Consider the following 72,089-nt stretch of genomic DNA (forward strand, 5'->3'; position numbering starts at 1 on the left):
TGTATGTATCGGCATTGGAATCGATCATGTTCTTCATACTTTGCAGGCCTTTTGCAATGGCTTGGTGACAATCAACTGTTGAATCTGCAACAAGTCCGCTTGAGAGAGAAATTAACTTGTTCGGCCGACACTCAAAAACACCATGCTCATGTAGCCAATCCTTAAAAGTTTGAGTATCCTCTTTGTCCTGCTTTTGGCGAGAATACGTCAACTCAACGTGCTGATCTGAGGACGAAGATCTGCAGTCTGCAATCTGTTCCAGCTGATCCAACACATCGAAAGCATATGGCATTCCCAAAATAAACCGCGAAACTACACTGTCAGTCATTGTTCGACCATGCTTTGTTCCTTCCTTACCAGTCCCGAAAAAACGCATAGCTCTTTGCTCGATCGTCATATCTGACCATACCCCAGACCACGGTTTTTCAGTTCTCCGGATAGTGAATAGACCTTTATCTGTAAAAGCCATGTATTCATCAACATCCATAACATTCTTCAACTTCTCCATATCCTGAAGATATATCTGAGCGCCCTTGATGTAGTTAAAATGACCAGCAGCATGGAAAACTGGCAACATTTCGCGGATACACTGTAGATGTCAATTCCAGTTCCCGTTTCTCTCGGCATCAATGAACTTTAAAGCTGTCATAACTATATGGAAATATTGTATCCACAGTTTAGCTGTCGGGCCTCTTAGTTTTAATGTGCTTATAGCACTTAAAAATAGGTAATAATACCTAGCTTTACAGTCATTGTCATCGTCGATTACGTTGGATTTTGGTGGATTCTCTCTAAAATTCTTCAATAAATCTGTCAATTTTCTTGATTTTTCATTGACGACCCGTTGTATGCTCATAACTGACGGCGCAGCTCTGCGAGGATCGAAAGATTTAATAACTTCCATATCAGAGTGACTGTTTATATTTTCTTCAGTACTGGCTGCTTCTGCAATCAACTCACCGATGGCTGTTGCTGCTAAAATATGACCGCGTATAGCTCGGGAGTAGGATTTACAATTCAAGATTTTGTCAACCGAATTCGGCGCAAATACCGTAGTAAACAGTTCTTTAAGACCAGAACCACCCATTATCGTCCCCACTGCTTTTAAATATGACATTAATAAGTGAAACCCGCCTAAACGAAGTTGCACAGCGTTCAAGTCTTTATCCTGCGTATTACATAGTATTTGCTTAGCTTCAATCCATAAAGCGTAGTCGAAAGTAACAAAACAAGTCTTCATACGAATTTTCTTCGCGTGATTAGCAGCATAGTGTAAAGCCGTGTATATTGTTTGGTGATTTGATCGGTCTTGATCAATAATTGGTAGAAGAAGAATTCTAGAAACGTGACATTGACTATCTTCCGAAACTTTTTCTAGGAAACCTCTGGCACTCGGTAACTCCCATACTTTTAAATAACAACCCCATAGATAAGTTGTATATACAGGTGTTAATCCTGGCACAATGGTTCCAAACTTGTACTGTTGAACATCTTCGTACACTATTGATTTTAATGATGTTCCGTGATCGATATAATTTTCAAGCGGAACGTTCCCAAAAGAAGCGACTTCGCAGCGCGGGGCAATTTTGGCAATTTTCGCACTGGATTGCCAGTTCCTAATGCTTATGGTGGGTGGAGAGCAACTATATCAGCGGCTACATGTATGGTATTTTTACCATCTAATGTCTGCGCATTATGGTCGGCATTATCATACACATACTGGCCGAAAACTGGTGGTATTATTGTTGTAACTTCTGCTTTTATAGCTGACATCTCGTGTAGCGCAACATCGTAATATGTAGCACAAACGCCCAAGTTAGAAAGAAGATTAACTATTAGCTTTGATCCGCTTTTACGGTTTATGTAAAGGCCAGTTGCGTGATGGAAACTGGAGATAAATGACTTTGGCCGAATTGCAGAAGTGATCGAATGAGCAAGATAATTTTTCTTCACTTTAATTTTCTTCTCGTTGTTACCGTAAGACAAAAATTCGTCTGCAGTGTTTTGATCTAGAAAATGAAATAAAAGATTATCATTATAAGTTAATAAAAACAGAGTAAAGTAATTACTACCTACAGAAAAACTAAGGTTGATACTATAAACATACCTTGTACCGGAAGATCACTTGCTAAGATTTCAATACTAATCGATTTGTCAGTGCTGAGAGTTTCATTCCGTTTCTTTCGGACAAATCTATCCGACATAACGATACTTGAAAAAGTGTTTGAATAACTAGGAATATCCGTTTCAACGTCGTTTCAGAAATGTGCCGAAGAAGGATAGGTTTTGTTGTCATAATTGGTACTTTTGATTTGCTTTCGCACTAATTCCGCAGCAGTTTTAATGATCCTCAAACGTTCATGTTCTTTCTTCTCTTCTTGATGCAAATACCAATAATCGTCAACAGGAAACGTTCCGGTACCAGAATAACAAATAATGGTATCTTTCCGAGCGCGTGTCACTATGGTTATATCTTCGCCATATTTTATTTCCAAATACTTCAAAATAGTTTTATCGCATAAGATGTTATTTCCCACTTTTTGTAATTCTTTGATTGTAAATTGACATTCTTCATGATTCTCTATATAATTGTAAATTGCCTGCATTGTATTTTCAACAACTTGATCGGATGTACTACTGGATGCTGATTGCCGTGGTTTATATTTAAATTTGTCAAAACAATTTTTGTGATAACGAGCATTTACTTCAACTAGAGACGGGATAGGAGCAATTAGAGACATAACACTCATTCCCAGTTCATCGTTACGTTCCTGAGCAATTGCTACAAGTTTTTCTTTCATTATATCGTCTGATATAACATACTCATCTGAAGAACATTTAGCCCAATTTTTATTACAAAATATACACAAGGAACTAAAGTCAAAACCTTCGATTGAACTGGACCGTGAAGTTCGTCCTGAACGTGGAGAACCAACTCCTTCCGGGATTTTTTTTGCCAGAGTAGAATATTGTAAATTACATTGTTGATAAATAACAATTTCGGTTTGTTTTTCAAGCCATTTCCAATTCTTGTCACCATATTCTCGACTGAGAGCGGTAAGAGTTTCAATCCTTTTCGATTTAACATTTTTAAGGTCGCCGACATTTAACGTTTTCTTGCAAATAAAACAGTTCTTGGAAGTATCCATGTTTGTAACAGTATAATATATGAAATAACTTGTATAGATAATGTCGTAATGTAGCAATTAATAAATAAAATACAATAAGTTTAACACAATTTAAAAACACATGCAAAGTTTAAGAAAGAAAATAAAATATTTCAGTCACAAGTACAAAAACTCACGAAACACTACTGAACGATACGAGAGTTCACTACCGAATGACGATCGCCCTAAAGAAAGCAAGCTAGAGATTACTTTGTAAGACATCAAATAAATACTTAGAAATACAAAACAACGATCATATTCTGTATTCCAATATAAATAATAATTAAAGAAATGGTAAGATTGAATTTAACGATACAATAAACAAAAAAATGTGTAATTTCAATTACTATGTACTTTCGAAATCTTAAAAAAGACCATAAAATATGTTATAGTTGAAGAAAAATTCCAAAATCTCATAAACAAATAAGATTAAAAATATGAGAAAAATATATTCGAATAGTTTAATAATCGGGTGATAAGAATGCCTTGAAGCATATTTGTCGTAACAATAATTGTTTATGAGATATAAGGGTTGTAAGGAATAGACAATGTAAACTTTTGTAAATAAAAGCGTGTAATTAGTAAACTATAATTGATAAACGTGAGGTTAAAATTTTATTAGGAAGCTTAACTCATGCTGCACAAAAATGACTTGAAGGTCGAAAACTGTATCTGCAATAAATACTAAATTTTCTTGGGAACTTGGACAGAATTGATAAGATTCAACTTATCAAAATTTGCAACGTTTCGTTGGTTTCATTCATTTTCCAACTTCATCAGGCAAGCTGTATCAGATGTACTGTGACGTGGATTTTTCTGCACCTCGGTCACTCGGAGCAAATAACCGGGAACTTACCGCGTGCACAATAATTAAATGATTAAACGAACTTACCAAGTGAAGTTCTATCATAATTGTATGAAGCGCCTCTTCCGAGATGATCAACTGATAGTGCCCCTACTCCACACCGATGTCGCCACATATTTCATAGTTATATATCGAAAAAATCGGCCCTGCACCTTTGTTTCCTAGATCTAGACATTCTTTGAAAGCGTTGCCGTTGTATTAGGGGTATGTAATCGTTTATTAGATGGGTATTTTGGGTGGGTGTTGATCATCTCGGAAGAGGCGCTTCATACAATTATGATAGAACTTCACTTGGTAAGTTCGTTTAATCATTTAATTGTATTGCGCGTCTCTTCCTCGAGATCAACTGGTAGATGTTTAAAGCTAATAACGGCAACCAATATTATTTATTAGTTTTGTGTTATACGTTGTGTCTTAACACTACTAATGTTATTGCGAGTTCAAGATCGCTCGTGCATAAGAATCCTTATCTCTACTGACATTTAAATGATAAAATTTTGCGAAGGTTTCAGATCCCGTTGTCCAGCCTGCAGTTTTTCTTATCATTTCTATATCGATGTTGTTTCTTTTCGCTGCAGACGTGGATGCGTGGCGTGTGCTGTGTGCTGTAAATTTGTCCGTATTTACTCCGCTATTTTTCAATGTTAATTTGACCCATCGACTTAGGGTTTGCGATGAGACGGCTTGAAATGGTTTTTTGAACGATAGGAAGAGATCTATTTTGGAGCCTCTTGAGGTTTTTGTTCTCTCCAGATAGTTTTGTAAGGCTGATGCCGAACAAAGTTTTTCGTCTTCCGCGTAGAATGGTATGATTAATAGCGGCTGTTTTCGATTAGCGCCCGTAGTTTTGATTCGATCCGGGATTCTAATCTCGAACGCATTTCCCACTCTTTGAATATTCTCGACGTTTATTTTTGAGTATGTTTGCATCCTATGTCCCGTGATTGATGCTAGCAGGGTAATCAGTTTCATGGTTAAATCTTTCAGCGAGAGATTTTCATTTTTTGGCAGAGACTTGAAATAATTGAGAACCATCTTTGGTTCCCAGATTGAATCGTATTTTGGTCTTGTTGGTCTCAAGCTATGTACTGCTTTGAAAAACCTTTTGATATGGTGATCTTGTCCCACTTCCGGCCCGATAATAAGCGAAATTGCGGATCTGAGGGTGTTGAGCGACCCATGGGAGGCTCCCGTGTCGTATGTTTTTGCGAGGAATTTTAAAATATCTGACACCGTTGCTTCGTATGGAGAAATGTTATTCTCGGAACAATGGATCCACCAGCGTTTTAACGTGCCGTCATATTGTTTAAGCGACGATTCGCTTACGGATGATGTCATGATCTGGATTGCTGTTTCTGGTAATTTTCTCCTTGCGAATGCCTGCTCGATAGCTTGCCGGCAACCAGGGAAATGTTCTGCCAAATTGCGTGAGGTTTCCTGTTAGAACAAATTATTAAGTTAATGTTAGGTTTGAAGACAATGGGCTCTGCAACGAGCATTGCCTGAAATTTGGGGTACCAGGGTTGAGCTGGCCACTCTGGTACTACTACGATCCCTTGCGCTTCTTCGCGTTCGATTTTTTGTAGTGTGCGTAAAATTAGTGAAAAGGGTGGAAAAGCGTAGAAATATTGGTTCCATGGGACCGTAAAAGCGTCTACCGCTACAGACCCAGGGTCTCTTCGCCAAGAAATGTATTTTTTGCATTTCGCGTTTTTTCGACTTGCAAATAAGTCTATCTCAGGCATCCCGAATTTTTCAACAATCGTTCGAAAAGTTGTGTTTTTCAGTTCGAATTCGGTTTTCGGTTCCAATCTGCGGGATTCTACATCCGCTTCTACGTTCATTTTGGAACTTATATAAGACGCAAATACCCATATGTTTTTTTTTTCGCACCAATCCCAGATATCTCTTGTTACTTTATTTAAGTGGGGGTATTGAATTCCTCCTTCTCGATTGATGTACGAGATCGCGGTTGTATTGTCTATTCTAAGGAGTATCTGACGGTTTTCTAAGTTTTTCGCGAAGCATTTGAGGCCAAAAAAGGCTGCCAATAACTCGAGGTAATCTATATGGGACAGACGCTCGTTCTCATTCCAGTGTCCGTGAGATCTTTCGCCTTTGCAAAATACTCCCCATCCCGATAGCGAGGCGTCCGAAAAGATCTCAAGAGTAAAATTCGAATCTCGAATTGGGTTTATTGAGGATTCAATCTTTGATTCCCACCAGGTGAGATCCGGCGAAAGAGTTTCCGGTACCTTCATGTATCCCTCATATTTTCCCCCGTTGGATCTGAGGGCTAAGTATTTTGCTCGCTCAAAAGCTTTAGTATGGCCCCAGCCGCAGTTGACCGCAAAGCACGCTGACACTAAAGTACCGAGGAATTGTGCGAATTCCCGAATTTTTACGGAATCTCGAATTTTCAACTGTGCGCTTTTTTCTTTGATACTTTCTTTTTTCTCTTTTGTTAATTCTACAGTCCATCGTACGGAATCAAAATAAAACCCTAAAAATTTGCAACGTTGGGACGGTGTGATTTGACTTTTATTTTCGTTTATAATGAATCCTAGTTTTTTCAGGAGTTTGCAAGTCTCTCTGACGTTATCTTGGCACGTGGTGTACGTGTCTCCAAAAAGTGAAAAGTCATCGAGATATATCACGGATAAATATCCTCTTTTCCTCAGATGCGAAATTACTGGTTTCATTATTTTCGTAAAAACCAACGGAGCGACGCTAAGGCCGAACGGCAAACATGTAAATTCAAAATATTGTTTATCTAACTGGAACCGTATGTATTTTCTGTGTGTTTTCGCGAGTGGAATCAGGTAATACGCGTCTTTAAGGTCCAAAGTGGCCATAAAGCACTGAGGGCTTATGAGTCTGAGAGCTGTTTTCCGGTCTTCCATTTTGAAAAGTTCCGTTATGACGAAAGTGTTCAGTTCCTTCAAATTTATAATCAACCGCTTCGAACCGTCGGGTTTCGGTCGTAGAAAAATGTTTGAGATGAATTGATTTTTTGCCGGATTACATTTAGCGACGGCTCCTTTTTTGAGCAGATCGTCTATTAGTTTTGAGGTTTCTTGTTTTTCTGAGGGGGACCGCACGGGTTCGATAGGTACCCTGTTTTGTTCGACTGTTACTGAAAACGGTATTTTGTATCCCGCGACCCATGAAAGGATCTTTTGATCCGACGTTATTGCTCGCCAATTTTTTAAGAAAAATTGTAATCTACCTGCCGTGATACCTACAAGGTTTACCGACGTCGGATCTGAGAGTTGTTGTCTCTTCGCTGATACGGTTTGTGGTGTGATTGGCTCGGCTGTGTTCGCTGGGATGGGTATTTCTTCTGCGCTTGAAATCCTGTGTATTTCTGCCCCCCGGTCGTTCCCGATTGTGTTTTTTGCGCTTGGTAACGCGGCGGGGTCTTGAAGTTTTTTGAGTTCTTTGGTGTTTGATTTTTTGTTGCAGGTTTTAGCTCATTAAGTGACCGTTCCAAGTTTTTGGCTGACCGCAACCGATCTTCGAGATCCTTTCCGCATAGCCATTCGTCTGTTGTTGAATTTTGCAGTGCGTCCTTCACCGATATTTTTAACGGCGCTAAGATAAGACTTTTCCTTACTGCAGTTTCTTCGCGTTGAAGATCTGCGAGAAGTCTCGCCGTGTCGCTGATCGATTCTATTAATGCAAGGTCGGCATCGTTATCCCTTTTTATGATTGTTGCCAAAGCTTTTCCTTGAGCGGAAAGGCATGCTGCAATCCTCTCTTGTTTTGAGATGATGCGGTTATCTCGTTTTACGACCGCCTCCGTTTAGGCCGCTTTTAGCTCGGGATTCACTTTTGGCGGATCAATGAACATGCAGTTGCTTGGCGGAGGGTATTTTTCGATGATTGACGTCTTTAGCTCTGGTGGCAGACCTTGTTTGAATATTTCCTCCCATCGCACTGCGATAGGTTTTGGAAGTTCCGGTCCCAGGACCCTGTCTGGGGCAATCCGTTTCCCCATAGCTTTGAGGACGTTTTCTGCCAGGCCCCCTGACTCATCGACTCCTGGGTTCGGTGGTGTCTCAGCTCTCGTAGTTGTGGGATCGACGTCTTCAGCGCGTCTCGCGTCTCCCTGTGGTTCGACGACGGGTACTTCCCCGGTCGCTGTATCGTCGGCTTGTGAACCTGAGGCCCGACCTGTATGCATGAATGAGGAATATTTTCTATGTGATACATCACAGTTGCGCCTTCGTTTCAATAATGTTCGTGTAAATATATATATACATATATATATTTATACATTTTTGCCATCGCTACAACTTCCTCGATTGGTTGAAACCTTACGAGTGGCATTGTTTTGGATTTTCCAATTTGTTGGGCATGAGTTACAACTCCTCTCTAAGGGCTACAGCCCTTGCAGAGTGCCTAAATCGCTACAGCGAAATGATCACGCTTGACGGGTAAGACGACCTAGCCTGCAAAATATTTCCCTCTTCCTCTCCCATTCATGGGGATTTCGAGGACAGCGGGGAGACAACTTACCATTTTCCATATTATTTCGTGAAAAACTGTCAGTTTCCCAATTTCTCGTCGGGGATTCATAGCCGCGTCTTCTCTTTCCGAGGTTATAATCTCGCGGCGAGCGCGAGTCGGACGATGACGACGAGGCGTGCCTGCGACGCCGTTTCTTTTTCGACTTTTTCTTCGCCAATTTTCGTTCCAATCGTTTTATTCGTTTTTCCAGAAGTCCTCCGTCGTTTTCTTTTCTCGAATCTGTACTTCTTCTCCGGTTCCGGAACATTTTTAATGTTTTTTGTGTACTTTATTATTTTATTTATTATTTTTTGATTGTGGCTTGTCGGCACAAAAAAGAAGAATGTCTAGATCTAGGAAACAAAGGTGCAGGGCCGATTTTTTCGATGTATAACTATGAAATATGTGGCGACATCGGTGTGGAGTAGGGGCACTACCAGTTGATCTCGAGGAAGAGACTCGCAATACAATTTGGCATCCGCGAGGTATCCTGAACCTGAAACAATATCGCAAAATTTGTTGGGCGCCTGGCGTGATCAACACGCCTCGAAATCGGTAATACGACACACCGCGACCATACGCTTGGTAGCTCGGTACCGCGGAGAGGGGAGGGGTAAATTTTGGGTTGAGAGAATTGCAACACAAGTAAGCCAACGCGTGATGTGGCTAAATTACTATAAAATTACGGTGGTATATTTCTCATCAGCGATATTACAAAACAAAAAGAAATAAAAATAAAAATAATGATAATACGACTACGCAAGTCGTCCTTCGCGATTCCAAATACAATGTTAACTTTTATCTAAACTAAATAAGAAAGGGTGAAATACTCCAAATAAAAAAAATAACAACAAAAAAAAGGTGAATAAATCTAGGAGACCTCTACGGCCTACGTGCGCTAGTCGCCGTCTTAATAATATCCTAATTCGTAAAAACCAAAAACAAAATCGGACTCGATGCGCTGCTCGCAAACGTCCTTTACAAAATGGCGCTGATCGCCAACTTAAGACTAACTGGTACTGTAAACAAAAAGAAAAAAAAATAACTAAATTGAGGCGAGGCTCGTGGCGACACCCGCGATCCTCCTCTAAAAACGCATATTTTTATCAGCGCGCACCCGATCTTCACTTCCTCGGCGACGGCGGGACGCAGTCGCGAATTCGAATGCTCCCCGTGACTGCTCGCGACCTACACGAGAATGGAGGATGTGCCGGACGAAGTAAAATGACCCCGTGTAACGGACTTCGGTCACACTCAAACTCGAGACAATAACGTCTCGGCTCAACCCGTGGCTCGACTCGATTTTCTGGATCCCCCGAAATTAACGCTACTCCCTTACGCGCAACTCAGGCTACGGTCACCAAGCAAAAGAATCGACAAACGAATTTCGAGTACTTTTCGACACGCAAACTCCAAAATGGCGATCCTTTATCTGATCAGCCTTTACTCAATTACGCTCGAAATTCGATCGCGAGAATATCAGCATCGCTTACCGCTCCACATCCAGTGGACGAACTCCCCTACACCCTCGTGACGGTTCATCGTCCTCGTCCTCGCAACGAAACCAACTTTCACTGGCGCAAAACTACCGCAAACTCTAACTCAAAAAAAACAACTCGACTGCCTTGTTCCCTCGCCAGAACTAGAGTGATCTCGGATGGTCGCAACGCCGATCTCGTCGCGCTAATTTTTCGTGACGTCATCACCCTAAGAATGCGCAACAATCGATCGGTCATTGATTTTGGGGATTGCGCAACTTGCCGCGCACCTGTCGTCTCTACGCGGCGCAGAACTTAAGGCTAGATCGCGATGTCGTCTCCCGCGCAGCTCTACGTAGTCCTGGGGTTGGGCGGGGTGGTGCTCCCTCGTCGCTAGCTGGTACCTCGCGGGTGCCTTGGTCGGGCGTAAGCGGGGTGAGCGGGGAGGCTGCGGCGCGCCGGCCGCCAGCGGGAATCGCGTCCGCCTTGGATTCCCGCGCTGCAGGGATCTGCGTTGCCTCCCCCTCCGCAGCCTCGGTGTCCTTCCCGCGAGATCTCCGTGGTTTCGCCTTGCCTCGAAAGATGTTCAGCGTCGGAGTCGGTCGCTGTAGGGTAGCCGGTGCACTCGAAAAAAAAATAAAAAAACAAAAGCCTGAAATATCTGGGTCGCAATGCTCTATTTCGTCCCTGTCGAAGCTCGGGTGCGTGACTCCAGTTCTGGCGCTCTCTCAGATCATTCCGCGGCTCGATTTTCTAGACCCTGATTCCGGGATCTCGCCCAGGGTTCAGGGAGTCTCTTGTAACGGGCAGGCCTAACCAAACTGCCACGTTACAGTACATAAACTTTAAAATTAAGTTGCATAAAACAATAGACATGATACATGTAAGTTACAAATTCAGAAATAATAAACTAAACAAAATTACAAAATATTTACTTTTGAGGTTAAATCCTCGTTAAAATCCTTTGGTCCATAACATCAAGTCAAAAATATGTTTAAATAAGACTTGACAGATATATACATTTTTTAAATAAAATTATAAATTCATTCTGCCAATAAATCAATTTAAATGAAATAAAATGGACAAATATAAACAATGATGGACAAATACACATGTCAAACGTAGTGACTCTTAAATCACAGACTGTACTACTCTCACACAGTGTGATAGTACGTGTGGAGCTCGCATTATCTATATTGTCAACATGACTCTGTTGTCCATGACTAGTACTATTCATATTGCGCGCAGAAGTTCAAACTCTAAGTAAAATAAAAGTAATTACTATGACTTCACTAAATCCTTAACATCATTTATCAGGTCACTGTAAATTGTACTGAGGTTTTGCGTGTCGGATCTAAAATTGACACAATTCATCGCCTTAATAAAAATCATTTCACTTAGATTTCTCTTCATGTAATTTTTCTCCAGATCTGAAATCTCAACATCCTCGAACTGAAAGTTATGACCATCCTCAGCAAAGTGATGTTCCGCTAATGCTGTTTTGTTGTTTTTTATGGACTTCTCAGGTCTGTAGTCAAGTTTATGTTGTCTCACTCTGGCTTTTAATTTTTGCCCAGTCTGTCCAACGTACCATTTCCCACACGAGCACGGAATCCTGTATACCAGGCCAGATCTATCTTCTCTCTCCACTTTGTCTTTTAGCCGGGAAAATAGATCCTTAACCTTGAATACATTATAGAATACCAACTTGCAGTTGGTGTGCCTAAATAAAGATGCCAGTCTTGGTGACAAGCCTTTTATGTAAGGAAATCTGCTAAACGACCAATTCCTGTTGACATTGTTGCTCCTGATGTTGTTTCTAATCCTCTCGGACACAATTTTCTCACACTTGCTGATGACCTTGTTTGAATAATTGTTAGATGAAAGTAATCTTCTAACCATGCGAATACTTTCCTTGGTCTTGTTCACATGACTCAAGCGCATGGATCTGTTCAAAAACCCTTTCACAACCCCCAATTTCTGGCTCAATGGATGATTGGAATTAAAATTCAAAATTCTTCCTGAGCTGTACGGTTTCTTGAACCAAGCCAATTCTTGCCGGGCCAATAACTTAATTCCTCTACATATTATTCATAAGGTAGACTACATTTACACCGTCTGTTTAGATCATCACCCGTTTGAAAGAGAAGTTAGTCACGTATTGTTGAGTACTAGAACCAAGTTATTAAATCTAGAAATCAAGATTACCTTGTGGAAGATTGATAATTTACTACGTACGATAGATAACCTTAAAAGAAATGTGGAGTCCCGTTTTTCATTAGTTTTATGGATGCAAACTTTGAACAAGCTCCATAGTTACGACGAAAGAAATTTCAAGAAAAAAAAAAAACAAAACATCAAAAAGTTTGGGAAGCTACAAGACAAGATGACTGACAATGTGGAACAAAAAGTTGGAAACAGAATTTATAATTTTACTGATACAGTTTTACCATCAGTAGTTCAGAAGATCTTAGATTTAGATTTTAATTATGGACTACCAACAACGAATATCAATCAACCGGTCGTTACAATTATTAAGGACCTGGAGGGATGCATCGACAAAGTGAAAGATGACAAGTTATCCAACGAGGGTTTGACGGAAGTGAGAAATAATCTGAGAGCAAGAGGTGTAAATATTGTGACAAATCACATTAAATATCAGCGTAGAAGCAACAGCAATCACAAGAAAAACTTCAACCTAGTTAAAAATATCAAAGTCACAAGAAATTTCTTTAAACAACATGAGTATCTCTTAGTAATGCGCTCAGATAAAGGTAATTCAACAGTGGTCATGTACAAAGAAGAATACCTCACAGAAATGAATAAGTTGGTTGGCGACCGTAAAACATATGAAAAGATCAAAGGAGATCCTACGTCAAAGCTACAAAACATAAGCAACCGCTTAATAAAGAAGCTTGTGGATATTGGTATCCTTGATAACATCGAAGGTAAGCTAATGCGAACTCACAGTGCATTGGCACCAAGAATCTATGGCTTAAGGAAAACCCACAAACCTGGGTGTAAACTTAGACCAGTGGTCAGTAGCATAGGATCACCAGGTTATGAGATCGCCAAGTTTGTTCATAAGAGTCTGTTACCGTTCGTAATGAGTCTGAAATATAATGTGACAGATTCATTTCATTTTTTAGACCAAATTAAACTGAAAAAGGTAAACAGAGACCATGTTTTAATATCACTAGACGTAGTATCTCTTTTTACTAATGTTCGTAACAGTTTAATAAGGAAAATCATCATTGAGCGGTGGGATGAAATCCAGAAATTTGTGCAATTGGACTAGACTACTCTACTAGAGCTTATTGATTTTTGTTACGACTCGGGATATTTCGTGTTTGATGGCAATTTTTACCTTCAGAAGGAAGGATGTGCTATGGGGAGTCCAGCAAGTCCTTCAATTGCCATCATTGCAGTAGATTATGTTGTTTCAATGGCGTTGACTCACCTTGACTTTGAAATTCCGATTATTAAGTCGTATGTTGATGATCTCTTCGCAGTGGTTCCAAAGGATAAAGTAGACAGCATCTTGGATGTGTTTAATAGTGTTGACAAGGACATCCAGTTTACCTTGGAAGTTGAGAATAACGGGAAGTTGCCTTTTTTGGACATACTAATAGAAAGATCAGAAGATGGTGATCTTATAACTTCTTGGTTCAAAAAACCGTACAGCTCACGAAGAATTTTGAATTTTAATTCCAATCATTCATTGAGCCAGAAATTGGGGGTTGTAAAAGGGTTTTTGAACAGAGCCATGCGCTTGAGTCATGTGAACAAGACCAAGGAAAGTATTCGCATGGTTAGAAGATTACTTTCATCTAACAATTATCCAAACAAGGTCATCAGCAAGTGTGAGAAAATTGTGTCCGAGAGGATTAGAAACAACATCAGGAGCAACAATGTCAACAGGAATTGGTCGTTTAGCAGATTTCCTTACATAAAAGGCTTGTCACCAAGACTGGCATCTTTATTTAGGCACACCAACTGCAAGTTGGTATTCTATAATGTATTCAAGGTTAAGGATCTATTTTCCCGGCTAAAAGACAAAGTGGAGAGAGAAGATAGATCTGGCCTGGTATACAGGATTCCGTGCTCGTGTGGGAAATGGTACGTTGGACAGACTGGGCAAAAATTAAAAGCCAGAGTGAGACAACATAAACTTGACTACAGACCTGAGAAGTCCATAAAAAACAACAAAACAGCATTAGCGGAACATCACTTTGCTGAGGATGGTCATAACTTTCAGTTCGAGGATGTTGAGATTTCAGATCTGGAGAAAAATTACATGAAGAGAAATCTAAGTGAAATGATTTTTATTAAGGCGATGAATTGTGTCAATTTTAGATCCGACACGCAAAACCTCAGTACAATTTACAGTGACCTGATAAATGATGTTAAGGATTTAGTGAAGTCATAGTAATTACTTTTATTTTACTTAGAGTTTGAACTTCTGCGCGCAATATGAATAGTACTAGTCATGGACAACAGAGTCATGTTGACAATATAGATAATGCGAGCTCCACACGTACTATCACACTGTGTGAGAGTAGTACAGTCTGTGATTTAAGAGTCACTACGTTTGACATGTGTATTTGTCCATCATTGTTTATATTTGTCCATTTTATTTCATTTAAATTGATTTATTGGCAGAATGAATTTATAATTTTATTTAAAAAATGTATATATCTGTCAAGTCTTATTTAAACATATTTTTGACTTGATGTTATGGACCAAAGGATTTTAACGAGGATTTAACCTCAAAAGTAAATATTTTGTAATTTTGTTTAGTTTATTATTTCTGAATTTGTAACTTACATGTATCATGTCTATTGTTTTATGCAACTTAATTTTAAAGTTTATGTACATCTGTTACAGCTTGCCTGATGAAGTTGGAAAATAAATGAAACCAACGAAACGTTGCAAATTTTGATAAGTTGAATCTTATCAATTCTGTCCAAGTTCCCAAGAAAATTTAGTATTTATCACATTTAACATGGATGAGAACCAAGATTTGTATCTGCAATAGTTGCAAAGTTACAGCAAGTTGTTAGTTAACAAATCGAGTCAGCGCTGGACTTAGCCGTGTTAAAAAAACAAGATAATTTTATAAAAATAGAAGAAATTTTTTTTTGCCATATTGTTGCAGGTAGCTGTTTTTGTAATTTTTTGATCTTCTAGAAAAAAATTATAAAAAATAAAAAAAATAGTTTATAATAAATTATTAAATAAATAAATGAACAAATTGTTGATTGAAAAAAAATTTTTTTGCTATTCTATTGAGAAATGTTAATGATGATTTTTAGAAAAAAAACGATTTCTTAATAATTTATTTAAGTAATGAAAAAATGAGACAAACGATTAACAACAATAAGATAATGTTTTTAAAAAAAAATTTTTTCTTTAAAAATCATTATTTCTACAATACAACCATATGGTAAAAAAAATATTTTGAAAAATTGTAAATTTATAAGTTTGTTTATAAACAATTTATAAACAAATGACATAAAAAAATTAAAACTGGTATTGATTGATTTCTCAAGTAGAGTTGAAATCAGTAATAGCTTAACATATTGAAAAAAAATTTTTTTTAACAACAATATTTTGAATTTTCCATTTTTTGTTACTGTGAAAATTCATAATTAACAAAATAAAAAAATTTATAAAAGTTTTATGACGTCATCTTATTCAGCGTGCTTATAAAAAAGGCCCCAAGAAGCAAAATATTTTTAGGTTTATTATTTAAACTTTTATACCGGGTTCGTTAATAACGGAAACCCGGAAAAAGTTAGTTACTTAACAATTGCATAACTTTTTAAAAAATTGAGATAGACATAAAATTCCAACGGGACCGTATTCTTTGAAGTATCTAGATGACCCCTGAATTTTTTCAAATTTTTAAAAAAACATTAAATGACATAAAAAAATTATTATATGTGCAGTACTCTCTACAGTGGCGGCGCGCGCATGCTGAAACTGCCGCGCGGAAGCCTACTTTCAGCGTTAAATTAAAATTATAAATAATGGAGCTTGAATTCCGAGAGTACGGAGTTTTTCATCGGAAATTTTCTCCTCTTTTGGGATCTTTTTTTTAAATTTCGCTATCACTTATAATTTTTGAGTTATAGCCAAAAAACAAAAGGGCGTTTTTTTTTTTTAGTTCTTTGTTAATAACAATTGTAATTTTGATCGGCAGCAAAAATCCAAAAAACTCCTTTTTCGGGTTGTGATTCCGGATCGAATGAGCTATCGCTCATATTTTTACGAGACCTGTAACTAATTTTCGCAGAAAACTCACTTCTCGACTGTGCCGCTTATGCAATTTTCCAGAATCCGTCTGGACGACGTAAGTGGAAGGAGCAGTTTGCTTTACAACTTTATCTTCAACTCGGTTTCCGTCTCTTACGCGGTGCGCGTCCATATACACACTATCTCCTACGCTTACATCTGTTTTTCCATTCCCCGGGCGTGAGACTATTTGTCGTCTTTGTTGATTTTCAACATACGCAGATACACTCGGTTTCAAGCAATCGATCCGGGTTCTCGGATTCCGATTGTAAATTATATTTGCAGGACTTCTACCCGTCGTACAGTGTGGGTAATTTCTGTAATCGAAAATGAATTTATTTACTGCGTTTTCCACATTCTCCCCCTCTTTTACAATTTTCGCTACCTTATGCTTGAACGTTTGTATAAAGTTTTCCGCAGCTCCATTCGTTGCTGGATGATACGGAGGCGAAAAGGTATGCTCTATGTTATTTCTTTTAAGGAAATTACAAAATTCTGCGCTTCTAAATTGCGGACCTTCGTCTGTTACGCAATGAATGGGTAATCCAAATCTTGTAAACAGAATTTTGAATTCTTTTATGAGCCTTTTCGCATCCGTATTTTTTTTACAATTTATTATTTCTGGCCATTTACTGTGCGCATCAATTACAATTAAATACATGTCACTTTCGAATTTCGCGTAATCACAGTGTATGCGGCCCCATACTTTGCTTGGAAATGGCCACGTTGTCAGTGGTGTTTTATTCGGTGCTTTTCTATCAGCTAGGCATGTTTTACATGAATTTGCGATTTCTTCTATCGCTGAGTCTATACCCGGCCAATACACGTATGAACGCGCGAACATTTTTATTTTAACGACTCCGAAATGCGTTGCGTGTAGTTCGTTCAGTATTGCGAATCGCATTTTGTCTGGGATGCAAGCGCGCAGTCCCCAGAAGAGGCAATCTTTTTCTACATTCAACTCGAATCTAATTTTATAATAGATTTTTTTTTCCTCTGTGAGATCGTTGTAATTTGGCCAGTCGCCTGTTACATAGCGTATCACATCGCTAAGGACTTTGTCCTTTTTGCTTTCTGCTGCAAGCGTTTTACTGTTGAAAGCAGTTGAGTGCTCTTCGAAAAAATGAACCTGTCACGGAGTATTACTTTACATATTTGAAATGTCCGTATCGTCCTCTACTGGCAGGCGTGACAATGCGTCGGCGTTCGCATTTTTCTCGGATTTCACATGTTCTATTTTGTAACGGTATCCGGAGAGATAATATGCATATCTTTGCAATCTATTATCCGCCGTTTGCGGTATCCCTTTTCTAGGTCCTAATATTAACTCTAAAGGTTTATTATCCGTACGTAACGTGATCTCTTTACCGTATGTAAGTTGTTAAAATCGTTTAAACCCGCAGACTATCGCCATTGCTTCTTTGTCAATAATCGCACGCTTTATTTCAGACTTGGGTATTTTCTTTGACGCATACGCAATTAGTCGTTCTGATCTGTCTTTATATCGGTGAGCCAAAATCGCGGATAACCCGTAATCTGATGCATCACACGCGAGTAATATTTCCTCGTTTGGATCGTAATGAGCTAAAAAATTCGGGTTTATCAGTTCATTTTTTATCCAATTAAATGCGGCTTCGCATTCGTCATCCCATTTTGTTTTCTCTCGATTTAATAAGTCATAAAGTGGCTTTAGCTTTACTGATCTATTTTTTAAAAATCTGGCATAAAAATTTACGAGACCTAACAACGATGCAAGTTCCTTTTCGTTGGTTGGTCGTGGCGCGTTTATCATTGCGTTAATTTTCGATTTTGACTTGTGTAGTCCTTCCTTATCAATAACAAATCCTAACACTTCAATACGCGGTTCCCTGAATTTACATTTTTTCAGATTTAGCCGTAAGTTGCATTCTTGCAATCGCTTACACACCTTATGTAAATTTTCCGAATGCTCTTTTTCAGTTTTTCCCGTTACGTAGATATTGTCTAAATACGCGATAACACCATCTATCCCATTCAAACACTCGTCCATTTTACGCTGTATGTCCGCCGGTGCGGGTGAGATTCCTTCGGGTATTTTTGTGTATCTGAATAAGCCCTTATGCGTAACTATCGTTAACAATTCCGCGTTTTCATCATCGACTAGAAATTGCATATACGCATGCTTTAGGTCTAATTCGGAAAAAAATTGACCGCCTTGCAGTTTTGCGAAAATTTCGTCTATAGTGTGCAACGGGTATTTATCTACAAGCAAATACGGATTTATTGTCATTTTAATATCTCCGCAAATACGTATTTCTCCATTGCTCTTTAGCACTAGCACGATAGGCGTTGCCCACTTTGATACATCAACCTGTTTTAGGTGTCCTAATTCGACTAATCTATTAATTTCCTTTTCAAGCTTTAGACGTAATGCATATGCGACATGTCTACATTTTAATGCTATCGGTTGCGTATTCTCTTTGATATGAATTTTAGTTGTACTCTTATTGTATAATCCAGGCGTATTGCTAAATAGCGTCGGATATTTTTGAGCTAGATAATCACACAGGTTCAGTTCGATTTTGTTTACAGTATTCGAATCGAATTTCGGTATAGATAAAGGCCACGCGTCGAACTGTGTAAGCCATTCTCGGCCCATTAGCGCTGGTCCCGTTCCCGGCAAAACAAAACATTTCAATATTCGCGTCGAATTCTGGAATGTGACCTCTAAGTCAGTTAGTTCGCCTAGTGGTACTAAGGCGTGTCCGCCATACGCTCTTAAGTCTTTCTTTGTTTCCGTAATTTTACTTTTACTGAAATATGTATTATACATTTTTTCAGAAATCACAGTTGCGAACGTACCCGTGTCAATTTCAAATTCTAGATTTTTTCCATTTATTTTTAGATCTACGTACATGGGTAGTGAACCTGTGCTATTTTTACTTGCATGATTAAATATCTCTTCTATACTACTTCTATCTATGATAGAAAAAAATTCCGTTTCATAATCTCGCGTTTCATAATCACGCGTTTCGTCGCTATCTTCGTCTGCGGTTAATTTTTTTACTGCATAGGACCTTTGCGTTACAATTTTACCGCTTTTACACGCTCTTGCTAAGTGCCCTTTTTTATGGCATTCATTGTACGCATAATCCCGAAAACGACATTCGCTGGTCGAGTGATTTACCTTGCCGCAGCAATTACAAACCGCTCTCGATGATCCCGCAGAATGTCGACTTGGCTGCTGCTGTGTGTTGTTGTTGTCGCTGGCCGCCTTGCCGCTTGCTCGGTGGCCTCTGCATTGCCATCCCTTGTGCTCGTCACCTTGTATAGCGTGTACTTCGTTTCTTACGCTTTTATTCTCTAGCGTAATATTCGAATTTGTAGCGTTTTTCCCTGCTGCTTCTCGCGCTATTGATATGTCTTGCGCTTTTTTCAATGTTAATTCTTTTTCTTCGAATAGCCTTATTCTGGTGTCTTTGTCACTGATTCCACACACTATTTGGTCTCGAATTGCATTGTCTAATTCTGTAAAATTGCAATACATTGCTGTTGGGATTATGGATGTTGGTGTGATTAATTTTAATCAAATAATCAAAGATTTATTTTAGGAAGATTGTTCTTTTTATTTGTAATAGAGTATCGAAGGTATGTCTTTCCAAACTGAAGGATCAGAGTGAACTGCCAGAGTGGACTGGCTCCTTGGAGCCATACCACTGCAGCTGTACTGTTAAAAATATATATTTCAAGGGTCTATACCATGTGCAAAATTATACCTGGTTATATGGCTCTGTTCGAGTGCTCCCATCCTTACTTCCAGAAAACCATAAAAGCAATCGCTACAGGGCTGACAATGTGTTTACCAGATGTTGCAAAAAGTGAAAACTTTCACTTTTAAAACAAATAGACAAAACTTAAATATGAGAAATATAATATCACAAAAGAGAGAAACTTTTGTAGACGAACTCAATATTTCAACAATTGCCAATTTTTTTAGCCTCGCTATGAAGTCTGTAACTGACTCGTGCGATTCTTGTTTTGTTGTGTGGAATGTGCATCGTTCCAGGGCTTCCGATGGCTTCGGTTTTAGATGATCCGACAATGCTTTCGTCAAGTCCGCGTAGGCGGCATTTTTAATTTTCACTGGTGCGATTAGCTGCTTCAGGAGTGCGTGTGATTCTGAACTTAATTTTGTCACTAGCGTGGCTGCTTTCACTTTATCGTCTGTTATTTTCTTGGCGATAAAAAAACAGTCGAGCTTTTCCTCGAAAAGTTCCCAGTTATCGTCTTGATGAAATTCGAATTTCGGATCAGCCATGTTGTCTTCTTCGTCCTACTCGGTTGTTGGTTCTGAACTTTCCGGCGTCTTGTATGCTTCGTTTTCCTTTTCAATCGATTCTCTCAGCTTTTCTCTTAGATTATTGCAGGTATCTTCTTTTTCAAAGGTTTCTCCTCTTTTTTCTAACTCTGCGATAATTTCCGGTTTTTTTAAACTCTGAATCCACGCTGTTCCTACCGGCTTTTCGTCCATTAGTCAGGTTTCCTGTGGCGGATATTATGTCGCGGAGCTTGGCTCTACTCACGCGGTTTTGCGTTACTATATAATCGCACTTGCGCACCTGGGTTCTGAAAATCCTCGTCGCCAGTTGTTAGGTACGGGTAGGGTAAGTAATCAACACGGTCTTGTTGCTTATACTAGATTTATTTACCCACAGTTCTGTTACGGCGGTGCCGGAGCGCCTGAGTACTGGCCTGGGGTCAGTACGCAACTGCCTAACGTGAAAGCGCTGTCTTAGAGTAGCGAGTGCGCTGCTAGCCGTATCGCACGTATTCACCTATGGGTATTGATACTATCATAGGTGAATACATCACAGATATGAAAATATGTGACGCCCGGTGTTCTCGAATATTTGTACACGCAGTCTGTGGAAAAATGTACGAAGCCAGCTCGATATTATTTATGCAAAATGTGCACTGGGCAAGTGGTTAGAGGAAATTTTTTTTCTCTCGAACTGAATCTTCCAGAGAACCATCAGCGAATTCCAAGCAAGCTCCATAAACATACCGAGCAAACGCGCGATCACGGACGTAGCTGTGGTGTGGCTGGGTGGATACCACATTGTAGTGTATCGTAGTACGTATGAGAGCGGCACGCGGAGCGAACAAGCTGTCATGTATAATACACACACACAGCTAAGTTGGTATGATGAGTGATGGAGTATGTGTGTGCGTATGTGTGTGTCGGAGCAAGCCGTGCTCCGATATAGAAGAGACTCACTCTTGTGCTAGTTGCGTTACCGTACGCCACGGCTTAGGCAAACCTATGGACTATTCCTTTGTACAAACCACGCATGTGTAATACTTCTATTAATATAATAAACCATTATATCTTTATCATTTAACCTAAGTGTTCCACTCATTAATCGTATTAGTTGAATACATCACACACATGAGGATGAAATCTCAATCACAGGTTTTTGCGCGAAGTTTTCCTGTATTTAAGTTAATTACTGCTGCCTTTGCTATAATACTGCATTCAAGTCTTGAACAAAACACTAAAAAATAAGTTGACCACTTAATGTGAAACGAAATGTTAGATTGAGCTTAAAATTTAAGCCGGAGTTACATAAACTAAGATAATTACAAGTGCAATATTGTAAATATTGAACATTTATTGTTCATCTAAGAAAATATGGTTTCCTCCTCAAAAAAAAAAAAAAAAAAAAAAAAAAAACATGAGGATGGAGTAATGCGGGACACGGGTTCGATCGCAGTTCACTCTTTTTTTTTTTTATTTTTAAATTCAGTCCCGGATTTTTTTTTCGTATTTTCGGAGAGAAAAAACAAATCAAAGAAAGAAAATTTCGAGAGCCGGTCGATTTTTTCCTTCTTTCCTTTTGCTTTTTTTTTACTGAACCCACCTTTTTTGTAGTGGGGGTAACCCAGAAGAGAACAAATAATTGAAACAATAAAATTCCGAGAGCGAATCGATTTGTTCCCCGTTTTTGGCGCCTCTTTTTTGATAAGGAAAAGTTTTGACAGTAATGTAAAATAGAGATTACTAAACACAAATGTATTGTTTTTTAATAACACCGGCCCACAAAAAAAAAGTGGTCTGTACTTTTGACCGGACCTACCTATTTTTATGTATTTTGACGCGCTCAATCCGAATCTGAAGTCAGTTTTGCCCGTACACCCTCAAAATTTTGAGTAAATTGCAAAAAACCATAAAAATCGCCAAAAATTAGCATTTTTGGTAGGAAAAAAATTTATAGAAGTATAGACCAAGTATGATTTTTATGCACTTTGGTCCGCATAAACCCAAATCTGAAGTTTATTCAACCATAAGCCATTCAAAATTTAATTGGGCCGGTGTTATTAAAAAACAATACATTTGTTTTTAGTAATCTCTATTTTCCATTAATGGCAAAAGTTTTTCTTATTAAAAAAAAAAAAAAAAGCCCATTTAACATCAGTCTTGACGAGCATTTCTCAAGAAGTTTGAGAGATGCGAGATCGGAACGACAAAATTATTTCAGTAGCAAAAATGTATGGACCCCTCTCCTTTTCTGATATTGGCCGCCAGTTAAGAGGCTTCACAGTGTTCAGTTCAGTGCCAGCAGCTCTCGAGGGCGCAAGATGGTAAGTGAATTACATAATTATTTGATGAATAAGAATTCTCGACCTCGTATGTAATATATTATAGAGTCTTGGTGATCGGTCAATTAAGAAAACGTATTTTTAGTTAACGTTTCGACCCGGATATGGGCCCTCCTCAGAACGATTTATTTAAAAACTGTCAAAAAAACAAAAATAGGATTTTATAATATAAATAATGGTACTAGAAGTAATCGGGCATAAATATTGTAGATGTAATATTCTTAGAGCTATTAAATATTGTTGATAGTAAGAACCTTATTATTAATTGTGATAAGGATGTTTTTTGGTGGTATTTACCTTTTGAGTTAAGTAAGTGTAATAAGATGTAGTCGAATTCACAAATACAATTGGTGGAAACAGTGTTCTTTTGAGTGACGGTAGACAATGTCAATCTTCCAGTTATTTTTTATGTGGGAGTTACAGGTTGGTAGTCATTAATTAAAAAGATTAAAGAACTATGTTTCTTCACAGTCAATATGTCATAGTGTTAAAAGGTTATTAAAGAAGGTCGTTTAGCAATGAAATTAATTCACAGGTGTCAATTGAGTGGAGGTAGGCTCTTTATAATTAAGTTCTACATGTCTAACGAAATATTGTTGGTTAAACCACTTGGGTCAACAGGTGAATAACGACTGATGGGAGAAAACAAAATAATCCAGAGTGAAGGTGAACCTATTATAAACAATATACAGAAAAAACAATAAATATTTTGTAAGAAAGTTTATGTAGAAAGAACTGTAAATGGAGACTAAATAATTTTTTTTTTAAAATAAGAAAATATAGTTTAGGTTAAACAATATTTGTTGTGTGGGCAGAGATTAGAGGTTTGTAAATATTGCTTAAATGTTCAACGTCTTGTCTGAGATTAACCGAATTGGTATGATCTACAATGTTGCACATTTCTAATAGCAATCTTCTATAATAATTGTGTTCTTCACAAAGGATGTTTCTGTTGTCGTAATTAAATGTGTGTTGTTTATCAATACTATGTTTCGTTAGAGCTGTGTGCCGTTCCTCTGTCTCATGTATGTTGCGTTGGTGTTCCCTAATTCTGGTGTTGAGATGTCGACCCGTTTGACCTGTGTAGACTTGATTGCAGTCATTACATGGTATTTTATACACGACATTAGATCGTTTGCCTATGGGGATCTTATCCTTACCTGTATCAAAAACTAGTTTTAGGTCTTTTGAATTTTTTCCAACAAACTTTACATTATATTTATCGAATAAACGATTAAGTGACTCAAATAGGCCGGCTACATATGGAATATCTGACTAGGACAGCTGAGAAATTGACTAGGATGAAGAACCATCGGATCTTCCTCCTACGCTGTAAGAAGGAAAGAATAATACCCAAGCACCTAAAATTCTCTAAGACTACCTTAAAAAATATTAATTTTAATCTGCCAAAATCAAGAACCAAAGCTATACAACTCACAACCGAGTTCCAAAGTTCTCTAGTGAAGTTAGAAATCAATGATCTGCACATACACATCTTCAATTCTGAAAGAACTATGATTAACCTCTCTGAAAAAATTAACTTAAAACTTGGAAGTTTTTTGGGAAACAAATTTTTTGAATCCCAACATCGGATGCTTAACAATAAATTTATTGCTATAAAGAACAGGAATATCAATAAACTCACAAATTTACTTGCTCAAAAAAAATCTTTGAACAAACAAAAAAACTCTTATTCAATTGGAAAAACTACCAAAAAAATTGGTTAATTAATCTAACTGATACTCCTATTCCAGAAAATGTTACTGAAATAGTACAATTAGGTCACAATTTCGGTCGCACATACAACAAACGTGATCTTCCAGTCTTCAACCTTATTTCCAATTTTGAAGAAAAAATTACGAGTTTTTCAAAAGAGTCAAGAAATCAAGTTAGATCCGATTTTACCAACCGTGTACTTGTTTTCCCTAAGTACCCCAAAAACAACTTCAATAATTATGTCACTGATCAAAAAATCCGTGAGACCATGAATTTTAAAAAAAATAACCCTGAAATAATGTTTCTAAAAGCTGACAAAGGTAATACGTCGGTTGCTATGTACAGAGACACGTATAATAAAAAAATGAGACAACAGCTTTCTGACACCACTACGTATAGAATTACTAGATATGATTTGTGTAATTCTCTACAAAATAGGGTGAATAAGCTCACTTTTAATTGGTTCACCTCTAAACTTATAACCAATCTACACCGAAACATTTCTACGTACAATAGTGTCCCTCCACGCGCATATGGGCTTCCAAAAATTCACAAAGATGATGTCCCTTTGAGGATGATAGTCTCATTTGTTAATAGCCCGACCTATACCTTAGCCAAATCTATCAATTCATGGCTCACCACCAATATCAAACCTCCCATCTCGAGAGTTAAGGATGGTTTTTTATTAGTTGATAAAATTAAGACATTGATTATCCCGGACAATTACACGTTAATATCTTTAGATGTAATTTCACTGTTTACTAACGTTCCTACAGATCTCGCAATGCGTGCAATAAACAACCGTTGGGCTACTTTAAAAAATAAGATCCCAATCCCTCTGAGTGAACTAGAAAAAGCCATAAAAATATGTTTTGACTCCGCAATTTTTAAATTTAATAACGAGACCTATGCACAACAATTTGGTTTACCTATGGGATCTCCCCTTTCCGCAATCTTGTCAGACCTCGTCATGGAAGACCTTGAAACTTCTTGCATAAACGATCTAGGTTTTAATTTACCGTTCTACTTTCAATACGTGGATGATATTCTTACTGCCGTTCCAAATGAAAAAATACGTCACATTCTTAATATTTTTAACGGGTACCATCCTAGAATACAATTCACTATCGAAACAGAAGATAATAATGCCATCAGTTTCTTAGACGTATTGTTGATACACAGCAATAATAATATTAAGACAGATTGGTTTCACAAAAAAACATGGTCACAAAGATACTTGAATTTTAACTCTCACCATCCTTTGTCCTTCAAAATAGGCACCATCTTTAGCCTTGTTGACAGAGCTATCAAACTTGCTAGTACAGAGTTCCAGGAAAAAAACTTGGCGCTCATATACAATGTACTAAGATCGAATGATTACCCTCATGGCCTATTACAACAACAAATTAATAAGAGACGCTCCTACATCAACAACATACTTGACCATAATATTGACTCTGCTCCCGTTGAAGATAACAATAGACCTGCTACTACATATATCCCCATTCCATATGTAGCCGGCCTATTTTAGTCACTTAATCGTTTATTCGATAAATATAATGTAAAGTTTGTTGGAAAAAATTCAAAAGACCTAAAACTAGTTTTTGATACAGGTAAGGATAAGATCCCCATAGGCAAACGATCTAATGTCGTGTATAAAATACCATGTCGCGTGCCTAAAGGTAAAAGGGCATATCCCTACATGTTAGTAGGGATTTATGCTGAAAGGGCGTACAAAAAATTTTTTTTTGCCAATCGGTTCAAAATCGTCTGAAACGCAAAGATCTGTAAAAAAAATTTTTTTGGCATCCTAATGCTAAAAGGGCGTATCTCAAGACATACGCCCTTTCACCTTTTAGAAAAATAATACTTAAAAGTAAAAGGGCGCATAATGAAAAATTCTCATTTTGATACTAAATGTTGAAAAATAGTTTCACGAAACATACACTAAAAAAAAATTTTTTTTATACCTAAGAAATTTTTCCTTATGGATAAAAAAATGATAAAAATAATAAAAAAATGATTCTTGGGATTAGAATATGGAAGTTTTTTAACTATAAGAATATAGTTTTCTGACTGTCAAGAAACTAGCCTTATAATAAAACGTGGTATTCTAAGGTTAAGAAAACCAATTTTTTTAAATCAAGAAAACTCGCGTAAAAAATTTAGTATTCTAGGTAGAAGTAATTTTTTTTTCAGTGTGTTAGACTGTAATATTTAACAGTTTAATACATAAAGTTTTTTTATAGGCAACGGAAAAAGTAATTAACAAAAAACAGATTACTTAAAAATCAAGTAATCAATAAAACAATGTTAGATGATATTCAAATATTTTGAAATTTCCCGCCTAGGCGCCATATTGAATACTGCTACTGGTGCTGCTCCGAACAGCTGTTACGTCTTGATCCCGAGTCCAGTTGCAATATTTTTCAAAACATGTCAAATAATTTGTGTTAAATCGATTTATCAACTATTGCAATAATTAAATTTTGTCTTCATTATTTATATATTTATTAGCAACAAAATAATAATTATCATTTATTTTTATAGTATAATTGTTTAAAATTAGTGACATTATTCGAAATTTGTGGCGTTATTTAAAAGTTAATGAAATTGTTTCAAATCAGTGACATTATTGGTGGTGTAAATAAATAATAATGAATAAGTCTAGTACCGAAACAATTAAAAAAAAATATTTTAATGATATTTCATCTAGTGACGATGAAAAAAATTATAAGCAAAGTCCAGATATGTTTGACAGCTTTAGTAGCTACGATGAAGTGTTAAGCCGTCATACATCTGGATTAAGTTTAAAAGATTCGAGTGAAAAAATTGATGACGCCAGCTCATCACTTTCCTCTCAAAATTTGAACAGTCAATTGAATAATATCATTTCTGAAACCGATGATGATGATGATGATGAGACTCAGGAAGCTACCTCACCTCCTACATCTGTTCAGCGACCAGATGAGATCAATATTGATCATCCAACTACATCTGCTTCTCGAGTATCTAGAGCCAATTCTGAAATCGATGATTTGTCATCTGCTGAGGAAGATATCAGTATTGACGACCCAGATACTTCTATTTCTCAAGAATCTAGCGTCAATTCTCAAAACGATGATTCTTCATCTACTGATGAAGATGAGATCAATATTGACGACCCAACTACATCTAGTTCTCAAGAATCTGACGTCAACTCTCAAAATAATCATGTCTTATCTGCTGATGAAGCTGACAATATTGGAGCAGAAAAAAGGACTCGTCGAAAGAGACCTAAGCCTCATGAATGGGTGAGGAGTAAGCGTAAAGCGACTCGCAATCTTGGGCTTGAATACACTACAGCCTCGGGAAAATACAACCAGCTAAGAGAATGCGTTCGTCACGCCAGTGCAGAATGAACTGCGAATTCAGCGTGAGTGAAGATATGCGAAAAGTGATTTTTGAAGAATTTTGGAAGCTAGGTGATGTTAATCAACAACGTGAGTTGATAGGAAAATTACTGATCATAGAAACCGATGAAACTAACCCTAGACGCAAGTAAGTGAATTAAAATTCTCAAATCATTTTTTTTCCAATGTAAGGATCATTAATTTTATTTTATTTTTTTCAGGAACAAAATAATATACAGATTCAAAGTCGACAATGCATACATAATAGTATGTAAAAGTTTTTTTTTAAAAACCTTGAACATTTCCGACAAAAAAATTCGAGTTATGATGTCTAAGGAGAAACGCAGTGCTACAGGATCTTTATCGCCAGACCGTCGAGGTGAAAATGAACCAACAAATAAATTGTCTGACAATGATATTCATAACATACGTCATCATCTATCCTTGTTGCCGAAGGTACCGGCACACTGGTGTCGAAGAGATAGTTCGAAGATATATCTCGAAGGTTTCACTTCTAAAAGATCAGTGTACGAATTATATATTTCTTATGCCATTGAGAATGGATTTCGCCAAGTATCTGACGCAACCTACTACAAACAACTAGAGGAGTTGAACATCGGTTTTCATCAACCGCTTAAAGACCAGTGTTGGTGTGCTCGTTTTTATTATTTGACAGATGAAGAAAAAGCAGAACAACAAAATAAATATGATCTGCATATTCGAAGGAAGGACGCAGCTTGAGATCAAAAGAACCTTGATACGCAGACAGCAAAAAAGTCAACTACTGTTGTTACAGCTGTTTTTGACTTAGAGGCTACTCTGTATTCTCCGTTTTTTAAAACCAAGGATCTGTTCTACCGTCGTAAATTAGCCTCCCATAATTTTACTATTTTTGACGTCGGTAAAAATAATGGTAAGTTGACAGAAAGCAAATTTTTGGCTCAAAAAATTTTTTTTCTAACTCCAAAATGATTTAGGTTTCTTATAGATTTTCGCAGCTCGACCTAATCTTCTTAGTAAATTTCATAGGAATCTGTCGTCATGATGCATTTTTTGGACAATTTTGCTATAGTCGAACTCAGCTTGACGAGCTTTTTATTCGTGTATTAATGTGAATATGAAAATTTTATTTAAGGATATTGCTATATTTGGCCGGAGTATGATGGGAACAAAGGTTCGCAAGAAATCTCTACTTGCTTAGCCAAATTTATCAGAGAAGAAGTTCCTGCTGAAGTGAAAGTATTGAACTTGTATGCCGATAATTGTGCTGGTAAATCAATGAAATGATTTAATTAAAAAATTAAATTAACTTTACTAAACTTAATGAAAATAATTTAATTAACTTTCAGGGCAAAATAAGAATTCGATCGTTGTCGCCATGTTAGGTGTAACGATTCATGAACATCCGAATCTCCAAGAAATTAATTTAAAGTTTTTGGAGACTGGACATACCTACGTGGAGTGCGATACAATGCACTCAGTCATTGAACGCGCGGCACGTGGTACTCCGATCTATGCGCCTATCGATTGGGTTAAAGTGATCCGACAAGCCAAAACAACTGGTAAACAGTACCACGTATATGAAATGTCACACGATAAATTTATTTACTATAAAAACTTGAAAGACGTGGTAAGAATCCAATCAATCCTATGCTATTTCTGACTTTTTCAGTCGTTAGTGATATATGCTTATGATCTCATAGTTATTGCATGCAAAAAAAGTTAGCTATATTTCATTTCCTTTTACTTATTTCCTCTTCGAAATAATCTTTTTTCAGTTCTTTCCATCCAATATACGTTTCAGCGACAACTCTAAAATTGGGTGGAAATCTGCAAAATGGTTCCAGATTACGCGTAAAAGTACTCGGTACTACTTATATTTTTTACTAACTTGTTTTGAACTACATGACTTATAGTGCAATGCATCAAAGACCAGTTGATTTGGGTACTTTGATTTTTCCAAACATTTTTATTCTCATAAATTTTTTGATTTAATTTCAGATCAGTACTAATTAAAAAAGAGTACTGGGAATCTTTCAAAACTGTGATTTTGAACAGATCTTTCAAAAGACATATTGATCTCGAAAACCTTTACGATAAAAAATTAGCAATATCAACAGTCAAATATGATGATCTGCAATACTTTTGTTCATCAGGAACCATTCCTAGAAAATATCACCGTTTCTATCGACAATTAGCTCATGGTATTGAAATTTATACACATTTTGTCTATCTCTTAAAAAAAAAAAAAAGATTCAATCCATGCAAATTGTACATTTATCTCTCAATTTAAATCTTTTTTAATATTCTTATAATATAATATTTTACAAGTTTTTTTTGTGTTTCAGGAAAAGGTGTAGTCGATACGGAGCCAGAGGGTGTGGGAATTGCACCTGAATGAACACGCTGTTTCCTTTTTTTTAATTTAACATTATAATTTATATAATAATTTTTCATGTTTTTAAGTTCTACAACTATTTTTGAAATAAAAAACATTAGAACAATCACGCGTACTTTAACGTTTTTTGAATATATTTTCGGTTTTAATTTTGAAAAAGTGTACAGTTAAAGGCGTACGCTCTCACGACCACAGAAAGTTTTGCTTTTTTTTTTTTTCATATTTTGACTGTCAAAAAAAAAAAATTATACGCCCTTTTACCTTTAGATTGCCAAAATTTCGAATTCTTAAAGGTGAAAGGGCGTATAATTAAAGACATACGCCCTTTCACCTTTGGAATTTTTTTTTTTGATTTTAAGCTTAGAATATATCAACCACTTGATTGGCAATAAAAAAAAAAATTATACGTACTTTTGCAAAGGTAAAAGGGCACATAGATTGGGATGCGCCCTTTTACCTTTCGTCACGCGATGTAATGACTGCAATCAAGTCTACACAGGTCAAACGGGTCGACATCTCAACACCAGAATTAGGGAACACCAACGCAACATACATGAGACAGAGGAACGGCACACAGCTCTAACGAAACATAGTATTGATAAACAACACACATTTAATTACGACAACAGAAACATCCTTTGTGAAGAACACAATTATTATAGAAGATTGCTATTAGAAATGTGCAACATTGTAGATCATACCAATTCGGTTAATCTCAGACAAGACGTTGAACATTTAAGCAATATTTACAAACCTCTAATCTCTGCCCACACAACAAATATTGTTTAACCTAAACTATATTTTCTTATTTTAAAAAAAAAATTATTTAGTCTCCATTTACAGTTCTTTCTACATAACCTTTCTTACAAAATATTTATTGTTTTTTCTGTATATTGTTTATAATAGGTTCACCTTCACTCTGGATTATTTTGTTTTCTCCCATCAGTCGTTATTCACCTGTTGACCCAAGTGGTTTAACCAACAATATTTCGTTAGACATGTAGAACTTAATTATAAAGAGCCTACCTCCACTCAATTGACACCTGTGAATTAATTTCATTGCTAAACGACCTTCTTTAATAACCTTTTAACACTATGACATATTGACTGTGAAGAAACATAGTTCTTTAATCTTTTTAATTAATGACTACCAACCTGTAACTCCCACATAAAAAATAACTGGAAGATTGACATTGTCTACCGTCACTCAAAAGAACACTGTTTCCACCAATTGTAATTGTGAATTCGACTACATCTTATTACACTTACTTAACTCAAAAGGTAAATACCACCAAAAAACATCCTTATCACAATTAATAATAAGGTTCTTACTATCAACAATATTTAATAGCTCTAAGAATATTACATCTACAATATTTATGCCCGATTACTTCTAGTACCATTATTTATATTATAAAATCCTATTTTTGTTTTTTTGACAGTCTTTAAATAAATCGTTCTGAGGAGGGCCCATATCCGGGTCGAAACGTTAACTAAAAATACGTTTTCTTAATTGACCGATCACCAAGACTCTATAATATATTACATACGAGGTCGAGAATTCTTATTCATCAAATAATTATGTAATTCACTTACCATCTTGCGCCCTCGAGAGCTGCTGGCACTGAACTGAACACTGTGAAGCCTCTTAACTGGCGGCCAATATCAGAAAAGGAGAGGGGTCCATACATTTTTGCTACTGAAATAATTTTGTCGTTCCGATCTCGCATCTCTCAAACTTCTTGAGAAATGCTCGTCAAGACTGATGTTAAATGGGCGTTTTTTTTTTTTTTTAATAAGAAAAACTTTTGCCATTAATGGAAAATAGAGATTACTAAAAACAAATGTATTGTTTTTTAATAACACCGGCCCAATTAAATTTTGAATGGCTTATGGTTGAATAAACTTCAGATTTGGGTTTATGCGGACCAAAGTGCATAAAAATCATACTTGGTCTATACTTCCATAAATTTTTTTCTCACCAAAAATGCTAATTTTTGGCGATTTTTATGGTTTTTTGCAATTTACTCAAAATTTTGAGGGTGTACGGGCAAAATTGACTTCAGATTCGGATTGAGCGAGTCGAAATACATAAAAATAGGTAGGTCCGGTCAAAAGTACAGACCACTTTTTTTTGTGGGCCGGTGTTATTAAAAAACAATACATTTGTGTTTAGTAATCTCTATTTTACATTACTGTCAAAACTTTTCCTTATCAAAAAAGAGGCGCCAAAAACGGGGAACAAATCGATTCGCTCTCGGAATTTTATTGTTTCAATTATTTGTTCTCTTCTGGGTTACCCCCACTACAAAAAAGGTGGGTTCAGTAAAAAAAAAAAACAAAAGAAAAGAAGGAAAAAATCGACCGGCTCTGGAAATTTTTCTTTCTTTGATTTGTTTTTTCTCTCCGAAAATACAAAAAAAAAGCCGGGACTGAATTTGAAGATAAGAAAAGAAAAGAGTGAACTGCGATCGAACCCGTGTCCCGCATCACTCCATCCTCATGTTTTTTTTTTTTTTTTTTTTTTTTGAGGAGGAAACCATATTTTCTTAGATGAACAATAAATGTTCAATATTTACAATATTGCACTTGTAATTATCTTAGTTTATGTAACTCCGGCTTGAATTTTAAGCTCAATCTAACATTTCGTTTTACATTAAGTGGTTAACTTATTTTTTAGTGTTTTGTTCAAGGCTTGAATGCAGTATTATAGCAAAGGCAACAGTACTTAACTTGAATACAGGAAAACTTCGCGCAAAAACCTGTGATTGAAAATTCATCCTCATGTGGTATTCACTCAGCCACACCACAGCTACGTTCGTGATCGCGCGTTCGCTCGGTATGTTTATGGAGCTTGCTTGGGATTCGCTGATGGTTCTCTGGAAGATTCAGTTCGAGAGAAAAAAAATGTCCTCCAACCACTTGCCTATTGCACATTTTGCATAAATGTTATCGAGCTGGCTTCGTACATTTTTGCATAGACTGCGTGTACAAATATTCGAGAACATCAGGCGTCACATATTTTCATATCAATAAAAAGACAATATTTATTAAAAAAAAAAAAAAAAGTATTGGGGCTAGGAATGGTTAATTATTTTGGTTCAGCGTCCGCTAATTGAATCCAAAATTCATCAAATCACAAGATACTTTTATTCGCTGACATTCATAATTGAAACAAAAAAATCCCAATTCTTGCATTCCTGGAAACATTTGTGCGAGCGGGGACAAGGATGCGATTGGCAACCGCTTGCTCGAGCGACCGAGTATATCTATATATGCACGATTGTGGGCCACCTTCGGTGCATGGCCGCCTAGGTGTCAGGTCGGAAATGGGCCACCTTCGGTGCGTGGCCGCCTAGGTGTCACGTCGACGCTCCAACCTAGCTGGTATTACGAAAAACCGAGCGTTGGAGATCTCCCTACTCATCTCTGGTATAACTCTAGCGATTAGTTCACTCTCACAGCTCTCGCTCGTACATGAGGCATGCGAAACTTCTTCGCCAAGTTCCAAGAACTGTTTTGCCATCTTCCACGCGCAGCAGGTTCGTTCGAGAAATATCTTGAAATTTTTTTCGTAGCAGAATATTGCATACGGCTGCTCACGAATTTTCGACAATGTGTGAGTCACGTCGTTGTTTGCCCATAAAAGGAACCGTGTCAGCGTAAAGTGGTCATCCTAGAGCAAGCTTTGAAACTCTATCTTTGCTAAGTGCGTGATCAAAAGGAGACGAAGCAAACATGAATTCCGAAAAGTGTTTGAAATTAATACAAATCATGAAAACGGCGTTCAAGATTTTGATTGAAAAATTGTCACTGGCGGAGATTGCAAAATGAATTCGATTCGAAACCCAAAATACCAGGCGTTTGAATAAAATCTCACGCAACAACGCCTCAACGATCGGGGAGAAGACAAGAATTATGACTAAAATTGGAATTCTGAAATCGTTGATAGCAAAATTTCAACAATTTCAAAAAGTGGGAGTAGTATAGGGGCACTTTGGGGCGTCACGACAAACCCCCCTCGCACCCCTCTCCGGCGCCAGCCCGTTGCCTAAGAGTGACTTTGGGGCGCCTTCCCCTTCCCCCGCCGCCCCTCACCTGAGAGTGACTTTGGGACGGCATCCCCTTCCCCCGCCGCCCCTCGCCGCGGAATGACTTTGGGACGCCATCCCCTTCCCCCGCCGCCCCTCGCCACGGAGCGAATTTTGGGACGTCATCCCCTTCCCCCGCCGCCCCTCGCCGCGGAGCGAATTTTGGGACGCCATCCCCTTCCCCCGCCGCCCCTCGCCACGGAGCGAATTTTGGGACGCCATACCCTTCCCCCGCCGCCCCTCGCCTAAGAGTGACTTTGGGACGCCATCCCCTTCCCCCGCCGCCCCTCGCCTAGGAGTGACTTTGGGACGCCATCCCCTTCCCCCGCCGCCCCTCGGCTAGGAATGACTTTGGGACGCCATCCCCTTCCCCCGCCGCCCCTCGCCGCGGAGCGAATTTTGGGACGCCATCCCCTTCCCCCGCCGCCCCTCGCCGCGGAGCGAATTTTGGGACGCCATCCCCTTTCCCCGCCGCCCCTCGCCACGGAGCGAATTTTGGGACGCCATCCCCTTCCCCCCGCCATCCCTCGCCAAGGAGCAAATTTTGCGGCCCCTTCCCCCGCAGCCCCTCGTCAAGGAGGTATTTTATTCTAGAAGCTTCTCCGGACGACCACCCCTTTCCGGCAACCCCTTACCAAGGAGCGGTTTTTCCGCCTCGAAGTTCCGCGGCTCGTCAGCCCTTCGCCCGCGACCCCCTCGCCACGAGGTGAACATCGTGTGACGACCCCTTACCACGGGTACCGTTGACCGCGAATCAGATTCCGGACTCTACGGGATGGCCTCTGGGCCTGTGCACCCTGACCATGGGACGATCCCCTTACCCTGGTGCCCCTGGCCGTGCGGCCGATTCTGGGGCCACCTACCCATCTGGCCCCGCTACCTCCGTTCACGAAGCGAACTCTGCGACTTGGACGTTTGGGGTTACAGGTCCTTTACCCCGGCTCTCGTTCTTTCTCCATCCCTGCTCTCTTTGTGTCGGGTGCTCGTGTCACTGACCTTACCCAGCCGTCAGTGTTTATCCTAAGGTTTACGTGTGCTTGGAAAATATAGACCTGGTCACTCTCTCTCTCTTTCTTAATGCAAGACTATAGGCATACTTAGATGTACGAGGATCAGGGTGGGTAGGTGAAGAAACAGAACTCAATGGTGGATTGCGTAGAAAAATCAAGTCTCATCCTCGCAGGTTTATTCGGTTAACACAGGTGCAAATACGTACATGGTTATTACTATTTGTTTGCTTGTTGTTGGAGCAGGATGTTTTTATTTGTTATAGTTACAGCGCCCCACATCACCACTATACTTATAATAATTATAGCAATCACGAGTATAGACAGTACCACCCATGGATAAGGCTGTTCTTCGGGCACGTACAATGGTTCATCTACAGCATCTGCGTTCGCTTGGCGGGGTGTAGCCGTGTTGATCCGAGTCTCTTCACACGAAAAAATTCTCAGGGTAACACATACGTCTGATATTTCCTCTTGATTGATTTCGAGTTGTGCGGTGCCCTTGGTCTTCATTGCGAAATAGCGGACAGGAGGTTATCCCGATGCTTAATGATGGTAGTGTCGAAATAGTTTGTTCAGAGGCTGGCTAAGGCTTTGTCCTCAGTTTCGATGGCCTGCTTGATTTCAGCAGCGAGGTATGATGGAAACAGCCGGGTAATTTCAAGGAGAACAATACTGAGGTAATTCTCGGCAAAGGCAGGATTCGATGACGACGCGATGTGTTCTAGGACAGCGCCGTATTCCTTCTCCGCTATTTGCCTGATGCGATGAAGACTCGGTTCCTTGAGCTGCGTCAGATTCACTTTCTCGGCTATGTATGCGACGTATGATTTCTTGCACTCGTTTACTGAATGGGCTAAACGCTGAAGCCTTCGTAGCCGTTCGTCGACACATACAAATATAGCTCTAAGTCCGTTGAATGTGGATTTCTGCATTACAATGGTGGGTTGATACACTTTCTGGCGTTTGGCGGGTGACTGAACGTTCTCATCCTGGGTGGCCGAGTCTGGGCAGTCTGATTCCTTATCTTCTGATTCGGTGACTTCGGATTCCGTAGGTATTTCAAATCTGACGGCTCGCTCACCGTGTGCTGTTGACAATTCGACGTTGCAGCCACCAAGCTCAATCCGATTAAAATACCATTGGGCATCGGTGTATCCTTCTATGTCAAGGTATTCGGAGATATTGTCCAACTCATCTGCGAGTCGTGACCAGGCCGCTGGTGTCAGACGCACGCCTCCGGATGAGTTGTTGACGAGTTTGATGACCGGTTCAAACTGATCGTCGAGCCGTAGACCGAGACCGATGACTATTTTCTTAGTAAAAGAATTATTTAGACTATACGTTGTCGACAACAGCAGATTTTTCTCAGTCTTTTTCAAAGCCTTCGTAAATGTTTTATACATTTTATTCACGTTGCCCATTGGTGCAGAAGATTTGGATGTAGCTATAGTTCACGTGAGGATTCTTCCGTAGTTGTCGCAAGACTGACGCTCTTTTGTATCTCACTTGAATATAGAGGGTGTAACCCCCCACTCTACAAAACGGCGTTTGCAGCGTGACTAAAAAGAATTAACGAAATTCTAATGCCTCGTATGATTCAGGCGTTCCTTACCAGACTATATCAAGCTTACGCCGTTGATTATATTTCGTTTCCACGATGGGGAGTAAGACAAATGTAAATATGTCGCCAGAAAACCCAACGATCTCGATAGGCCAGTATCAAACTTGCATTAGGTTTAGAGCTCGAATTCGGAGCTATGGTCGGTGCAAACAGTTGCAGTCTATCGAGGTATGTATACGTAGACATTGCAAGAGAAGAAAATAATGGGAAGGGTTACGGGTGTATACAGCATGGTTCATGTTATACACGTAATGTTTGGGACTTGTGACGGCTCGTAGGCTGGCCCGCGCTTTTCCGACGTACAGCCTTAGGGTATGTTGTTTGTTATGGCTTAGTGGTCGACGAGGAAATACAAAGGGGCCTCACCGGGTGTATCATTTCGTTGTCGCAAGATGAGTCTACAATCCCCGTAGGTCTGCATTAGGTTTATATCTCGTTTCCGTTTCTGAGGCTGGTGCAAACAGTTGCAGTCTATCAAGGGATGTATATGTAATCATTGTAACAGAAAAGATGATGAGAAGAGTTGTGGGTGTGTACAGCATGGACCGTATTATACCCGTAATGTTTGGGCCTTGCGCCGGACGGTAGCCTGGTCCCCGCTTTTCCAACGTACGGCCATAGGATATGTTGTTTGTTATGCCTTAGTGGTCGACGAGGAAATACAAAGGGGCCTCACCGGGTGTATCATTTCGTTGTCGCAAGATGAGTCTACAATCTCCGTAGACCTGCATTAGGTTTATATCTCGGTTCCGTTTCTGAGGCTGGTGCAAACAGTTGCAGTCTATCGAGGGACGTATACGTAATCATTGTAACAGAAGAAAGATGATGGGAAGAGCTGTGGGTGTATACAACATGGACCGTGTTATACTTGCAATGTTTGGGCCTTGCGTCGGACGGTAGGCTGGTCCCCGCTTTTCCAACGTACAGCCTTAGGATATGGTGTTTGTTATGCCTTAGTGGTCGTCGCGGGAATACGAAGGGGGCCTCACCGGGTGTATCATTTCGTATTCGCAAGATGAGTCTACAAGCTCCGTAGGTCTGCATTAGGTTTATATCTCGTTTCCGTTCCCTAGGGTGGTGCAAACAGTTGCAGTCTATCGAGGGACGTATACGTAATCATAGTAACAGAAGAAAGATGATGGGAAGAGCTGTGGGTGTATACAGCATGGACCGTGTTACGCTTGCAATGTTTGGGCCTTGCGTCGGACGGTAGGCTGGTCCCTGTTTTTCCAACGTACGCTCTTACGGTATGTTGATTGTTATGCCTCAGTGGACGAAGGAATACAAAAGGGGGGTCTCACCGGCTGTATCATTTTGATGTCTCAAGATGAGTCTACAATCTCCATAGGTCCAGTATGCATTAGGTTTATAACTCGTTTCCTATTCTGAGGGTGGTACAAACAGTTGCAGTTTATCGATGGCGGTATACTCGTACATAGACGTCGCATGAGAAGAGTATTAACATTATTCTCAAATTCACTTGTTTCTAACCGTCACCAACCGCCGAATCAGCTCCACGATTTGAGGTAGGAATTGCGAGTGAATCCATCGGATCGTTTTCTATTTTATCTCTAAATTTCATATGTCTCGACGAATACCCGTTCTCCCGTTAATCAAAGTAGGCTTTAGGGCATGCAAGTTTTTCACCAGGATAAATGACGTCAGCTGTACAACTTTGTTTAATTATGAGAAAACCATGATTATCGCTGTCAATAGATTTGTTTTGCCATATGTAGCAGGCAGCCTCCGCGTTGGGTCCGGATGGCTTTGGTTTATTTTCACCCTGGCTGCGGGTGTCCCGCCGCGGAAGGTTTACGCTAGCGGACCATAGTAAAATTTCGTATACTTAGCTCAAGAAGCGGCGTGGTAACGTATTGTAATAGCGTTTGGCCCAAACAAAACCCAACCTGTTGAACTTATAAATAATTGTGGGCCCGGAGATCTTCTCAGTTAGAAAATCGCAGTGTTGGCGAAAACAACGATTCTGTGTCAATTATTGCCATATTTTTTAAATAATGCAATCAATTAACGATCTCCGTTACGCGGTGGTGAAGGCAGCTAGCCAGGCTAGGAAGGCTAACGCGAGTCTTGTGCGGGTGTGCCCTGTTTTTCGTCGGGAGCTGTTGTTCCGCATGTCACATGCGGAATTGCTTCGGCATTTGCGAGAGCTTCTGGCGGTCTGCGGGGCACGGGCCCTGGCGCACCTCCACAGCACCGGTGCGTTGCGGGGTTACGAGTGCCTCAGTGTAGCCGCGAGTGTAATTCGTCAGCGGGGTGCCACCCGCTTCGCCGTTGTTCGGGCGCTGATGGCTGAGTACAACGAGCGAAACGGTAAGTTGTTATTTGTGTTGTGCGCAGTGTACGTTTGTGTGGAGTTTGAATTACCGGATCTTCAGAGTGGGGTAAAAAGATAAAAGAAAATATGTAATATGGAAAAATTTAGATCAAGTTTTCCAACCGTTAGAATTCCGCGCGATGCTGGAGGACTCCGTGGAGAATGAGGCGGCTCTTTGTGATATCGTCGTCGACGTCGCCGATGAGACGATTGCGTCGCAAGGAGTAGCGCTGGGGAGGCCCACCGAGGGGCCGGTTTCTACCGCTCGTGACGGTAAGTCCGGATGATTGTCCGTACGCTGTGGCGTAGCAGGGAGTTGTCGCGTATAAATACGTTGTGCGCGAGTGGTATATCAAAGTTTCCTTGTGTTAGAATTCATGATGGATACCAGCGAGAACGAGGCAGCTCTTCTCGAGGGCTGTGTTGCGTGCGAGGAGTTGGCGATTGCGGGAGAGACAGGGGTGAATGAGACGATGGTGAACGATAGGTCCGCCGAGGAGCCGATTTCTGTCGGAGCTCGTGACGGTAAGTCCATTGGGTTACCGCGTGATGGAACAGTGGGAATGCGAGTTTGATCGGAGCTTGAGGGAGAACGAGGATATGAGGGAGTACGTGGTAACACACCCGCTGATCGCTGGCACTGCCACGAGCGAAGCACTCAATCCGCGTGATGCGTTCTACGGCGGTCGAACGGGGAACGCTTCCCGATACTACGAGGTGAAAACAGATGCAACGGGCAACGCGTACGAGGAAATACGATACATCGATGTTTGCTCGTTGTATCCGTTCATCTGTAAGAATGGAAGGTTCCCTGTTGGCCACCCGACGGTCTACGTTGGAGAGGAGTGTAAGCTCTTGACAGGGTCGAGCGGTTGCGACATCACGCGAGTTGAGGGGCTCATCAAGTGCCGAGTTTTACCGCCTCGCAATCTTTATCACCCTGTTTTACCGGTGCGCATGCATGACAAACTCATGTTTGCCTTGTGCCGCTCATGTTGTCAGAGTTTGAACCAGGACGAGTGTAGACATGATGACGAGGCTGCGCGAGAATTCGAGGGCACGTGGGTGTCGATCAAATTAAAAAAAGCCGTGGAAATGGGATACAAGATCAGGAGCATAAGCGAGATCTGGTCGTATACGGTGACATCGTTAGACCCGACTACTCGTCAAGGTGGGCATTTCGCCGGCTATATCGACACCTTCCTCAAGATTAAGCAAGAGGCAAGCGGCTGGCCTGCTGAATGCGAGGACGAGTCGGCTCGAATGCGCTACCTTGATGAGTATGAGCGGGTCGAGGGTATACGGCTAGATCGCGACCGTATTGCTAAGAATCCCGGCATGCGATCAGTTTTCAAATTATGCTTAAATTCGTTTTGGGGCAAGTTCCGGCAACGCGAGAATCTGGTAAAAACAGAGGTCATAAAGACGCGTCAGCAGCTGCTCGAGCTTTTGACCAACCCTGAAGTCGAGGTGTCCGGTTTGCTGCCCGTGAATGACGAAGTGTTGTACGTGCGTTGGTCGCACGTGCAACACGGCGTTGAACCGTCAGCGCTGGCAAACGTCGTGATTGCCTCGTACACCACTGCCCAGGCTCGGCTGAAGCTCTTCTCGTTCCTTGAGAAGCTCGATCGGCGCGTGCTCTATTACGACACCGATTCAGTAATTTATACCCGAAACCTCCGAAGGCCAAACGAGTATGAACCTCCCACGGGTAACTTTCTTGGCGACCTGACGGACGAGTTGGCGTCTTACGGCCGTGGGAGTTTTATACGCGCTTTCGTCTCGGGAGGGCCAAAATTCTATACTTTCATCATTAAACGTCCGAATGGTGAAGAGGTGGAAATTTGCAAGGTGAAAGGCATATCACTGAATCACGCAACGAGCTCGAAAATCAACTTCGAGGCCATCAAGCGGATGGTGGTAGAAGCCGCTGCACCCATTCCCTTGGAGTATCGCGCCGTTCGACGAACGGAACTGCACGCAGTCGTGACGCGCTCCGAGCACAAAACGTGTAAACCGGTGTACGTGAAAAGGCGTTGTTGCGTCACGAGTTTCGATACGCTGCCCTACGGTTATCGCACTGGATGATGACGAAGATCCCAGACTCCGAGCAGTTGCACACCACAGCTTCCGTCTTCTCACCCTGCGGTAGTATAGACACCCGGACGGCAAGCCACGCGCGCGTTTGAGCGACAGATAGATAGACAGACAAACAAATAGACGGACGGACAGACAGAGGACACCGAAGGGATTCTTACCCCAACCGCCTGTTATTCCAACCGGCGAGACGCCAGGCCAACCCATCAGATACTCTCTTGTATGTGTCCCGCCAAACTGTATAAAGGTTAGTACCACGCTTAAACCCTACGCATGAAAAATTGTGAAAAAATCTCGCATTGCTCGTAAAAATTCATCTCGTAAACCGCGGCGGGGCGCGCTGTTTTCAAACTGATATCACTGCGCGCACGCGTACGAATAAGCTCATGGCGTACGCGCCTCACACACAATCAGCTCGACCGCGACCGCGCCGATGAGCTCGTACCTGCGCGGTTACGCTTCCGCGTGCGCTTGAATAAGCTCATGGTCAGCGCACGAAGGGAGTGCCGCCGCTGCCGCCGCCGCTGCCGCCGCCGCCGCCGCCGCCGCGAGCAAGCTAGCGTAGTAAAAGAACGTGTTTTCAATTGTTTCAATTTTTTATAGATCCCGCATTATCCCTGGATTCTTCTTCTTCTTCTTCTTCTTGTTCGATGACGGACACACGTTGGAAACACCCGTTTTCGGTCATTGTAGCCGGGCCATCAGGATGCGGTAAATCAAATTTCGTCAAGAACTTTCTGCGTCATGGAACGTCAATGTGCGACACAAGATTTAGTCGTGTGATATGGTACTTTGACGAATGGCAGCCGTTGTACGACGGGGACAAGAGTATAGAGTACCGCGAGGGGTTACCGCAACACGCCGATTACGAGGGTGACAAAAAACCGAAACTTTTGGTAATCGACGATCTGATGCGAGAGGCTTCAAACAATGTCGTCGTTGATCTTTTTACCAAGGTCTGTCATCATAAGAACCTCAGCGTTTTCTACATAACACAAAATCTCTTTCACAAGGGCAACGGTCAAAGAGATATTTCCGTCAATGCAAACTACATAGTCTTCTTCAAAAATCCACGGGATCGTGCCCAAATTCAACATCTTGCCAGACAGGTGTATCCCGAAGATCCGAGGTTTCTTCAAGAGGCCTATCACGCCGCTACCGCAGCCCCACACGGATATCTGCTTTTCGACCTGAAGCAATCCACTCCGGAGAATTACCGTTTCCGATCAAACATCTTCCCTTCGGACGATAATCACTATGTCTACGTTCCGCGAAAGGATATAAAGGTCACTAATGCGCACCGGGTTCCAGTCGTTCAGCTGTGATGCCTCGAATACGCCGTACCGCGTCCGGTCGCAGAGCTCGTGCCGATTTCACCAAAGCAAACGCAGTAGCGCTGCACGCTCTGCAGAAATTGAACCCGTTGCAGAGATCGGCATTGCTACGCACGGCCGACAATTCGCTGGTAAAGACTATTTGTGAGTGTGCATTGAACACCTTGGAGGGTAACGTAGCACTGTCCAGAATTCAGAAAAATCGTCTGGCACGTCATAAACAGACATTACGGCAGTTGGCCAGCAACCGGGGTACCTGGAAATCCAAAAAACGTTTTCTTGTTCAACGTGGGAACGGATTTCTCACCCTCTTGCTCGCTCCGTTACTCGAGACTTTAGCCTCCAGCCTCTTCTCCAAGTAGCAAAATGGAACGTACAAAGAAGATGGCTTTAATTCCTATGGAGAGTATGGAGAGATTTCAACAACGCGTCAGCGAGGGTATAGCCACTACGCTTTCACCTGGAAATACAACTACCACACACACCGATCCCGTTTCAAGACTCGACAACGAGATGAAGGACATCTTGAACAAACCGTCGAAAGACGACGCAGAAAAATGGAAACTCTATCAGCAGGTACTTCAACGATATTTGTTTTTTGCAAACGACGCACGCAAACCCATGAAATTAGACGTTCTCGAGGAAACGGAGAAGGAGGAAGAGGAGGAGGAGGAAGAAGAAGACGGAAACACAGCCGAAGAATCAATGATATCTCCCACCGTAGCTGCGAGTCCTGGCAACATTCAAGCGCGCGCAAAGAAAGTCGCGTCAGCGGTACCAAAGAAGTATCGTGCAAAGGCCGAAATGCTGATGCGCGAACTCGGCAGCGTACCGGAACGATTTTCTTGGAATGCCGCAGGAACCGTCTCGTTAGACGGCGTTACAGTTCCCGGCGCAAACATCGTCGACCTGGTCAATCACGCCATGCGATCTAGGAAGACTTTTACTCCTACAGGGGCTGGTCAGTTTGCACGGTTTCTTCAGACGATCAACGTACCCCGAGAATACGTGGGGAACGATACGCTTTGGAAAGACATACGCACATTCGACACTCCGGGTCTACCGACGGTAACATCGCAACAACTATCGACACACGCCAGTAGTTCCCCGACGAAGCGACGAAGTTCCGCAAACGTTACACCCGTAACCAGCCGTTCTCACGACGCAGGATACGCTCTACGCAAACGCGCCACCGGAGCAAAATCCGGTTGGAAAACACTTCGGCTGAAGAAAAATGACGACTCTTCCTGAAGAAACGTATTACAATCCCTCGCATACTGCCAGTTACGCGGGAGCACGAATTCTGGAAGATGTTGCACGCGAAAACAACTCTCGCGATTCGGTGAGAAAATGGCTGGCAGCTAAGAATGCCTACACCTTACACAAGCCCGTGCACAGGAAATTTCCGAGAGCAAGGTACAACGTTTCCAACATAGACGACGTATGGGAAGCTGACCTGGCTGACCTGAGTTCCATGAAGAGCCGCAACAACGGTTTTCGCTATCTCCTGGTGGTCATCGATGTATTGAGCAAGTACGCATGGGTGGTCCCGCTGAAACGAAAGACAGCCGCAACCGTTGCTGAAGGTTTCGAGCAAGTGTTACACACTACGCCGCGCAGACCTGACTTACTGCAAACGGACAAAGGTAAAGAATTTGTCGGAAGTGCTTTTCAGAAGATACTTCGCGACAATGAAATACGATATCGTGTTACTCGTAATCCCGATGTGAAAGCAGCTATCGTGGAGCGATTCAATCGTACACTCAAAGAACGCCTGTGGCGTTACTTCACGCATAAAAAGACGCAACGCTACGTCGATGTTTTGCCACACATCGTGCAAGCCTACAACAATACAGTTCACTCGAGCATCGGCATGGCGCCGTCGGAAGTGACGCTTCGCAATGCTGCTACAGCACGTGCCCACATGGAAAAGCGTTATCCTCCGCGTCCAAATGGCAAACCGAGATTCCATAAGAATGATTTTGTACGAATTAGTAAAACCAAGGGAACATTTGAAAAAGGCTATGCGGCAAACTGGAGCGAAGAATTATTCAAGATCCGACGAGTGCTTGCACGTTCACCGATAGTGTACGTCTTGGAAGATCTCAACGGCGAAGTAATCGACGGCTTGTTCTACGACCCTGAACTTCAGCGCGTAGAGGGGGAAACACGGGGATGATAAAATGGCGTGTTATTGCAGCATGTCTCGCAGTCGTTGAGTGTTCACCGTTCGTTTCGTGCATCAAAGAAAATGTCCCGGGATCAGTTTCCCTAACTTTACCGAGCAACAGCTCGATGCAGTTTTTTCCGGAGAATCGGACGTGCTGTTACATTACCCAGTTACCGCGTCAGATTCAACTAACGGGAGACTGGGAAGTCGGGCTGGCCGAAATTCATTATCCACTCACGTTTGAACACCCTCGGGGGTATGCGCCAGTGAAAAATGAAACGATACCCTGTGTCACGCATTACAATACTCCTGGGGAAGGTGCAGTTGAGGTATCAGATTGCAAGCTATCCGAAATCAACAAATCATCAAGGATCCCCGGCTGCCAGATGTTTATTTATTGCGATCTGGTGGAGCCACGTATCGTTGGAGATGTTTACGCCCCGCTGTTACGAGTCATTCAAACATGCGGCAAAGACAATATCTTACAAGGCGAATCAGAGATGAAAACACTATCGCCACTGTACTACGTACCACTGATGCTCACGAACTTTCAAACCATCGAGATCGATATAAGAGATCAATTCGGTAGTCCAGCACCATTCACGAGCGGGACACTGACGGTAACGCTGCATTTTAGACGCGTTCAGTAATTGACTGGAATCACAGGAGTCGCTCAGCAAAAGAGAGAGGGAAAACATACCAGGTACGACATGGCTCATTATATACAACATTACGAAAAACAGCTCGGCGGTGGAGGCATTGAGACGGTTTACCGAGGAGCACCGCATCAACGCGGGCACGGAATCGGCAGCTTCTTGGGAGGTCTGTTTCGTCGAATACTACCTCTGCTGTCCAGTGGTGCTCGCGCGGTCGGAAGAGAAGCACTGCGTGCAGGGATGAACGTCATGACAGACGTAAGAAACGACACTCCGTTCAAACAGGCAGTCAAGAGTCGTTTCATAGAATCAGGACACAAATTGAAAAGAGCTGCTGAAGAAAAAATTGATAAACTCATGAAGGGCAGCGGTTATAAAAGCCGAGCCGGCGGATTAGCGCGTCAGTCAAACATTCCCCGCGTCAACAGACTTGTCGGCGCGCACCGAGCAGCTGGTACTACGAGAAAAATTAGACGAAGGTCGAAAAAGAAAACATCGGCCAAGATACCCAAGCGTGCCGGAACCGTCAAGAAAACTAAGCGGCAAAAGTGTTGTAAAAAACGGGACCTTACAGACATATTCGGACCCCGGTAAGCCCACGCGCCGCTCGTCTTCAATCTAAACATCAACAATGGCCTTCCTGCACGCGCACTCGGGTGAGTGTATGAAGTCGGAACTGGATTTGTTTTCTCTACCACCAATACAGACGTCTATTGAGGCTGGTCAATGGGTACACTACAAGCCCGTATCATCTCTAACCGACGATTCCCCGATTGAATTTGTTGTACCTGGAAACGGTGATGAGTACATCGATTTGGTGCACACTATGCTTAGCGTACGAGTGAAGCTACAACCGTCTTCTCCTACCCCACCGGCAGGCGAAGGCAACGCGGCTACTCCGCATGCCACTCCGGTAAACAATCTGCTTCACTCGATGTTCAATCAAGTCGATATATTCTTCAATCAAAAACTAGTCTCACCAGCCAACAACTCTTACGCCTATCGAGCATATATAGAGACTCTACTGAATTACGCACCCCCTGCCAAGAAATCCCATCTTTCTTCGGCTCTATGGTACGACAGCGAGGATAGAGTATCGGATGTATACGACGCCGACGCCGTCGGTGCTGACCGAGGTTTCATCGAACGCAAAAGGATCATGAGCAATGCACGTACCGTTGATCTGATTGGACATCTGCACTGTGACGTATTTAATCAAGACAAATTTTTAATCAACGGTGTGGAACTGCGTCTTCGACTTGTGAGATCAAGAGACAGTTTTTGCATCATGGAAGCCGAAAATCGCCACAAGCTGCACATACTGGAAACTTCACTGCTCGTTCGCCGAATGAAGATCAGCCCTGGAATCTTGCTGGCGCACGCACGGACGCTAGCCAAAGGTACGACAAAATATCCCGTAACCAGAGTCGAGGTGAAGTCTTTCACCATACACGCAGGAGTACAGGCAGAAACACTGGACAATGTCATACTCGGACAACTACCGAAACGAGTGATAATCGGTTTTGTCAGCAATAAAGCCTTCAACGGCGACAGACAGCGCAATCCGTTTAATTTCCAAAACTACTCTTTGAATTTCCTGTCGTTGTACGTCGACGGGGTGCAAGTCCCATCGAAGCCGCTACAGATGAGTTTTGGCAAAGACGATCTCTACGTGGACGCTTATCATACCCTTTTCTCCGGTACGGGGATTCATTTTCTGAACGAAGGAAACGGTATCGACCGGCAGCAGTTCGCTAAAGGAAATTGTCTATTGGCTTTTGACCTAACCCCCGATCTTTCGGCCAACTGTACATCGCACTAGTCGCTCATCAAACATGGAACTCTCAGGGTCGAAGTGCGGTTCGACGATGCTCTCAAAGAAACTGCGAATTGCCTAGTGTACGATGAATTTGATAATCTTATTGAAGTTGATGCTGCACGTCAGGTCATTACAGATTTTTCGGGCTAAGAAAGAGAGGGAGATCACGCCCCTTCTATCACGACCGCTTCTATGACATACCAGGTGGTGATTTCCGTTAGAGAGAACACTGTGACTACACCACGCCAACGTCTTCAAGGGGAGCAACAGACCGGCTGGAGACACCCGATAAACAAAAATTGAGACGGGGATTGTAACGCAAGGCTGTATATAAACACCCGTAACTACGGTGCCGAGCCAGTCAGCATTCAAATTACGTCACTGCAGGTTCGCTCTTCCAGCTCTCTATTCATTCGACTACATTCTTTCAAGTTCAAGTATGGATTACGTGATAGATATTCAAGGATTTCGAAATATCTATGGTAAATTTATACCGAAAGAGGTGGCAGTCGTCACCATCGATCACCGCTACTCGGCGCATTGGTTAATAGAACCGCCATATCCCTTCACGGATCTACCGCTCAAAGAACGTGGCGTGAACAATTACGTAACCTGCTACCTTCATGGCATCGAGTGGTTTGAAGGTGATATCTCGCTGGTTCAATTAGACGTTAACCTTCGAGAAATCGCACGTAACGCTCATCGAATCTTTGCCCGTGGACACGATAAATGTAAATATATTGAAAGTAGTACCGCGCGTCAAGTATTCAACTTGGAGGACATCGATTGCCCAGCGTTCGACAAACTGGAACGGTCTTCGGTATGGTGCTTCTTCCACGGCGTTAAGAAGGAGGAATTTTTCAAATGTGCGATGAACAACGCACTCAAACTGAAGAAATGGATCAACAATAACGATATTCTAACTAAATACGATTATACAGAAGCATTGTCAGCCAGTAAGCCCAAAATCATCGGAGAGGAGAGTTCGACTAGTAATCAGCCGCTGCAGGTACCAAAAAGAAATTTCACGCTACAACCAGTAATACCAGAGTCAGTCGCTTCACTGAAAATCTCTCCTGATCCGTCTGCGCCTACGTCAGACGGCGAAGTTACCGTTCCCTACGAAATACTTACTACTGCGATTGACTCACATACCTCCTCACAACCTTCTACGAATGGTATGATTATCTCCGATAACGAGGGTGAAGAAGAAGAAGAAGGAGAAGAACACGAGGTACAAAATGGACAGTCTACAGATATGGAGCGCGATGCCGGCGATTTCGAACGGGAAGACCGGGGTTTTTGCAGCGGATCAGATACCCCTCATCTGGACACGCCCGACAGCCTTTGTGTCAAACACGGATGATCACACACGCCCCGGTAGCCACTGGGTGGCATTTTTCGTCAGTTCCTCCGGACACGGTACATACTTCGACAGCTTCGGATTACCACCATTCGTCCCTCACCATGAGCGGACTTTACGAAGAAATTGCAGACGATACGACTGGAACGACAGACAGCTTCAAAGCCTCACTTCTGATGTATGTGGACAATTTTGTATTATGTTTATGCACTTTATGGCTGCTGGTTTTTCTCTGCGGGATTTTCTCAATATATTTACTCCTGACCTCGAAAAAAACGATCGTATCGCAGAATTATTCCACAACCGAATAGCCCATGTCACAAAACGCAAAACTAACACCATCAATTCAAATCACATTTATCCTATAAGTTGTCATCAATGTTGTACCTCTAAGAATTGTAATGTTGCTGATTTGAGACTGGTAAATAAAAAACCTTGATAACATATCTTGTGTAATTATAAGAACATTGTAATTATCACTTGGTCGTTATCTGTAATAACCATGTATGTATTTGCACCTGTGTTAACCGAATAAACCTGCGAGGATGAGACTTGATTTTTCTACGCAATCCACCATTGAATTCTGTTTCCTCACCCACCCGCCCTGATCCTCGTAAATCTAAGTATGCCTATAGTCTTGCATTAAGAAAGAGAGAGAGAGTGACCAGGTCTATATTTTCCAAGCGCACGTAAACCTTAGGATAAACACTGACGGCTGGGTAAGGTCAGTGACACGAGCACCCGACACAGAGAGCAGGGATCGAGAAAGAACGAGAGCCAGGGTGGAGGACCTGTAACCCCAAACGTCCAAGTCGCAGAGTTCGCTTCGTGAACGGAGGTAGCGGGGCCAGATGGGTAGGTGGCCCCAGAATCGGCCGCACGGCCAGGGGCACCAGGGTAAGGGGATCGTCCCATGGTCAGGGTGCACAGGCCCAGAGGCCATCCCGTAGAGTCCGGAATCTGATCCGCGGTCAACTGTAGCCGGGGTAAGGGTCGTCACACGATATTCACCACGTGGCGAGGAGGTCGCGGGCGAAGGGCTGACGAGCCGCGGAACTTCGAGGCGGAAAAACCGCTCCTTGGTAAGGGGTTGCGGGAAAGGGGTGGTCGTCCGGAGAAGCTTCTAGAATAAAATACCTCCTAGACGAGGGGCTGCGGGAGAAGGGGAAGGGGACCCAAAATTTGCTCCTTGGCGAGGGACGGCGGGGAAGGGGATGGCGTCCCAAAATTCGCTCCGTGGCGAGGGGCGGCGGGGGAAGGGGATGGCGTCCCAAAATTCGCTCCGCGGCGAGGGGCGGCGGGGGAAGGGGATGGCGTCCCAAAATTCGCTCCGTGGCGAGGGGCGGCGGGGGAAGGGGATGGCGTCCCAAAGTCACTCCTTGGCGAGGGGTGGCGGGGGAAGGGGAAGGCGTCCCAAAGTCACTCCTGGGCGAGGGGCGGCGGGGGAAGGGGAAGGTGCCCCAAAGTCACTCCTCGGCGAGGGGCTGGCGCCGGAGAGGGGTGCGAGGGGGGTTTGTTGTGACGTCCCAAAGTGCCCCTATACTACTGTGGGTGACGGATTACTGAGCCGACGAAGAAGCGATCAAGTACGGTGGGAAGATTTGGAGATAGCTTTCGAGAGCCGAATTCGAACGAGAGCCATTACCAATCTGCGGCATGAAGATTTGAACAGGTTTTTGGAAGATGAGAAACACCTCGTCGTTGCAAGACTGGAGAAAATGCTACGAAAAATGGGAAGTTTGAAATCAAACTGTGTCTTGTGTTGTGAATTCAATGTAAAGAAAAACGTCCAACTTTTTGAAGAAATGAAATATTTTAACACCAGTCACCAGATCATCCTACAGCCAGCTGACGTACACGGGTGGTTTGAAGACAACGTAAAGCTAAAAGTGTTGGCCAAGGTGGAAGATTTTCGAGAGGAAGATTCTGGTTGGTCGCTGACTGAAATAATCAATTTGACTGTTAATATCAACAAGTACGTGCCACTACGAGGCGGCGTGTTCACATTCACACCACTATCCAAAGATATTCAAGATGAGAAGGCCGTTGTCAACATCCGTAACAGCGGCTCATATTGCTTTCTATGGTCGGTCACCGCAGCCCTCCTTCCAGCCAACAACAATCCCAGCGAAATCACTTTATATCCACATTTCAGCTCGGTGCTATAATACGACGGTTTGCATTTTCCAATGTTTTTCGATCAGATTCCAATATTTGAGAAACTTAATAAACTTACAATTAGCGTTTATGGTATAGATAGTACGGAAAAACAAAAGCGCAGTGAAATTGTACCCATTCATCTAAGCTGAAACAAGTCTGATAAACCTACAATTTATCTTTCAGTAATAGAGACTGAAAACGAGAATGACGATGATGATGGTATGGAAAATATTGAACAGAACGTAACACATCATTTTTCATGGATTCGGAATATATCGCGATTGACAAATTCTCAAATTTCTCAACATAAACGTCGTACTCGGTTATGTGATAGATGTTTTACTCACTTTCAATCTGAAAGATGTTTAACAAAGCACAATGTAGATTGCATCAATTTGAACAAAACTAAAGTTATTTAACCAGCAGAAGAGGACAAGATCCTCAAATTTGGAAATTTTCAACACAAAGAAACCGTTCCGTTCTGCGTGTACGCAGATCTAGAATGTCTACTACAGCCCACACATGACAGTTTTCGGGAAAATAGAACAATTTTTCAGAAGCATCTTCTGTATAGTATAACCAACTATCTACATTGTGCGTTTGACGATTCGCTTTCAAAAGTCAAAATCAATTGCAGAGAAACTCGCATCCAATGGTTTGTGAATGAGTTGAAGGAATTGGCACATTCGTTAGAGGGACACTACAAGACTGTCGTACCGATGGAACCACTAAATTTCAATCAGATTAACAAATTTTGATTTATCGGCGGTCTGTCATATTTGTGAAAAACCGTTTACACCCACAGACGTGAAACATCGGGATCACTGTCATTTCACGAGAAAGTACCGTGGTGCTGCTCACCGCAGCTGTAATTTAAATTAACAAAATTCGCACACTATCCCAGTGATATTCCACAATCTGTCGGGTTACGATTCGCATTTTCTGATCAAAGCCCTGGCAACGTCATTCGAAGGTGCTGTTAAACTATTACCTGTTAATAAAGAAAAGTACATTTCCTTCACTAAATTCGTTAGGGGAACGGATGTAACGTTCCGTTCCATAGATTCGTGCCGTTTCATACCTAGCAGCCTCGATAAATTATCATCGTATGTGGAAGATTGTCATAAAACAATAACACGTAAATTCTGCAGTAGCTTAAACAAATTTCAGTTATTGACTAAGAAAGGTGTCTTCCCGTACGAATACATAGACAGTTGGAAGAAGCTCGAGGAGTAACATTTATTAGTCAACGAACAGTTTTATTCAAAATTGAATGACCGGGATATATCAGACGACGATTACGCACACGCGTGCGACGTACGGCGAACTTTCAACGATACAACTTTGAGAGAGTATTTGGATTTGTACTTACAGACGGAAGTGTTTTTATTAGCCTACGTTTTTATAAATTTCCGACAGAATTGTTGGACGACGTACAAACTGGATCCATTACATTACTACACAGCGCCTGGTCTGTCGTTTGATGCAATGTTGAAATGTACAGGCATCGAACTCGAGCTTCTCACCGACATAGATATGGTTATGTTTATCGTGAAAGGTAATCGAGGTGGTGTGTCACAGTGCTTGAACAGATAACGTCTCTTAAGCTGGAATAACCACTTCGTCAAAATCGAAAATGACCTATATCGGGATTAGTGCTCTTTAGTTGCTAATTTGTTCCCCGAATTTTGATTTTGTTGTTCCAGTAATTTCGCCGAAATAAAGGGCGATTTCAAGTTTAAAAAAAGTTGGCAACGCCAGGAAAACGGATGACGGAATATTAACGAAAAAATGATGAGAATTTGTTGCTAATTAGTTGCTCGAACAATACACTCATTTCGAACTGAAAGAATCAACCTCTGCTCCGGAAACCACCCCCAAGTCGTCACGTACAAACAAAACGCTTGAAATATAATTGAATGTACTGTATATTTTGTTTCTAACCAATAAATCACTGAATCAGGCGAATCTGTCGTATCTCCGATTTTTTTGCTCAATCCCTAACACCCGAAACTCACCCCCATGTCAACGACGCTACACAGATATGACAGAACGCGTGAATATAAAAATTCTCTAAAAATTGATTTCAGATCCACGAATTAGTTGCTCTCGATGTACCGTATCTCCGATTTTTTTTGTAGCAGAATCTGTAATTCATTGCAAAATCACGACAAGTATGTGGTTCAAGTAGCATGCTGATCTATAAAATTAGAATTTTACGGTTGTATGTTCATAGTGCTCCTGTTAATTTTCGGAACTACTGTTACTCACCACACGGGCACGGTTGCTTACATTATCACATTTAATTGTTATTATTTTGGTGCGCAAAAACCAAAATTTTCGGATTAGCATTGAATGTGTCTTTTAATCGGAGATCCTTTTCATGGGTATCGTCGTATTCGACCCAAGATTCTCCTCAACGTCTCGAAATCGCCGTGTAATGGCCTAGGAGCCTACTCTTCTCTCCGTCATCGGACGTACGCGTTCGTATTCCTGGGCCCTTGTAACGAACAAGACCCACCAGTTCGTAAATCTCCAATCGTGATGATACAGGGTTTACGAACCGTTTGGGTATTTGGGCAAGCTTTATTGGCCAATCGTCATTTTCGAAATCGAATACTTCGAATAACACAAGCTCATCTACAATTGGACATAACGTATAACATCAATATTGGAATGATTTAGAAAAAATGGATTGAATCAATCAACATGAAGCCCACAACATAAAACACATTTCAGAATATGTACACCAATATATCAAGTATATTATTCATAGATACGAAATTAGACTAGGTTAAAATAAGTATTAATAATGTTTAATCACGTGTTCATAGATACCAGACAATTCTTACATCGTGAAATAACGATTTATTTTTCGAGGCTGAAGTCATAAACGTTAGAGTAATTGAACCTCAGGAAAAAATCATCATGGCTTTTGAAAATATGACATGTAACACTGTTCTTTGAATCCCATTTTTCGTGTACTTGGAGCAAAAAATTGTCTGCATCACGAGCGTGACGATTTACAACCTTGTGCGATCATGCCGAGCGCTCGTGCCGGCTCCGCTGAACTATTATGCGGCTGATTGCACTCGGGTGTAAATCATCACTCTTGATGCAAAAACCACTATTTATTTGACACAGAAATAAAGAAATACCATGGATTGAATGGATTCCACGAAATAGTATATTACGAAATAGTAAATTCGTAGAATTCATGCAATTTGTTGATTGCTGCGGCGAATGAAAATGCATTGAACTGTTTTTTGTTCAAATTTGCATATAGAATGGGTCTGTTCAGCCCACTGTTCCGTTTGCGATACGTAAACTTCGATATTTGGAGATGTATACATCAACGTCGAAATCTAACAGGCCACCTTCTAGAATGGGTATCCTTACAACAACTGTTTAGGTATTGTGGGAATCACAAAAAAATAATGTAACATGAGTAACTATTCTGCGCGATTTGAGTTGTCAGTTATACTTGTCACTGCGTTTTCTGGCAATTGAACGCAAAATCGGTTTGCTTGGTTCATTGTATTTTTATAATTAAATAAGGCTTTGGCACTAATTGTTGTTGAGCAGTAGATAAGCAAGGGGGGTTCTGGATAGAAACACCTTCTTTACCGACCAAGCCGACCAGTCCGCCTATAGTTTGCCCCAGGCGAAAAATAATATTTTCCACGTGCTTCGAATACATAACCAGGTGACGTAACCATGTGACGTTGCCGGCTGATGTGCCCACGGCGGTCATTTTGAAAATAGCGGTCATTTCGACGGCAGCCATCTTTGATTTTTTTGATGGCGGCCATTTTGATTTTTTTCGATGGCGGCAATTTTGATTTTTGATGGCGACCATTTCAACGGCGGCCATTTTTGATGGAGGCCATTTTGATTTTTTCGATGGCGGCAATTTTGATTTTGTGATGGCGGCCATTTTGACAGCGGCCATTTTTGATGGCGGCAAATTTGATTTTTTCGATGGCGGCAATTTTGATTTTGTGATGACGGCTATTTTGACGGTGGCCATTTTTGATGGCGGCAAATTTGATTTTTTCGATGGCGGCAATTTTGATTTTGTGATGGCGGCCATTTTGACGGCGGCCATTTTTGATGGCGGCAAATTTGATTTTTTCGATGGCGGCAATTTTGATTTTGTGATGGCGGCCATTTTGACGGCGGCCATTTTTGATGGCGGCAATTTTGATTTTGTGATGGCGGCCATTTTGACGGCGGCCATGATTTTTTTTGATATATAACCAATAGTTTGCCTCAGGCGAAAAATAATATTTTCCACGTACTTCGAATACATTCTTTTACGTTAATCGACCGGATGGTGACATCGCAATTAGATAGACAGGGAATGCCGATGACGATCCGTAAACTTTCACGCTAATAGTTTACCCCCGGAGCGAATATAGCCAATAGTTTGCCCCAGACGAAAAATAATATTTTCCACGTACTTCGAATACATTCTTTTACGTTAATCGGCCGGATGGTGACATCGCAATTAGATAGACAGGGAATGCCGATGACGATCCGTAAACTTTCACTCTAATAGTTTACCCCCAGAGCGAAAATTTCACATTCGAAAACAATATTAATAGAATTTATTGTAAGCCAATACCAGCCAGCTGACATACACAGATGGTTCGAAGAGAACGTAAAGCAAAAATTGTTGGCCAAGGTGGAAGATTTTCAAGAGAGAGACTCTGGTTGGTCGCTGACCGAAATAATCAATTTGACTGTAAATATCAACAAGTACGTGCCACTGCGAGGCGGTGTGTTCACATACACACCACTACCCAAAGATATTCAAGATAAGAAGGCTGTCGTCAACATCCGCAACGGAGACGCGTATTGCTTTCTCTGGTCGGTCACCGCAGCCCTCTTTCCAGCCAACAACAATCCCAGCGAAATCACTTCGTATCCACATTTCAGCTCAGTGCTACAATACGGAGGTTTGCATTTTCCAATGTCTTTAGACCAGATTCCAAAATTTGAGAAACTTAACAAACTCTCAATTAACGTTTACGGTATAGATAGTGCGGAAAAACAAAAGCGTAGTGAAATTGTACCCATTTATTTGAGTCGAAACAAGTCTGATAAGCCTACAATCCATCTTTTAGTAACAGAGTCTGAAAACGACGACGATGACGATGATAGTATGGAAAATATTGAAAAGAATGTAACACATCATTTTGCATGGATTCGGAATTTATCACGGCTGACACGTTCCCAAATTTCTAAACATAAATGTCGTACATGGTTGTGCGATAGGTGTCTATCACACTTCCAATCTGAAAGGTGTTTGATCAAGCACAATGTAGATTGCATGAATTTGAATAAGACCAAAGTTATCTTACCAACAGAAGAGGACAAGATTCTCAAATTTAAAAATTTCAAGCACAAAGAAACCGTTCCGTTCTGCGTTTACGCAGATCTAGAATGTTTACTGCAGCCCACACATGAAAGTTTTGGGGAAAATAGAACAATTTATCAGAAGCATCTTCCGCATAGTATAGCTTACTATCTGCATTGTGCGTTTGACGATTCGCTTTCAAAATTCAAAATTAATCGCGGAGAAACTTGCATCCAATGGTTTGTGAACGAGTTAAAGGAATTGGCACTTTCGTTAGAGGGATATTACAAGACTGTTGTACCGATGGAACCACTAAATTTCAATCAGATCAACGAATTTGATTTGTCGGCGGTCTGTCATATTTGTGAAAAACCGTTTACGCCCACAGACGTGAAACATCGGGATCACTGTCATTTCACGGGAAAGTACCGTGGTGCTGCTCACCGCAGCTGTAATCTAAATTACCAAAATTCGCACGCCATCCCAGTGATATTCCACAATCTTTCGGGTTACGATTCGCATTTTCTGATCAAAGCCCTGGGTACGTCATTCGAAGGTACTGTTAAACTATTACCTGTCAACAAAGAAAAGTACATTTCCTGTACTAAATTCGTTAAGGGAACGGATGTAACGTTCCGTTTCATAGATTCGTACCGTTTCATGCCTAGCAGCCTCGATAAATTATCATCGTATCTGGACGATTGCCGAAAAACAATAACACGTAAATTCTGCAGTAGCTTGAACAAATTTCGGTTATTGACTAGGAAAGGTGTCTTCCCATACGAATACATAGACAGTTGGGAGAAGCTCGAGGAGAAACATTTGCCAGCCAAAGAACAGTTTTATTCAAAATTGAACGACCGGAATATATCAGACGACGATTACGCGCACGCGTGCGACGTATGGCAAACTTTTAACGTCCAAACTTTGGGAGAGTATTCGGACATGTATTTACAGACGGACGTGTTTTTACTGGCTGACGTTTTTCAAAATTTTCGACAGAATTGTTGGACGACGTACAAACTGGACCCGTTACATTACTACACAGCGCCCGGTCTGTCGTTTGATGCAATGTTAAAATGTACAGGTATCGAACTCGAGCTTCTCACCGACATAGACATGGTTATGTTTATCGAAAAAGGTATTCGTGGTGGTGTATCACAGTGTTCGAACAGATATGCAAAGGCCAACAACAGGTACATGGGAGAGGAATTCGATCCTGAGATCGAAGAATCTTATCTCATGTACTTTGACGTTAATAATTTATACGGTGCAGCTATGAGCTTTGCTCTGCCATACAGTTCCTTCGAATGGGTATCAGACTTCAGACAATGCGACGTTCTTACCATCTCGGACGATGCAGAGTTTGGTTACGTGCTGGAGGTAGATTTGGAATATCCTGCGGAACTGCATGAAACTCATAAGGATTTACCATTGTGTCCGGAGCACTATGTACCTCCGATTTCGACCAATAAACAGTCAAAATTGACGCCCACGCTATTTTCCAAGAAAAACTACGTTGTTCACTACAGCGTTTTGAAACAATGCTTACAATTAGGCTTAAAATTACTTCAAATTCACAGAGTTCTCAAATTCAGGCAAACCCCGTGGCTCAAAAAATATATAGATTTGAATACCGATTTGCGAAAAAAATCTGACAACGAATTTGAGAAAAATTTTTACAAGCTAATGAACAACGCAGTTTTCGGCAAAACTATGGAAAACGTGCGAAAGTACAGAGATGTTCGATTGATCACCGAATGGGATGGACGGTACGGTGCGGGAGCTACCATAGCCAAACCTAATTTTCACAGCTGCACCGTTTTCGACAAAGAGATGGTTATCGTCGAAATGAATAAGACGAAAGTCAAATTGAATAAACCATTGTATGCAGGTTTCTCCATCCTGGATCTATCTAAAACATACATCTATGATTTTCATTACAATTACATTAAGCAGAAATTTGGCAACCGAGCAAAATTAATGTACACGGATACCGACAGTTTGATTTACAATTTTACCGTCCCCGACATATACGAACACATGAAGGAGGACTTGCACAAATTCGACACGTCGGATTATCCTCTTGACAACGTTTACGGAATACCTCGAGCAAACAAAAAAGTTCTCGGCTTGATGAAAGACGAGAATAACGGGAAAATCATGTCGGAATTTGTAGGGTTACGAGCTAAATTGTACGCATTCCGAGTCTTGGGAGATGAAAAAGACAACAAACGTGCCAAAGGTGTTAGAGGATCAGCGTTAAGAAAAATAACCTTCAACGATTATTTGGACTGTGCGTTGAACCGTGAAAATCTATCCTCAAATCAGCATTTGATCATGAGTCGAAAGCATGAGGTATATACCGTAGAACAGCAGAGAGTAGCACTGAGCTGGAATGACGACAAGCGGATCGTGTTTCAAAACACGGCCGATACGCTTCCGTGGGGTGACAAGCCTGCACCGTAGCTTTATAAATTACCGTAATCTGTGTAGGACTTAATTTATAACTGTACCATGATGTATTATTATTATTATGTAGAGCTTAATTTTTTCAACTGTACCATGATGTATAAAATATTATTATGTAGGATGGTTAATAAGAACGCTCCGAAGTATAAAAAAATTTGTACAACGATGCATATGTCTGTTGATTGTCTAAAAGCAAAGATGCATACTTGTCATGTGTCGGGTATAAAATAAAGAGACACACACGTTTTTTACAAAAAAATTCATTTATTCAAAAGTTACATGTCCGATTTGTTTATCCAACTGTTGTGTGTATTGTCAAAACCTAACCATTTAACGTATATTTTTCTTCCATGCTTCTTGAGCACCTTCTCCACCAGATAGATATCCGGATGCTTAACCTTGAGGAGCTCTTGTTCGTAGAAACCACCAGCGATGGGTTGATCTCGGTAGTCTTTGAGCTTGTACGTCACAGGATGAGTATTTTCCACTCGACTTATCGTGAATATTTCAGTCGTCCAATTGGGAGTGTAACCTTTCTCGAAGACATTTTTGAATTTGCTGATTCGAACTTTGTCGCCAGATTTGAATTTTGCCGATACGGTAGGTATCGCTCGAAGCCCTCCGTACGCCTGACGTAATAACAGCCTCTCGTTTGCAACGGTGACATCCGACGGTTTCATTCTTATGGTTCGGTGTTTGGTGTTGTTGTAAGCCGAAACCAAATCAGATAAGATATCGAGCCACTTGAAGTTTCCTTGCATGCTGAACCGTGTCCACATTTTACCTTTCAGCGTGCGATTGAAACGTTCACAGATCGAAGCCTTTAAATTACTGTACGTGGAGTAAAGTTTGATTCCGTAGCGTGTCATAAGCGATTCGAATTTCGAGTTGTAAAATTCCGTTCCTCTGTCAACGTGTAAATTTTTCGGCACCCGTCCTTCGACAAGCACAGATTCCATTGCCTTCGTAACATCATCTCCAGACTTGCTCTTTATCGGTACAGTCCACGCATACTTTGAAAAGATATCAATGACTGTGAGCACGTACTTGTAACCTTTGTTTTGTCCAGCGTACGACGTCATATCAACAAGATCCGCCTGCCAGGTCTCGTCGATGCCGCGCACGTCTACACGTGGACGTGGGTAATTCCGGCGTGCAGGTTTATGCAGTTCCGTCACCAGTGCTTGCTTTTTCTCGTTCATATTCCAACGCTATTAGTCTGGTGTCCAATTTGGAAATGATTTCCGCGTTTCGAGTCGACAAGTCTCTGTCTGTTTTAAAGTCTGTGTAGAAGGTATCCAAGGCTTTCTCCGTGGTGATCTCCAAAGTTTTGATCATTTGATCGAGGTTGTCGATTTGTTTTTGCAGCACGCTGAATTTTCTTCTCAAGATTTTTAAAGTTACAGCACTGTTCGGTGTTGTGGGTTCTGCGACGTTGCACAGTCTCTTGTTCCGTATATCGTAATGCCCATCCGCTGTTATTTGAAACCCGACACCCGGAGGACCGCGAGTGCTCGCAGCTGTCTTTTTATTCAGTTGACGTCCAAACACGTCGATGCTCATCTCGTAAATGATTGCAGAGTCGACGAGAATTGGCTAATAAATGATTCCGGCTTCCCGCAATTCTTCCAGAATCGACATAATTTCATTGTTGTGACTTGTATTCCCAGCTGCTTGAGATGCCAGGAGTAAACGAAGACGTTCCACCAGCTCGTTAGCGTCGTCCCAGAAAATATAATCTGTTTTAACACCTTGTCGAGTAACCCAAGCCTGAGGTAGCAGAACACCTTTGCCCGTACGCTTCGACATCTGTGACGATGGTGATACGTCTTTGCCTGACGTAGAAATATTCAGCAGCTCAGCAATTAAATGTTTGAATTTGACGCCCTGAGCGTTTCGGATAGGCTCGGTGGCGCTATAGTACTTTCTGTGAGCATTTGTTGCGAGAAGGATATTTCTGTAATTCTCCCTGTCGTTGCGGGTAACGTGAGCGCTGTTGGGCATCTTTTTAAACAGCAGCTCCAGCAGTCCTTGAGTTTTCGGATAGAGCGTGTTACCTATGCGAACGGAATCGCGCTCGAAGCTTATCGGCGAATCACCAACCATCAGCCCGGCAGTAGAAAGACTCCGTACCCCGTACACGGTATCCAACTCCTGCTGTCTTTGTTTATCGTTGAGCATCTCAAGATATTCATCCTCTGATCTCACCGACGATTCCGTGACGGTTTGATCCTCTTCCTCTGCAGTTGCAAAAGAATCTTCCATTTCGTTCTTCGGCTCATCCTTCGTTTCAGTTTTGAGTTCTTCCTTCACCTCTTCCTTGACAAGTTTCGTATCTCGAGAAACATTGACTAATGCCTGCAGCGGGGTTACCACAGGTTTGAAGACATCCTTCATTGTTTCCTGCAGCGACTCTTTTCCCGTCTTGAGGATTCTGTGCTTACGGCGAATCGCATTACTCGCTTGAGCGATACGATGCAAGACTTCTTTTTCCTTACGAATTTCCTGCATGTTGACACAACTAGTTCTGGAAAGCTACTGTTCCGTCGTCTTCGAAGATCGTGTATTTTATTCTTTTGTCATGTTTATGAAATTGTCAAAACCTCTCCTATACCGACCATTACCGAGCTCTCTATCCTTGTCGATCACTACGAAGCCATATTTGTCACCGTTCCAGCACGCCGCACACAAGTCTTTAAACTCTACGTACGACATATCGGTGTTTACATGATCGTTGTACACATGTCTCAGATTCATCTCGTCTTGTTTGAATAAGACCAGCAAGTTGGTGTTGTCGCGCACGAGATGCTTAGGGATTCGAGCGTACGTCTGACAAAGATAGAAACAGTCTACGTCGTGATGTCTACCCATACAAAAGTACGCGCGTATGTTATCCTGCTTCTCGCACGCTACGTCATCGAATATCATGATCGAGTTAGGTTGCGTCTCGTTCGGTGCAATGACGTGCTCATGCTCGTTAAAGGGGTAATACTCAACACCGTCGACATTTTCGAGCACTTGACTCAGAAACTTGTATTTCGGCTGATTGAGAGATTTTGAGTAAACGTACAGGTTTTCGAACCTCAAGCCGTTCGGATGCGTTATAAGCGCAAATAATGCGTTGGTTTTGCCACAGTTGGATGGTCCGCAGAATACCGCACGTACACTACTCGGCAACAATTCGCCATTACGTTTTTTTCGTTTTGTACTCTGCTGCGTAAATTTGTCAAAATTCATCACGGGCAGCTTGGCCGATTGTGTCTCGAACCTCATCTCAAACGTGACTGGCTGGATTTTTCCATAAATGCATCGTTTATAACAACTTTCTCTCAGTCGCGGAGCGGACATGATTGTGCACACACGTGATCGTAAGCGACCGTCAAAAAAGCGATCAAGTGGGAAAGGTTTGGTAAATAGCATTATCAACAAACTTCCGATCGAGTTGCATGTTCCCGGTTACCAGTACTGCGGTCCTGGCACCAAGTTGTCGAAAAGACTCGCGAGAGGCGATTCCGGTATCAATCCTCTCGATGCAGCGTGTAAGGAACACGATATAGCGTATTCGAAAAATCGTGAGAACCTTGAACCTAGAAGCGTTGCGGATAAAATATTAGCTGAAAAAGCCTGGAAACGGGTTCTCGCAACGGACGCAAATTTGGGTGAGAAGGCAGCCGCTTGGGCTCTAGCTAACATGATGAAGGTGAAAACAAAGTTAGGCATGGGGTGTCGAAAACCTAAGAACGTTTTCTTGAACAAAATCATACGAGCGGCAAAACAGTCTATGATTCCAAGCTATGACGCGAAAACGAGCATCAAGTCTGCACTCAAAGGTGCTCGAGAAGCTGTGAAAAAAGAAGGTGGTAAACATAAAGTTCGATCACCGCGCGTTCTACCGGTACCCTCAAAAGTTGGCGGATTTCTACCTTTTCTCATACCTATTTTTGCCAGTCTCAGCGCTACGGGTGCGTTAGCGGGAGGTGCTGCGGGTATAGCAAAGGCTGTAAACGATGCGAGCGCGGCTAAACGAGAATTGGAGGAAAGCAAACGGCATAACAAAACGATGGAAGCGATCGCCTTAGGTAAAGGTCTCCATCTCAAACCTTACAAAAAGGGTTTTAGCCTTCATCTTTCAAAAAACTAAATGTCAAGCTACCACGCCGAGCGTTGACCAACTGGGATTTGCTGAAGTATGCAAAAATCATGAAAATTCCATACTTCCGAGGTGTCTTTATGCGCAACGAAATGCCTAAAACCGGGCCGCGTAAAAACGAAACAGCTGTAGTCAATCTCGACAATAAAGATGGTCCTGGGACACACTGGGTTGCGTATAAGAAACGCGGTAGCGATGTAGTTTACTTCGACAGTTTCGGTCATCTTCAACCGCCGTTAGACCTCGTGAAATATCTCGGTGTTGGTAGCGTTAAGTACAATGACGAAAGGTATCAAGATTACGGTACATTCGATTGCGGACACTTGTGTCTGAAATTTCTAAGCGATAAGCTATATAAACATGACACGTAATTTAATAATGTCAGTCGAGCACTCGCAGTCATGGATGATTCGTTTACATTAACGATATCGGGAACGTCTTCGATTCTCGAAGCGCAATATTTTCCTCCGATCGAACTTGCTCTGAACAAAAATTATGTTCTCGGTCTCGTTGAACTGTTAACCTTCAATTCCATTCCCAACGTCGATGTCGGTCGCAATAAAATTTACGTAGCCGACAAGATAGTCACTATATCCACTGGCAGCTACGAAATTGAGGATATTGAAAAGTATGTTCAAGACGCGTTAAAAAATACCGACATTGAAATCAGCATAAAGCCTAACAATAATACGTTACGCAGCGAAATCAAATGTAACCATATCATAGATTTGGAACCTGAGGATTCTATTGGTCAGCTTCTCGGATTTACACCGCGAGTATTGGCAGCTAACCAAACTCACCATTCGGATATGCCTGTAACTATTCTCAAGGTCAACGCGTTGCAAGTCGAATGCAGCATTACAACGGGTGCCTACGTCAATGGACATAAAGTGCATACTATTCACGAATTTTTCCCTATCGTTCCACCTGGATATAAGATCGTGGAAGTACCGTCACACGTCATTTATCTTCCGATCACCGTCAAGACCATAGATCACGTACAGCTTCGGTTAGTCGATCAAGACGGAGATCTGGTTAATTTTCGCGGAGAAGTTATAACTGTGAGACTGCACATCAAATCGCAATAAAAGATGGGTATTGTATATAACAGATTGACCAAAAAGAGTTATATCAGTAAGTCAGCATGTCCCGATCAAGTCAGTCATCGATCGATTCCCGAACCGCTAACACGTCGAAACGTGGAGTTCCTGATAGCTCTGGGCCTAAAGCTGACACCTTTTGGAAAAGGATTTTCCGACAAATAAAACTGCGATTCTGCTGTTTCGTTGTATGCTACGTACCATGGAGGAGGAAATATTGAGCATTCAAACACCTGTCGTCTTTGACGAATCAATCGCACACCAAGAAATACACGCACACAAACCGTACGCATCGTCAACTTTCAACAACAGCGATGAGATTCGAATCACCGTTCAGCATCAGGATTTATGCGTATTACCGAGCAAGAGTTCGCTGCATATCTCTGGAAAATTGCTCAAATCGGACGGCACCGCAGCAGCGATCACAACTTTGGTCAATAACGCCATCTGCCATTTGTTCGAAGATGTACGGTACGAACTAAACGCTGTAGAGATTGATGAATGTAAAAATGTTGGTCGGACCAGCCTGCTGAAAGGTTTCGCTTCGCTCAACCCTGGTCAAAGTTGGCTTATGGAAAATGCTGGATGGCTCGATGTTCAGGAAACGAAAAAATTAACTGATGCCGATGGTAACTTTGACGTAGTTATTCCCTTGTGCATGATATTGGGCTTCGCTGAAGACTATCGCAAGATCGTCGTTAACGCGAAACACGAGCTGATTCTTACAAGATCAAAAAGTGATTTGAATGCCATTGTTCAAAATCAAGACGAAGACTTTAGAATCGTGATCGATCAGGTGGAATGGTTAGTACCCTACGTGAAGCTCTCGGATCAACGAAAAATCGCACTGTTGAATTTCATTGAGAAAGATACACCAGTCTCCATGAGCTTCCGCAGTTGGGAGTTGTACGAATATCCTTTGCTACCGGCAACCACGAAACACGTTTGGACTGTGAAAACGTCCACCCATTTGGAAAAACCGCGATTTGTCATGCTCGGTTTTCAAACGAATCGAAAAAACAAAGCCGGCAAAAATGCCAGTCATCTTGAACATTACTGACGTCAAGCTCTTCTTGAATTCCGAGTATTATCCGTACGGTAACCTGAACTTGGACATGAGTCACAATCGCTTTGCATTACTGTACGAGATGTACGCAAACTTTCAAGCCACCTATTACGGCAAAGAACCCGAGCCTCTGTTGACGAAGAGCGAATTTCTACAGTACGAACCTTTGATTTTCATCGACTGTTCGAAACAAAACGAGGCTCCGAAATCTGGACCGGTAGATATCCGTATCGAATTTGAGGCGAAGAATAACTTTCCTACCGGTACATCTGCCTACTGCTTGATTTTACATGATCGTATAATTGAATATAACCCGCTGAGTGGTGGGGTGAGAAAATTGGTATAAAAACCTTGAACGTTGTGACAATCGATTCAGTATTTTTTCACGATGGAGTTCATAGTCGACGTACAAGGATTCAGAAGACAGGGTTCCGGTTTTACACCAAAAGAGTTGGCAGTTGTGTCACTCGACGAAGAGGCCAACCCGTCAATTTTTCTCTTCGAACCTCCGTACGATTGGAATTGTTTACGTGCTCCGTTCAAAAGTGACAATTTGTGGCTGTCACGGAATTATCATGGACTATCCTGGGAAGGTGGTGATTTACCTTTCGAGAAGCTCGACTTCACCATCGAATGTACGCCGCTGCGTGAGGCTTCAACATTTTACGTAAAAGGTTTGGAGAAGAAAAGTTGGCTGCAGAAACTTCTGGGTGAAAAAGTTGAAGTCGTTGAAATGATGGATTTGAGTTGTCCGTCGTTGCAGAAGTTGAATGAAATGTCGGACACGAATTCAAACTGTACGCATCACGCTATATCACGTCCAAACTGTGCAGCCCAAAACGTATTGTTACTGCGAAATTTTTTACTCAAACACAAAAGACAATCGGTATCTCCTCGAACAGTCATTCATTCTCATTGTCTAAAGCATGGATGCGATACCGTTGAGTAAGAACACTCATACATTAGCATTACGAATTTCATGTAGAACTGTAATTTTGAGTTGTTTTTCAATAAAATATTTTGCATCGTCAATAACAACCGTTTATTCAGAACCTCTGTCCCGCTAGTTAAGAGTTTATTTCAGAACCTTCCAGAATTCAACGTCGAGACTCATCAGTCTTACACGACACATGCAAGTCAAAAGTTCATCAAAGTTCTGCAAATATCAGCGTTAAAGTCATGGCTGCTGAAACATACTCAAATATCGTCAAAACGATGGAGAACGCACGGGATCGAAATCGCAATCGCTGCTTTTCTCTGTTTCAGATCATTAGTGGACTAAAAGGTTGAAGAGAACAAAAAAAGTATATACGCATTTTTTTTTGTTTATTCAATAAAACATTTTTTTTGAAAAAAATTTTCACATCGATCAATGTTAATTATTGTAATTGATTTTTCTATACATGTATATATATATATATAATTGGAACAGTGGTGTAAGGAGACGCTGTACACGTTGTCCTGGTACGGTGTACAAGTTAGGCGAGAGCCGACGCATCTTTGAACTCGATTTGTCCATACTGGCCGCCCAGATATTGCAAGAGCAGCCGCTCCTCCTCCGTCGTCTGCACCAATTTCTGGTACTGTGTCTCGTCCTCGTTGAGCATTCGTACAACCCGTGCCGGTAAGAAGATGCTGAATTCGTCGTTCAGATCCGTGACAATACGCTGTCCAAACCTCGTTTGAACTCGTCGAATATTGGTGACTTTGTATATTTTGAAAACTTCTAGCTCGGTCAATTTCTTCGTCGGTAGAAATTCGGCCATGCTTGCCACTTTGTTCAATTTCGTGAAATCCATTTTTTTAACGTTCAACAGTTACGTGTTTTTGATAAATTTAGATTTGCAAACTTTTTTATCACTGTGTTTAGTTCTGACTTCTGATTCACAATGGTTTTTTCGTCTGGGGCAAACTATTGGCTATATTCGCTCCGGGGGTAAACTATTAGCGTGAAAGTTTACGGATCGTCATCGGCATTCCCTGTCTATCTAATTGCGATGTCACCATCCGGTCGATTAACGTAAAAGAATGTATTCGAAGTACGTGGAAAATATTATTTTTCGCCTGAGGCAAACTATTGGTTATATATCAAAAAAAATCATGGCCGCCGTCAAAATGGCCGCCATCACAAAATCAAAATTGCCGCCATCAAAAATGGCCGCCGTCAAAATGGCCGCCATCACAAAATCAAAATTGCCGCCATCGAAAAAATCAAATTTGCCGCCATCAAAAATGGCCGCCGTCAAAATGGCCGCCATCACAAAATCAAAATTGCCGCCATCGAAAAAATCAAATTTGCCGCCATCAAAAATGGCCACCGTCAAAATAGCCGTCATCACAAAATCAAAATTGCCGCCATCGAAAAAATCAAATTTGCCGCCATCAAAAATGGCCGCTGTCAAAATGGCCGCCATCACAAAATCAAAATTGCCGCCATCGAAAAAATCAAAATGGCCGCCATCAAAAATGGCCACCGTCAAAATAGCCGTCATCACAAAATCAAAATTGCCGCCATCGAAAAAATCAAATTTGCCGCCATCAAAAATGGCCGCTGTCAAAATGGCCGCCATCACAAAATCAAAATTGCCGCCATCGAAAAAATCAAAATGGCCTCCATCAAAAATGGCCGCCGTTGAAATGGTCGCCATCAAAAATCAAAATTGCCGCCATCGAAAAAAATCAAAATGGCCGCCATCAAAAAAATCAAAGATGGCTGCCGTCGAAATGACCGCTATTTTCAAAATGACCGCCGTGGGCACATCAGCCGGCAACGTCACATGGTTACGTCACCTGGTTATGTATTCGAAGCACGTGGAAAATATTATTTTTCGCCTGGGGCAAACTATAGGCGGACTGGTCGGCTTGGTCGGTAAAGAAGGTGTTTCTATCCAGAACCCCCCTTGCTTATCTACTTTGAGCCGATCATATTATCGTCATAGTTACAAAAAAGTATAGGAAGAATAAGCATAATCGAAAAGAGCAATAACGGATTCTAAATTTTCTGGCCACAGTTGGTCAAAACACATTAGCATTTTCTTTCCTGTAACGTATATTTTTTGTAATGGCACAAAATAAAAACTTTAAAACTGGTATCGTTATCTTGGAGTACGTTTACGTTCCGAAACTCAACTCCATAAATAAATAAAATTGTATTACGTCATTCCTTGAGTTGCTATTACCATTTTTTACTTTGCCGTAACGAGATTTTTACGACATTCGCAAGATCAATTTGTCTCGATGACTTGTTTAAAGTAGGTAATTATGTATGCAAAATTTCACCTAATGCCAATATTTCTCTTATTTCCCATCCGGAGCATGATCTTAAAGAACATCTCTTTTGACCAGTGAGCCTAACCTGGTCCAGAATAACATTTTTAAATTCTTGCCCATTGCATAGACGCTCGTTGAATTGTTATAATGGGCAACGTTTTCTCCCGAGTTGGGCATCCATTATCACATTGTGACCTTTCTCTATAGCTGAGTTTACTTCTAAATAGTACACCAGCCAAGTAACCAACATTTGTTGCGCAGTCAATTAGGCGGCATCCACCGCGTATGACGTCACTGTCCTTCTTAAAAAGTTCAAGCAATATCGCGGCTCGTGATTTGTAAGAGTAAGCTGTTAGCCCTTTGTCAAAAATATCGAAGCACATCTTCATGAAAGGGCTTCCTTGCTTCGATTCAGTCATCTGTGATAACCGTTACATATTATGTTTAAACAACGAAATATCGAGAATTGCGTATAAAAATTTTAGTGAAACTGGATACCGAATGTATTCAGCCAATGAGGCAATTTCCCTCAGACTTTTTTTTCGTTGCAAATATTTAGTGATAGTGATTCATTGCCTTTTCTTTATAACATTATAACACAGAGTGCAGACCGACCGGCAAAACTGGGCAAATTGAGAATGGTTAGGGAATTTTGTCTATCAGAAAAATTCAGGGAAAGACGTATATTTTTTTTTAAATGAGTCTTCAAATATCAACTATGCTTCGTAAATTTAGCAAATATAACTTTCGGAAATGGCATTTTATAGTTTCTGATTATTTGTGTAGATCGAAGCAATACAATGTGTTTTTGAATTGAAATTCATATATCAAAGGTGCACAATTTCGGGAGGTTTTAGTCGTAACTGCTGTCCAACATTACCGAAGTTTCATGAAAAAAGGTAAGGGACTTCTAAATTTGTCGACGGGAACAGTCTGAACAATTCAGGGAACTTTAACTGATTGTGAGCGAAATTATCACCACAACAAAAAGCTATGTTTTACTTACTGCTTCTCTCAACAATGGCCAATCACAGATCGCAGACAACATTATTTGGAGGAGACTATCGAAAGCACACGTATTATAGAGGCATATGTTTTCGTTTCCGATTTTAACTGACTGTAGAGTGCCTGAATTGCCGTTTTTCTTAATTGGTAACGTTATGATTTTCGAACAACTACTTGTCCCTGACTTCATCTGCTTTCATGCCCAAATATCGTGCCTTTCGTGACTTCATTTCCGATGCTTTACCATGGCCCCGCCAATCTTCTACCTCACGTGTTGCAAGTATTTGCGGCACGCTTCGCGTACGGCTGCAGGCAACGCAAAGTCGAAGTTGTCCATATCCTTCTTCGCTATTTTCCACAGGGATAGAACATTGGCGTAGAGCATGTACTGGTGTTTCGCATATGACACAGAACTGTGCACCTGATGGCTTTCCATGAGTGGTACATGCAGGACATGAATCTAATTCAACATCGTCGGGACTATTTGTTTTTTCTAAAGCCTTAGACGCTGTCGATCGTATATCCTCAATTTTTTTAGATTTCTCCTGCACACCTGAATCGATGTTGAAAAAATTTTAATTAACAAAAATACAATTACTCATTACTTTTATGATTTTTCATTAAAAATAACCCAATCACCAATAACATTTCTGCAGTATACTTGAAAAAACTTCAATTTCAACTCACTTTTGTAATGTGTCAATGATTTCAATGAGGAATAACGTTTATGTCGGCAAATTAAAAAAAATTACGGATTACTCTTGCATTGGGAAATTGAATTTGTTTAAATTATCTTTGTGATTTATACATGTATTTGGAGGTTATTTAATTGAATTTATCATTCTAATGTTATTAAACTCACAATATTAATATGTTCCAACAAAGGGACTGATATTTGATTGAATTTTTTGCAACATACGTTAATCACAGAACTAGTCGACCGTGTAGATAAATTAAAAATGTAATTCAAAACTCACAACATTGATCGGAATATATTTTGGATTGTGTTTCTTCGTCCCTGATTATGTCCTTTATTTGATGTCTAAGTACTGATGAATCATCTTCACGAGCTAATTTAGAACTAGCTATCTTAATACGGCCATTTATATAGTCTACGTGCTTCTCTAAAAAGACATCTGCCCTCATTGGCGTTGCACAATATTTTAAGAGGTGGGTCTTGATTTTATTAAACTCTCCCTCTACTGCAGCACTGGAAGCCGGTACACGGCCGTAGCCAAACTTATCGCGAAAAATGTTTGACCAGAGCGGGATCAATTTAACGTCTTTCAAAAGACTGTCTGCTAATCGCGGAAGGTAGTGAGCATTTTCACGATCGCCAACCTCTTTTAGAGCGTCATTCACTTCCACTTCAATTTCTGCCGCCCACGTAAACCAATTGCTGTTCGCCGAGTTGTCACTCATGACAATTTCATCTACAGCAGCAGCGTCATGATAAAAATCATTGCACTATGAACCAACAAAAGGTGGAAAATTAATTGAATTTACAAATAAGTTTTAAGGGATCGTCTCGGTGTGAAATTTTCAAAAAATTGTTGTTTTTTTTTTTGCATTATCGTATAGTATACACTGTTCTAAACATTCTCTCAAATTTTTAAATCGAAATTCAAATTATTACGGTCGCTACAGCGTTTCTTGTAGAAAGGGAACGGTTTTTCTACCTGCGCGTGTACTAAGGTGCTTAGGTTCTATAACCTTGCAGAATAAACTGTCCAAGCATTTCAGTTCGTTTTTGACATCCACCACGGATAAACGTACGAGAGAAACCCCCAAGAAAAAAATCAAGACCTGGCATCGCCGATTGATCGTAAGTAAACGATTTATATAAACTTTTCCAACTTCAATCTTTAAACGCGTTTTTCTCAGAATGGTGTTTTTTAAAACAGTTTCCACTCTCAAAGAAAGAGTTTTAAAGATATCTAGTTCCCATTTCGGGAGAACATTTTAAACGTCATTCTTTATCGCGCTATGGAAGCTTTTTTTTTTTTGAAAACTTCCTATTTTTTTTTTACAAAAAACTGTCGAAAAAAAGGGCCACATTCGACACTTTTTGTTCAAACCGCCGCCATTTTGTCAAATTTGAAGAAAAAAAAAACCTCTCCATAGCGCGATAGCCACTTTCCTACAGATCAATAATCTTTTTGAAATTTTTTTCCCAGATCAAAATTGCGGCCGTCATCGTGGAAACCGTGCAGCACCTTTTTTTTTTCTCGTGAAATTACAACAATTTATACAACAATGATGCACTCAATAAATAAACTTAAAAAAAATCATTTTGTATTCTTCATAAATGTATTTATTTTTAAAAAATTTAATTAAAAAATTTAATTAAAAAATTCGCGAAAATCAGTGATTTTTCGGAGGGTCACACTGAGATGATCCCTTAAACCAACACAGATGTCGGTAATTAGTAAAATTAAAGCTAATTAAATTTTGAATGTGAAGAAGAAGCTACTCTGGCGTGACGGTAATTATTTTGATGAGAAAAAAAATCTACGCACTTTGACTGTTACGCCCTCGACCAAA

The 72,089-nt window shown here is 41.1% G+C and overlaps 4 protein-coding genes across 4 annotated transcripts; 3 read left to right on the forward strand and 1 right to left on the reverse strand.

Annotated features, from left to right (window-relative positions):
- Positions 1-11,303: 11,303 nt before the first annotated feature.
- Positions 11,304-11,966, reverse strand: LOC124187814. The gene has a single exon (XM_046580001.1). The coding sequence runs from the start codon at positions 11,964-11,966 to the stop codon at positions 11,304-11,306; it is 663 nt and encodes a 220-aa protein (XP_046435957.1).
- A 442-nt stretch (positions 11,967-12,408) lies between these two features.
- LOC124187815 lies at positions 12,409-14,451 on the forward strand. The gene is made up of 2 exons (XM_046580002.1): positions 12,409-13,191; positions 13,396-14,451. The coding sequence occupies exons 1-2, from the start codon at positions 12,409-12,411 to the stop codon at positions 14,449-14,451; spliced, it is 1,839 nt and encodes a 612-aa protein (XP_046435958.1).
- Positions 14,452-40,121: 25,670 nt separating this feature from the next.
- On the forward strand, positions 40,122-41,609 carry LOC124187816. The gene has a single exon (XM_046580003.1). The coding sequence runs from the start codon at positions 40,122-40,124 to the stop codon at positions 41,607-41,609; it is 1,488 nt and encodes a 495-aa protein (XP_046435959.1).
- Positions 41,610-46,409: 4,800 nt separating this feature from the next.
- Positions 46,410-47,600, forward strand: LOC124187817 (uncharacterized protein F54H12.2-like). The gene has a single exon (XM_046580005.1). It carries the CDS (start codon positions 46,410-46,412, stop codon positions 47,598-47,600), a length of 1,191 nt encoding a protein of 396 aa, XP_046435961.1.
- Positions 47,601-72,089: the final 24,489 nt, after the last annotated feature.

Source organism: Neodiprion fabricii, chromosome 1 (assembly GCF_021155785.1).
Source record: "Neodiprion fabricii isolate iyNeoFabr1 chromosome 1, iyNeoFabr1.1, whole genome shotgun sequence".
Classification (NCBI taxonomy): domain Eukaryota; kingdom Metazoa; phylum Arthropoda; class Insecta; order Hymenoptera; family Diprionidae; genus Neodiprion; species Neodiprion fabricii.

Excerpts from the sequence above, each read along its gene's own strand:
- LOC124187815 (XM_046580002.1), top strand. The coding sequence starts at position 12,409 with ATGACTGACAATGTGGAACAAAAAGTTGGAAACAGAATTTATAATTTT. Across the intron at positions 13,192-13,395 it reads ACCAAATTAAACTGAAAAAG|AAGGAAGGATGTGCTATGGG; the intron begins GTAAACAGAGAC and ends TTTTACCTTCAG.
- LOC124187816 (XM_046580003.1), top strand. The coding sequence starts at position 40,122 with ATGAGGGAGTACGTGGTAACACACCCGCTGATCGCTGGCACTGCCACG.
- LOC124187814 (XM_046580001.1), bottom strand. The coding sequence starts at position 11,966 with ATGCGCTTGAGTCATGTGAACAAGACCAAGGAAAGTATTCGCATGGTT.
- LOC124187817 (XM_046580005.1), top strand. The coding sequence starts at position 46,410 with ATGGCCTTCCTGCACGCGCACTCGGGTGAGTGTATGAAGTCGGAACTG.